We start from the raw sequence: 61,935 nt of genomic DNA on the forward strand, positions 1-61,935 counted from the left end.
TAGATGTTGGCAAAATTGACGTGGCAAAAGTGACATAGAATCCACGTTTCTGACAACGACGCCTGTTAGCTGGCAAGAAAAGAAGATACCATTGTTTATCTAACCGCCTGTGACAATTTCTTGGACGTTTTGAAGACTTTGTTGATAACGCCATGGGTTTAACGATAAGCAGTTTATTCTCCAGATTGTTTGGGAGTAAACAAATGCGAATCCTCATGGGTATGTATTTTAACCTAAAATCCATCGTGTTGACTCAGTCAAGACCTGTCAGTGTCACGTTATTCATTATCTTATTGGCATCCCTCCCCCCACTTCCTACCCCATTCCCGAAATCCATCGGCCCCCTTATCCTATATACAATCAGAATTATGACCTTGTCCGAATATTCTGGATCAGTTAGGCCTATATACCTGGCTGATTACTGGGAGAATACTTGATGCAGTACATTGTCCATATACAGTAATGGCCTAATGGAATGAAATAACGGTACTGTTAACGGTTTCAGTCGGCCTATTTATTTCCCCCTTTTTATCAGCTGAAGAACAAATTTGACAAACGAGTTACATGTTTAAATAAGCAATAGGAAACCTCCCACTCCTAGATTTACTACTATTTATAGAACTTGAGTCGTATTGTAATAGGAAGTTGAAATATCTTGTTCACAATGGGGCAAGGTCAATAACGTTATATAGTGTAATAACTTTGAAGTTGGGTGTTGCTCCTTCAGAATCCTCAAAAGGAGCATATTTCGGTCTGTGATTGGTCAGTTCTTTTCTCCTTGAATCAATCAAATTACTTTGATATGCCTTCAATTTTGCTATGACATGTTCCAGGGGTGCAGAGCGCAAAAGTGATTGTAACCCCTGGAGTATTGAGGATGAGACAATGTCAGAAAATTGACCAATAGGCCAAGATCTAAAGCGTATGAAAGTTTTGAATAACCATGTACTTAGAATAGAATATTCAGACCAACACTAGATAAATATTGTTTAATGAAAACTTCCAGTATTTGAACTATCCAATGCAAGCTGGCCAACTCTGGACCAACTTAATTTATGGAGCCCATATGATTCATGGATATTCATATCAAATGAAATTGGCAAGATGGTCTCTAGATACTAATATAAGATGATGGTATTGACAAAAGTTATTCTCATACCAGTTTGGTGATTTTTTTTGCTACTCTTTGCCCTATTTTAAATTTAGCTGTTAGCAAAAAAAAAATGCTTCAAATTTTTGATTTCATACATTCATTTGAACCAATCTTTGCCTGTCTGCCTTTTACTGCTTTAGCTCAAAAAGGAAAAAACAATGAGAGGAAACCCCCAGCTTTTCATATCATAGAAAGGATTAATGGTAACTTTTAAGGCTATGCTAGAATTACTGGTACTCTAGCTCAACATTTTTATAGTACTTGTATTTATCATTTTTTGCTTCTAATAGTTGGTTTGGATGCTGCTGGGAAAACTACAATCCTGTATAAATTGAAACTTGGAGAAATTGTAACAACAATTCCAACAATTGGTAAGTGTATGTTGTGTGCTTCACAATATGACATCAAAAATAATTTCTACACATTTGTTATTGTGGTATTGTGGTATTGTTAGTTTAAAGAAATAGTAATAAGCAAGTATTATGGAAACAAAATCTCAACTACATAATCAGGTACATTTATCTAAATGAGTTTGACATTCTTTCATTCCAATCATAGTTAAGGTGATCAGGCTCTCTTGAAATTAGCAATCAAGCGTGGTGTTCACCAAACTCCATGTAATCATATCTTCATCTTTTATATCTGATATTAACAGGGAAAACTCCTCAGTTGTGTAGATGGAGATTTTGATTATATGATCAATTATCTCACTTTGATGAAGAATTAAGAAAATCAACAAAGTGACAAATATTAGATCAAGTATTTCTATTAGTTTAGTTAGGAATATTTGATTTACACTCTACTGTCTGATTGCATTGAAACATTGTTAAGATAACAACTAACTGAACATTATTGTCAACTATAGCAGAACAAAATGAAGTCCTGTTTTCACAGAATCCAAGAACTAATAGTAGTTAGGAAAAAATATGAAGTAAGGGAAAATCTGCTGTAATGGTGTTTTGTTAATGTAATTACATCTATGTTATTAACTTTTCAGGTTTTAATGTAGAGACAGTAGAATATAAAAACATCAGCTTCACCGTGTGGGATGTTGGCGGCCAAGACAAAATCCGGCCACTGTGGAGACATTACTTCCAGAACACACAGGTAAAAAAATCAACAACAAAAATATATGTATTGTTCAAAGGACTGATGTGTCTGACAGTTTTTGTTTGTTTTTTGACAAATATAGAATGTGTATGAGATCTGAAAATTTTTGACTATACCAAGAAAACATTGATAAATTGACCCTTAAGAGTATCAAGAAAAATCTTTAGAAATATATCAGTAATCATGGTTTAACACTGACACTGTGGGTACATTTGTATATGTTTGAAAAATTCAAGAAAAGAGACTACCTGGTAAATTAAAGTAAACTATCTGTGGTAATTCTTACTTTATTGATGTTGTTTTCAGGGATTGATATTTGTTGTGGACAGTAATGATAGAGAGCGAATAGATGAAGCCAAAGAAGAACTCAATAAAATGGTAAGTTGTAATTTTCATTATACTGCAACTTCCCCTAACTATTTTTTCTGAGAACTGATTACCTCTATATCGAATGAAATGGTGAAATGGACGTACAGAATTGTTTTTTCATTATAGAACTTTCATCCCTTTGATTTCCCTATACCAATTTGTTTTTGAGTGCCAATAGGTTAAAATTCTTGAAAACTGATGTATCTTACCTTTTTCTATGTATTTCAGGCGAAACATTATATGACCGACTTTCTGTACATTTTATTGTGTAGACATGTTGTATTTACTAGTCCATTTTTCTGATAGACAAGATCTCTTAAAAAAAATTCAGTTCCTACTTTATGATCGTTAGTGGTTTTTTCTACTTGAAGTATTTTTTTCCACCTTAGATTTGGGGACACAATTTCTATTTTATCTTCATTTTGTCAAAAAAAAGGCATATGAACTTGCTGTTGATTGAAACTGTTTTTGACAGATATAACATAAAAATTGTATCATTTCAATGCTTATTAATCCAAAACCCTATCAATCCATTCTTTCACAGCTAAATGAAGATGAGCTAAGAGATGCTATGCTCTTGGTATTTGCCAACAAACAAGATCTTCCTAATGCACTGAGTGTTGGTGAAATTACAGAAAGACTGGGTTTAAATCAGAAGAGAGGAAAGCCTGTAAGTATTTCAGATTAAACAATATGTTACTTAGATGGAGGAATTTTGATGTTTGTTACTATGAAAAGCCTATCCATGTGCAATTTTTCTGAAAAATGACTTCTTTAGTATTGAAATAAAAAGCGTTCAGCTATAAATTTCAGTGTCTTATTATATTGTCCTACAGAAAATGGTACCTGACAAATTTCTTTTGTTGTACCAGTAGTTGGATAAAAATAGGTATAGCTTTATTTGCTCTGAATATTTTCATTGTGGAAATCAGATTGTATTGCAGTAAGAAGACATAGTAGCAATGTTCTTACAGAAACTTAATTATTTATCTATATTTTAGACAAGAACTACTTTAGTAAATATATGCTTTAGATAACTTAGATGAGATGGTATGGTCATCCCCAGTCTTGCCATCAGATCGAAACTTTTCAATAGATAGGTGATATGTTTTCAAATGGTAGATAGTTTTGACAATATTCTTTTCATTTGTAATATTTCTTGTTTTTTAGTGGTTTGTACAGACAGCATGTGCTACTGCAGGAACTGGATTGTATGAAGGTTTGGATTGGTTATCAAACGAACTCACCAAGTGATGCGTTTTTCCACAACATTTTTAAAACAGCTCCTCTCAATGCAAGGTCTTCGTCATCAAAATATAACTCGGGAGAACTCATTTGAACCAGAATTATACTAAGGAAGTTCTAGTCAAGTTCAAAACAGATATCAGAATGTCTGTCAAACAATGCGATTGCGATCAATGTACCCACACCGAAAGTGAAGTCACACTCGGTGTGTGTTTTAAGTGGAACCATTACAGAAATTACAACCAACAAACTCTTTTAACTGCCAGTACTTTGTTGACGGGACTTTGCCTAAATAATATTTCCAGACTTGGTAGCAATATGTAAGATTTTTGCTTTTTATTGAAGTGGAAAAATTTAGAATGTGTTAGTATAAAAAGTGAGTTTTATGACGATTGACATTGGAAATGTATCGGTGCCATGAGGATTTCTTTTTTTAATTGGATTATCTCCCTTTAGGCATGTTGGGCTGTGATCTTTCTGAAATCCTCAAAGCAACTTGTATACACTGTAGGTGAAAATTGTTTCAGTTTAGGTGTATATTGATTCAGTATTGGGGGGAGGGGGGCAATAAGGGGTACCATAAGGATATTTATAGATTGGAAAGGTTCTCACCAATAATCAGTACAGGAAAAAGAGAGTGCTGTGGATAAAAACAAATATATTGTAAATATTCATAACAAAATTTTATATATACACATCATCAATGCTTATATCATACATTACTTTGGTAGTCTCCAATTAGTAAGCATGTCATTGAGACTGAATATTCTTTCTGTACTTTATGTCGCTTAAATTTCTCAAACCATATAACCATATGATGGTTGACTGTTGAAAAGAATTGTTAATTGAATGTAATCCATTATAGGCAGGTACAGAATCAGATTTAAGTTTATACACTTTTGATGATTTAGTGGGAAGGAGGAGATGTCACCAGATTCATGTTTCACTGTTTCTGATAGTATGCTGCTAGGTTCTTGTCTGAAGGCAATGGGAATAGTCCAAATGTTCATTTTAGAAAATGAGAATGGAGCTTACTTGCATTTATTGAATTGGAAGTATTTGAACAGATGCTATTTACACTGTAGTTGTGGAAGGACTTTCCAGATCATGTGTATTTGACATCAGTTAACAATAACAATATAGCTAGGATGAAAGGATTTGGATTTGGAAGCAGTTGTATAAATGTATTTAAAATATGTGAAAAAGGGCGTATATATGAATATGAGAGACTGAAAGCTGCAGGCTTCCATTCTACGATGTATACAAACCAGAAAAATCTGTTCAGAATTTTGAATTGTGAATAACTTTGTTTCTCATGCTCTTATTCTTTTTAATTGTATATTGTGTCTATGTGTAGGGTTTGAGTGATATTGTGGTATGAGGGGGTGGGGGATAACTAAACAGTAGGACTGTGTTATGCTTTAACTCTTGTAGAGTCAAAGTTGTTTTTTGTTCCTGGAACAAAGTTTGAGGGTGTAAAATTTCTCTAACACTTATAAAGTAACTGAGTGGTCTTTCATTTTTTATCAGAAAGTTAATGGAGCTTTTGGTTCACAATTTTTGTCAGATTCCCTGAAATAATGTGCTGTTTGTTATCACTTAATGCCAAAAGGAGGCATCAGTCCTTGTATGAAATTCCTGTAGCAGGGAAGCCTAAAAAGTAGCCACTTCCCAGCAAAAGTGACCAGATTTAAAGACTCAGAATTACAGACATTTCTGTTAAAAAAAAGAGGCTAGCTGGGTAGTGGGACAAGAAATTGTGACAATATAAGCTAGACTCATTATTGTTTTTCTTGTTGTAGGTTGATTGGATGTTACAATATTGGGTACTTATCTCCTTGTTTTAAAGTAGTAATGTATTCAATGAATGCTGATTTTTGTGACAGTGTTTTATTTCATGTAGTGGCTACTTAATTTTACTTTGGACAGAGTCCTGCACAAAATTCCAATAAATTATGTTATGTCTATTTAAGACCAATTTATGAATTCGGAAATTAAAAGTAAAATATATGTACATATGTGTATGTATGTATGTATGTATGTATGTATGTATGTATATGTGATATAAACCAGAACAGTTTAAAATTTGTTTACAGTGAAGATAGGAAATTATTAGAGAAGGAAGACTTTGAGGGATAAAATGGTTGTACTAGTATTTCAAAGTTGGATCTATTCATCAATGTGAAATCTGTACAGGTAGTGATTCATGAATAAAAGTGTGAATGGACTTAACATTTTTTGTTTTAATCCTACACCCAGGGAAAACCGACAAAACTTTGAAGTACACTATTATTAAAAAAATATTAGGACAAGGTTGGATTATTCCCTTTTTCTTTCTTCTTTTTTTCTTATTTCTTCACAGCAATGATGAAATAAAACTTTAAAAATCCAAGAAAGATACCTTTAGACCCTTTTGAATTTCTGATCAGTCTCAGAACTCTTGGGAAAGTTGAACGCACATAGAAAATTGAAGAAATGTCCACCAGTTCTTCACCAAGCAGTTTTTTTTTGCAAAAACAAACTTTAATTTTCAAAATCCATGAAGGCTGTTTATTGGTTATTAGCTCTTTAGGCATAAAGGGCCAAACTAGTTAGCTTATGACATAGTTCCGTTTGTCCTTCCATCACCTTTTCCCCTAAAAATCGCTATGTTTGGGGAAGAGGTACATTTTTTAGGTCATCTGACCGTTAAGGCCCATGGGCCTCTTGTTTTATTATAAATGGTGGGTCTCTGTCACTAGAGGCCTGAGAAGCGGGACTAAAAAGTGAACATTTTAAAATCTACTTCTGTAGGAATGATCTAATTCTGTCAAAATTAGGTCTTGAGCATTCTCGGGCGAAGGAGAGTTAATTTTGTATAAACTGCTTGCTGCGGCAGGAGGTACAAAAGTAGTCATAAGCCCAATAGAGGAAATAGAGCAAATTCTTGGAAATCCTACTCCTTCCGTAGGAATGATTGAATTTTGATCATATTTGGTCTGAAGCATTCTTGGACGAAGAGGAATTAATCAATTTTGCCAATTAAGCGCTATATGCCATATAGGCTCTTGTGATTTTGTTTTATTTTTCGGTAATTTTTCCTAATTGGATGGGTATCTGCGTAGGAAAGAAGAGTTCATTATTATTTGTCTATAGATAGCTACACCAACCTTTTGTCAGAAATCGATGATGGCCACCTTTCAGCTATGATCTGTCACAAATTTGAAAAAGGCGTCACTGATCATGGGGAACTCGCATACGGAATTTGAAAATGGTGCTTATAAGGAAATGGTATCAAAAGCCCAGGGCACTGATTTTGGACTTGGAGCATGCTGGAATTCAAGATCACAGCAATAAAAATATGTTAAAATCTTCAAAATACTTCTTTTCGATAATAATGCTTCGGAAATGGACTTAATAGTTTGCATAAATTGGCTTTATTTGACAAAGATACAAGTTAGTCTCACAATCAAAAGGGTACCGTTTGGAACCATGGGTAAGTACATATAATGTTTGAGAAATGTTCCAGTATTTCCACTATTAAGGATTAGCAATACTGAACGTATTTTGTTAAAATCGAAGATGGATACCTGTCAGCCATTTGGTTTTTCTCAACAGTCTCGGTATCGAAAAGACACCACTAGAGACTAAGGGGAGCCTACAAGTACTTCCACAATTAGAATCGATGATAAACGTCTTCTGTCAAAATTCAAGATGGTCATACGGCTTTTATGACCAGTTTCTAAATATAAAGGACAATTCTTGGGACGAAATGGAGCCTACTTACGAAATGTGAGGTTGATTAACTAGGTACTTTCCATGATAAGCGATAACAAGAGTTTTTAAGGCAGTCGGACGGACCATTTATGAGGGATATTTGAACAGCTGATGGCCCCAGCAAACAGGAAAGGATGAGATGAAAGGTCATGGACGAGGAAAACTATTTTAGGTTAAAATGCCAAAACTATAGATGACTTTAAATGTTTTGTATCAACATCAATACTAATTAATTTTTTAATGAAGTTTTAACTAATTCTAAGACAAGTTGAAGACATATCAAAGTGCAATTTAGTCGTTGACAACACTCTGTCATGCCAGTTTTTACAAATCTTAACGATTAATGCTTTACATATCATTAGTCTTGATAAGACTTTAAACAACAATATGTCCGACATCACTTCCGGTGACGTAGAATGATAGAATGCTCCAATCCTTATGAGAGAAAAATCTGAATTGGATCAAATTTTATTTATATGTATCTTACATACATGGGAATAGCTTGGGGCGGGGGCTTCTTATGATTTAACAATAGATTATGCCTTCAAGTGTACATGACATCCAAGTTTAATCTAATTCATAATTAATGGATCTATATCAGAAATGAACGACAATTCATATCGCTAACCGCTGAAACAACCAGATACTTAGACAGGGTTGATCAAAATAGTTCTCTGAAACATGTTCCACGAACACTAAAACATGTTCCGCGTACACTTTACACTGTTTTGTTGTTTTCTTCTCACAATCATAAAGGAATAATGATGAGCATAGCTGTAGAGTGGCTTAGTGTGTTAAAATAACCTGTTATGATTACAAAAAATAATTATAACACGAAATTAATGTTTAGGGTAGCGTGAGGCTCGACATGAACGGAACTCGTCAGAATAATTAATGAATGCATTTCCTTGTGTGGTATGAGGTTCGACATGTTCGATGTGGTGTGAGGTTCCACATGTTCGATGTGGTGTCAGGTACCACATGATCGATGTGGTGTGGGGTTCCACATGTTCGCTGTGGTGTGGGGTTCCACATGTTCGATGTGGTGTGAGGTTCCAAATGTTCGATGTGGTGATAGGTTCCAAATGTTAGATGTGGTGCGAGGTTCCACATGTTCGATGTGGTGTGGGGTTCCACATGTTCGCTGTGGTGTGGGGTTCCACATGTTCGATGTGGTGTGAGGTTCCAAATGTTCGATGTGGTGATAGGTTCCGAATGTTAGATGTGGTGCGAGGTTCCACATGATCGATGTGGTGATAGGTTCCACATGTTCGATGTGGTGATATGTTCCACATGTTCGATGTGGTGTGAGTTCCACATGTTCGATGTGGTGTGAGCTTCCAAATGTTCGATGTGATATGAAGTTGCGAATGTTCGGTGTGGCGTGAGGCTCCATATGTTCGATGTGGTGTGAGCTTCCAAATGTTCGATGTGATATGAAGTTCCGAATGTTCGATATGGTGTGAGGTTCCACATGTTCGATGTGGTGTGAGTTCCACATGTTCGATGTGGTGATAGGTTCCACATGTTCGATGTGGTGTGAGGTTCAACATGTTCGATGTGATGATAGGTTCCACATGTTCGATGTGGTGTGAGATTCCAAATGTTCGATGTGGTGTGAGGTTCCACATGATCGATGTGGTGTGAGTTCCACATGTTCGATGTGGTGTGAGCTTCCAAATGTTCGATGTGAGAGTTCCCATGTTCGATGTGGTGTGAGGTTCCACATGATCGATGTGGTGTGAGTTCCACATGTTCGATGTGGTGTGAGCTTCCAAATGTTCGATGTGATATGAAGTTGCGAATGTTCGGTGTGGCGTGAGGCTCCACATGTTCGATGTGGTGTGAGCTTCCAAATGTTCGATGTGATATGAAGTTCCGAATGTTTGATGTGGTGTGAGTTACACATGTTCGATGTGGTGTGAGCTTCCAAATGTTCGATGTGGTGTGAGCTTCCAAATGTTCGTTGTGGTGTGAGTTCCACATGTTCGATGTGGTGTGAGCTTCCAAATGTTCGTTGTGGTGTGAGTTCCACATGTTCGATGTGGTTTGAGGTTCCAAATGTTCGATGTGATGAGTTCCAAATGTTCGATGTGATATGAAGTTCCGAATGTTTGATGTGGTGTGAGGTTCCACATGATCGGTGTGCTGTGAGTCCCACATGTTCGATGTGGTGTGAGTTCAAAATGTTCGGTGTGGTGTGAGGTTCCGAATGTTTGATGTGGTGTGAGGTTCCACATGATCGGTGTGGTACGAGTTCCACATGTTCGATGTGGTGTGAGTTCCACCTGTTCGATGTGGTATGAAGTTCCGAACGTTCGGTGTGGTGTGAGGCTCCACATGTTCGTTGTGGTGTGAGTTCCACATGTTCGATGTGATATGAAGTTCCGAATGTTTGATGTGGTGTGAGTTACACATGTTCGATGTGGTGTGAGGTTCGAAATGTTCGATGTGATATGAAGTTCCGAATGTTTGATGTGGTGTGAGGTTCCACATGATCGGTGTGGTACGAGTTCCACATGTTCGATGTGGTGTGAGGTTCCACATGTTCGATGTGGTATGAAGTTCCGAACGTTCGGTGTGGTGTGAGGCTCCACATGTTCGTTGTGGTGTGAGTTCCACATGTTCGATGTGATATGAAGTTCCGAATGTTTGATGTGGTGTGAGTTACACATGTTCGATGTGGTGTGAGCTTCCAAATGTTCGTTGTGGTGTGAGTTCCACATGTTCGATGTGGTGAGGTTCCAAATGTTCGATGTGATATGAAGTTCCGAATGTTTGATGTGGTGTGAGGTTCCACAATGTTCCACATGTTCGGTGTGGTGTGAGGTTCCACATGTTCGATGTGGTATGAAGTTCCGAATGTTCGGTGTTGTGTGAGGCTCCACATGTTCGTTGTGGTGTGAGGTTCCAAATGTTCGATGTGGTATGAAGTTCCGAATGTTTGATTTGGTGATAGGTTCCTAATGTTCGATGTGGTATGAAGTTCCGAATGTTCGGTGTGGCGTGAGGCTCCACATGGTCGGTGTGGTGTGAGGTTTCACATGTTCGATGTGGTATGAAGTTCCGAATGTTCGGTGTGGTGTGAGGCTCCACATGTTCGATGTGGTGTGTGGTGTGAGTTCCGAATGTTGTGAGTTCCACATGTGGGTGTGAGGTTCCACATGTTCGATGTGGTGTGAGGTTCCAAATGTTCGACGTGGTGTGAGGTTCCACATGTTCGATGTGGTGTGAGCTTCCAAATGTTCGATGTAATATGAAGTTCCGAATGTTTGATGTGGTGTGAGTTCCACATGTTCGATGTGGTGTGAGGTTCCAAATGTTCGATGTGATATGAAGTTCCGAATGTTTGATGTGGTGTGAGGTTCCACATTTTCGGTGTGGTGTGAGGTTCCAAATGTTCGATGTGGTGTGAGGTTCTACATGATCGATGTGGTATGAAGTTCCATATGATCGGTGTGGTGTGAGTTCCACATGTCCGATGTGGTTTGAGTTTCAAGTGTTCAGTGTGGTGTGAGGTTCCACATGTTCGATGTGGTATGAAGTTCCGAATGTTCGGTGTGGTGTGAGGCTCCACATGTTCGTTGTGGTGTGAGTTCCGCATGTTCGATGTGGTGTGAGTTCCACATGTTCGGTGTGGTGTGAGGTTCCACATGTTCGATGTGGTGTGAGGTTCCACATGTTCGATGTGATGATAGGTTCCACATGTTCGATGTGGTGTGAGGTTCCACATGTTCGATGTGATATGAAGTTCCGAATGTTCGATGTGATGATAGGTTCCACATGTTCGATGTGGTATGAGGTTCCAAATATTCGATTTAGTGTGAGGCTCCACATGTTCGATGTGGTGCGAGGTTCCACATGTTCGATGTGGTGTGGGGTTCCACATGTTCGATGTGGTGTGAGGTTCCAAATGTTCGATGTGGTGTGAGGTTCCACATGATCGGTGTGGTGTGAGTTCCACATGTTCGATGTGGTGTGAGTTCCACATGTTCGGTGTGGTGTGAGGTTCCACATGTTCGATGTGGTGTGAGGTTCCAAATGTTCGACGTGGTGTGAGGTTCCACATGTTCGATGTGGTGTGAGGTTCCACATGTTCGCTGTGGTGTGAGGTTCCATATGTTCGATGTGGTGTGAGGTTCCACATGTTCGATGTGGTGTGAGGTTCCACGTGATCGATGTGGTATGAGGTTCCACGTGTTCGATGTGGGTGAGGTTCCACATGGTCGGTGTGGTGTGAGGCTCCACATGTTCGATGTGGTGTGAGGTTCCACATGTTCGATGTGGTGTGAGGTTCCACATGTTCGATATGGTGTGAGGTTCCACATGTTCGATGTGGTGTGAGTTCCACATGTTCGATGTGGTGTGAGGTTCCACATGTTCGATGTGGTGTGAGGTTCCACATGTTCGCTGTGGTGTGAGGTTCCATATGTTCGATGTGGTGTGAGTTCCACATGTTCGATGTGGTATGAGGTTCCACATTTTCGATGTGGTGTGAGGTTCCACGTGATCGATGTGGTGTGAGGTTCCACGTTATCGATGTGATATGAGGTTCCACATGTTCGATGTGGTTTGGGGTTCCACATGTTCGATGTGGTGTGAGGTTCCAAATGTTCGATGTGGTGTGAGGTTCCACATGATCGATGTGGTGTGAGTTCCACATGTTCGATGTGGTGTGAGGTTCCAAATGTTCGATGTGGTGTGAGGTTCCACGTGATCGATGTGATATGAGGTTCCACATGTTCGATGTGGTGTGAGGTTCCACATGTTCGATGTGGTGTGAGGTTCCACGTGATCGATATGGTGTGAGGTTCCACGTGATCGATGTGGTATGAGGTTCCACATGTTCGATGTGGGTGAGGTTCCACATGGTCGGTGTGGTGTGAGGTTCCACATGTTCGATGTGGTAGGAGGTTCCACATGTTCGATGTGGTGTGAGGTTCCACATGTTCGGTATGGTGTGAGGTTCCACATGTTCCATGTGGTGTGAGGTTCCATTTGATCGATGTGGATGAGGTTCCACATGTTCGATGTGGTGTGAGGTTCCACGTGATCGATGTGGTGTGAGGTTCCACGTGATCGATGTGCTGTGAGGTTCCACATGTTCGATGTGTTGTGAGGTTCCACGTGATCGATGTGATGTGAGGTTCCACATGTTCGATGTGGTGTGAGGTTCCACATGTTCGATGTGGTGTGAGGCTCCACATGTTCGATGTGGGTGAGGTTCCACATGTTCGATGTGGTGTGAGGTTCCATATGATCGATGTGGTGTGAGGGGTCACGTGATCGATGTGATATAGTTCCACGTACTTTGTGTGGTGTGATGATGATACATTGTTTGAAGGTTCGAATGAAACTCATATCATTTTCTCTGTGAAAATGTATTCTGCAAAAAAGTCTGATCATGACATTTTACTCCTCATGTTTTAAAATTTGTCTGATAAAACTCACATTTTTTGAGAGAATCATTTTAATAAAACTTTGGAAATTTATTATAAAGAAATCGTCAAGCGGTTTCAAACGACAAACACAAGACTATATAATGATTAATTCTTTATATAGAACAATAAGTACGGTTTTTTATTGATTTTTTTGCTGATTTTGACAATAACTAATGATAGATAAGTTTCAAACTTTTGCCGGGAACATGTTCATTTCAGTCATTGCACATATGACATCATCCAAACTTGAAGGGCAATAAAACCACTATGCGAACAAAACCAAAACTATTTTTCAATAAATCAGAAAACAAATACAGATGTAAACAACGATGAATAGCACAATACAAATAGCAACTGTCTGTCGTGTTGTCAAATCTAAGTCGATCACGGCTTAGGTATTGTTTTCTAGTTCAACTTCGATACAGTACGCTGGATCATGACTGATACCTCGTGCTCCTCCATTTTCGTCGCCTTTAGCATCGATGTCCGCCTCTACGGCATTTCCATTCCCCTTACAATTTTTCTTCTCGGTGTATTTGGTCGACTTGACTTGATGTTTGTTCTCACTGCTGTGTTTGAGTGATCTGCAACGAATTTTGCATTGATCAATTTTTAAGACTTCATACAGTCCATCTCGGAACTGGGTCGACGTCATGATATAGAGGAAAAAATTGATGGAGTAATTCAGTTGTTCCAACAATTGCGATACTTCCTTGAAGACAAGGAAACCCTTTGCGTTATCCCCAAACGCATTGATTTTGAAAAAGAATGCCATTAAATGTAACATCGTAACAGGCAAAACGAGAACAATGTAGGCGGCGACGATCCCCAATAACATGGCCGTTGTTTTTACGCCTTCAGTATCTGATTTCCTGGCTTGTGACGTCAGCTGTTTCCGTTTGTGTCGGTACGCTGTTAGTTTGTACAGAATTAAGGTTGTGAGGACGGCCATGATGGACATGGGAGCGATGGAGTAGAGAGCACATCCCATGTAGATCATATTGGCATATTTAGCAGATTGAAATGGATCACTTCGGTCGTAAGCATCTGGATAGCACATCCCATCGACAATACGAGAGCTGAATGACCACACGCTATTAAATGTTATCATTACCATATAAACGACAGCGAGTGCAAGGATGGTTCGTATTTTTGTAGTTATGCTTTTCGCCTTCAAAGGGAACCATACCGCTACGAAACGCTCGACGCAGAGAAATACAACCATCCATGATGATGTCATCTTCCCGGTCCGAAAGAAGACAAAGAAAATCTTACATCCCATATCGGAGAGCGCCCGGAGGGCTGTTCCCATGAGCTTGATGACGAATTTCTTGTTGAAAGGCTGGGTCAGGAGAAGGAGAGTGTCCGAAGAAGCAAGGCAAATAAGAAGAAGACGAGAATTGAGTTTGGAGAATGACTTCCTGTTCATGATGATGACGGTCAAGGTATTTCCTATAAGGCCAAGTAACAGGAAAGTTGGAAAATAGAAGTAATCAAAGTAGTCTAAGCTGTTCAGCACATTCTGCAGATAATCTACTTCTGGAACGTCAGACGTTTCATCCAAGGAACTTCTATTGCCATCGTTGACGGCATTAATTCCGGTGACGCCATTTCCGGTGATGTTTAACATCGACTCATTTTTTAAAAGGTCGACAGACATACCGATTTTCTGCTAGATCTGAAATAAACAGGAAGGTTTATTTTTCATGTATAACGTGTACTTGATACTGATGGCATAATGGACTGCTTATGTTTAAACTCAATCAAATTAGTGATACTGTCTCAGGCTAATGATGCGTATCAGAGTAAGTTGTACGCGTAAAGTTTGTACAGAATTAAGGTTGTGAGGACGGCCATGATGGACATGGGAGCGATGGAGTAGAGAGCACATCCCATGTAGATCATATTGGCATATTTAGCAGATTGAAATGGATACTGAACAAGATTTGTGGCACTGAACCAGACTGGAGAGTAGGAATTAGGTTAGGTATAATGAACAAGATTAGTGATGCTTAATAAGGTTAGTAAGTCTGAACAAGGTTAGTAATACTAAAAATGTTTAGTATGACTGATAACAATAATAATAGTGAACAAGGTTAGTAAGACTGAGCAAGGTTAGTAATATTGAACAAGGTTAGTAAGACTGAACAATGTTAGAGAAAATGGAAAAGGTGAGAAAGACTGAACAATGCTAATACATGTAATAATGAACAAAGTTATTGATACTGAAGAATTTCAGTGACTCTGAAACAATTAGATGAGAACGAAAAAAAACTGCTACGATTTTCGGAGAAAGTTGAAACCCCAAAGTACTTCTGGGATTATCAGTGATGTTGAGTGTCTTTGGGAACTAAACGATTGTAACGGGAAACTTAGAAATCTTTTAGTTAGCACGTCACTTCATTTTAGAGGAAATGAAAAATACAAAGGCGTGTACTAAATTGCGATTTTATGACAAGGAAAGTGTATGGTTAGCGTTGCGTTTCCGCGATATCCAGAAAGTAATTTATGACAGTTAAGGACAAACCACTATTTTTCAAGCCCAATTATTCGACACTTGATGAGTTTTTGTTTAAAAAAAATGTTTAAAAGTCAAATTCCATTACCTCGGATCCAAAATTAATGAGGTGCCATATTTCTGTTTTTTTTTCTGCTGTTACCATATTTACTTCATCACGTTCCATTCCAATTATATACTCAAAATGAATTTAACCCTTGAACGAAAATACTGTCCAATCAAAGAATGGTCGTCTTTCTGAATAATTTAATAGTCATGACCCAGCCATGTCATTTCACCACATTCTAGAGTAGTACACGACGAAAAAAAAACAAAACAAAACAAAAAACAAAGAAAGAAAAAAAAACCCAAATAAACCAAGAAAGCAAACAAACAAACTCGACATACTTACCACGGGATATCTTTAAGCTACTGGAGAAGATCCGCTATCTTCTTTACATGAGCCTGTGTGTACGCAATATCGTGATGACAGTGAAATATATGGTATGGATATGAGGTGTGCATAGTGTACCAGTACCCAATCACAGCCAAGATAGACTTTGGTCCGTACCAAGTCGATGCCGGTAATTATTACCTAATGAAAATTGTTAATTGAAAGGGAAAATGACCACGGTATTCACATGTCTATTATCAAAATAACAGACTCGGAACCCCCAATCACAGCCTTACCAAAATCCTGATTTTCATTTCCAGCTTCAACCTGCGTCGTAAGTATATGATGTATTCACGTGAAAAGTGCATCGCTTTCAAAGGAATAGGTTTAGGGATGGGGTGAGAAATGTTTCAGAACTACTATCTAGATGTGTCATAAAACAGTTACATTGGAATGGAGTTTAATTTGTCCGGTAGAACTTACATTTTATAGTGCGACTTGTTTTGATGGATATACTTATTTTGATTATGTTTCCAAAACATATCTTAAAAGTCCAATATTTCTCTTGTGTGAACATTAAAGATAATTCCATGTCACTTCACTATCATACGTTATCAGTCATAGCCATTATCATGAAACATACCTCATGCAGGCTCTTCCTGCCTAGGCCATTGTTACCAACACAGGTCAAATGCCCCCTGTCCATTCTAACGAAAGTCTATTCGTCACCGTGAATAAAAGTAAAACCACACATTATTACGGGAAAAAAGCGTAATAACGCGAAAAAACAGTAAACACGTGAAAAACAAATAAAAACGTGGAAAAATACCTAATAGCCGAAAGACAGGTTAGCTTATGCCATGGCGCAGCGTCCGTCTTTCGTCCGGTGTTCGTCAACTGTTTACAAACCGCCACTAGTGATGCCGACGGAATGGATTTTGACTAAAATGCGCCAGAAGCATTCTGGAGGGAAGAGGAAGTTTGCATAAATATTGTTTCCCGGCCCCAAGGGGCTAAAAAGCTGGGCCAAAATGGGGAAATTAAGACAGTTCTTTAAAATTCTTATTCTTGTGTAGGGAAATAGGTGTAAATACGTTGTTACTTTATATGAAAAAGATTGCAATGTAGTTTTACAGTCCGTAGTGTCAGACTTCTAGTTTTTACTTCGCCATGTTACGAAAATTACAACGATAACATTTTTTGTTGGAAAAACAACAACTGACGACAATTAATCTATAGTTGATCTTACAGAAGTCACTTTGTTGAAATGAATACATAACGAGGGAGACTCCAAATCACAAATCGAAGACCTGACACGTATTTCCGTCATGGTACTGGACTGTTTGTTAGGGCAACAATCCCATACACAGAGTTTTACAAATTTTGAATTCTCACATGTCATTTTTATTGCTTTATTTAGAACAGGCTGCATTTTTTTTACGAAATATTCCGAAATATCAATTACCTGAATGTTGGTTATGGAGAATCTTGGAAGGGGAGACATGTTTCATATTTTCAGAGATTTCTCCTTGTTACGATGCTGTCATTTTTATAAAATAAACCACAAAGGTCACTGTTTTACTATTCACGACAGTCATGTCACACTCGATCCTCGTTAGCTGATAACGATCGTCATACTATTGTCTACAGGTGTGACCACAAACCCGGCAAAACGCGATATCGTGAGTACTTTCTACATTACAGGATTCACACCGTTAATTAATTACACAACTCCAACATTTATATCTACAGACGCCGGAATACAATATCCATTGTTATACTATATACTTATTATCACATTGTTGGTATTGTTATAGGACTGATATAGGAAGGTCTATGATTGTTTATTCACAGTATAATTATTCTTCTGGGCTAATGGAGTGTCTTTCGACGATATTGTGATTGATACCATGCAAAACTGACATGCCGTTATTCATTAATATTACATTCCTAGTTCTACCTACTAGTAGTTATAATGACAAGTTCGATCAAATTATCCTGGCTCACTGTGGCTAGTGTATGTCTGCAAACTCATAGCAATATTCAGGGTCAGGGCTGGTAAACCAATTATTGAAACCCGATTGTTTTTTCCTAGCAAACCATTCATAGCAGCACTCAGCTTAACATCCTCTTCGAATTTGCGGATGGTTTGTTTCTTGTTAAGTCTGGAAATGAGTCACTTGGGGCTAGGTCTGGAGAATAGGGTGGGAAAGGTAATCATACTCGCGCAACATTGTCCATCGCATTTTTACTTCGGCTAGTGAGGACTGGCGCATGGTCCTGGTGAAGCAGAATCTTTACCAGACAATTTACACCACCTGCTTCAGTAGCTTGCGAACCAGATGACCTTTAAATTCTTTGCCTTTGTCATTCCATCGATACTCTTTACTCTTTATATCGTAATGATAAACCCAGGTTTTATCACTGGTTACAACCTTAAAATGAGAATTATTTGGCGTTGTACCGAGGTAACCAGTCTCCACTGATGATGACTTTGGCTTTGTACCAACTTAGCAAGCCTCCGCTTATAATGACCTTTAGTTTTTTTACAATGTTATTAATGTTCCGCTGATGATGGCCCTTTGGAGTTGTACAGAATCAACGAGGCTCCATTGATTAAGGCTCGTCGCACCGAGTTAGCAAGGCTTTTCTCATATTGACTCTTTGACGTTGAACCGAGTCAGCAAGGTTCCACTGATGATGACCCAAGATTGCTTCATGCCATCCGCATATGTATATGCCTTTTACGGATCCATATGAAAAGTCGGTTGATTTCTGCTAACTCTAAAAGAGTAATAGGGTGGTTGTCCATCATTATTTCGTGTTCAGTGTAAATGTTTTCTGGGCTAGTTCTTGTTGTCGACCGATTGGTTTTCTTCTATGCCCTTTCTTTCACGAATGGATTCTTCACCCAGCGTTTGATGATTACAGGAGAAAGGAGAAGACTGCTAATAACGGCCCAAATATATACTGAAGAAAAGTTTGTACAGCCTTTCAAAAATCAGGAAAAGTGGAGAATAAAATTAGACCTAAGTGAAAACTTTGACACTTATGCATGTGTTTTTCAATATACTCAAGAAACCAAACTACAGGCTTTTCAATAAAAAATCCATCACAGAATTTTACAAACTAATTTTTTTCTGTTTAAAATCGGCAAAGGAACAAGATAATTCATGCTCATTTTGTAATGGGGAAGAAGAAACAATGGAACACATCATGTACAATTGTTTTATACAAATGAATTGTTACAAGAATTCACTATATGGTATACTGAAAATGACAATGTTCAAAATCATTTTATTCTGAGTACCACTGTACAATATTTGGTAATGCAAATGCAGTGGAAGACTAAACCCTTTCTTGTTAATGTTTAGATATCATATTTTTACCTGTAAATATAAAAACAGATTACCAATATTTCAATCATGTAAATCGTATTTCACTCAAGTTCTGAAAATAGAAAAATATATTGCTAAAAAGGATAATTTAGAAAAAAAAATCAAGAAAAGTGGGGAATATTTAATGGAATCTTAAACAGTTAGGAAACCGAAATGCAATGTAACTATAAGAGTACTTCCCCTTTATGTTAATTTTCAGCATTGTGTACCTGTAATACCTCTAAACAGTGGGACATTTGGCATTTGTTCTTAATAATATATTCAATTTCTCCATATAGCATAATAATTTCTATAAGTTTGATATCAACAGGTTAAACAATGTGACCAAAATAATAATAATTTTTTTATAGTCATCAGTGTGTGCTGATGCCCAGGGAGGGGGATCTAATCCGATCCATTTTCAGCCAAAAAGCTTTGTAAAGTAAAATATTAGAATGTTATTTATGTTAGAGAATGAATGAAAGGTTTGCGAATGTGTATGATAAAGAGAATGTATAAATAACATGTAAAACAGTTATGAGTGAGTGACAAGATCAGGCAAATAATGAAAGGTAAGAGATGCATGTATATATTATATATATCTTAGATACTTGTGCAACTTGATAAGCCTGTCTATAAAGTGATAATTATTGTAAACAAAACAAGACATGTAGGACAACAGTGTTACAAAGTAGAAAGAATATATGAAACACGAAGATTGATTGCGGTGAGTGTGTGTAGGGGTGTTTGTGTGTGTATGTGCTGTCTAGGTGTATGTGTTGATTGATGAGTGTGGTGAGGGGAAGCCCTCCAGTGTGGGGACATGTATTGTACAGAGTCTGACCCTAGGGTCCCAACCCTGGCAAGAGCTCTCTGTAATTAAGTTCTGGAGCATTAAAAAAAGATTCTTCATCCAGCGTTTGATAATCACAGAAGAAGGAGAAGACGGAAGTCACCCGTTTTTCGACCTGTTTGGCAGATTGATTAGAACTAGAAACTTTATCGCCGCTTCATTATTTCAGCTCACAGGGCGTATGTCTCTCTAACAAACGTTTGTGAGTCAACAACTGCAAATGTAAACACTGTAAGTTAGGTTTGTTGTATTTTACCACCCTACAGGAAGGTGTAAGGTTTTTTTTTGTCACCTTGTAACTTCACTTGTCTGTGGTGTACAGCATGCTGGGCCCAGTACATTTCTGAGTCTTTACTTTTCTGTAATAAAATATAACGCATCCTTAAAGAGAGTGCAACCAGATACTATATCATTGTAACTAGAAATTAAACATACATTGCACAAGTATCTAAGATATATATAATATATACATGCATCTCTTACCTTTCATTATTTGCCTGATCTTGTCACTCACTCATAACTGTTTTACATGTTTCGCAAAATTCATTCTCTAACATAAATAACACTAATATTTTACTTTACAAAGCTTTTTGGCGGATCCCCCTCCCTGGGCATCAGCACACACTGATGACTATAAAAAAATTATTATTATTTTGGTCACATAACCTGTTGATATCAAACTTATAGAAATTATTATGCTATATGGAGAAATTGTAAGAACAAATGTTATTTTTTACACTTTTACATAAAGGGGAAGCTCTTATAGTTACATTGTGTTTAACTGTTTAAGATTCCTTAATTTCCACACATGCTTTCAATATATAAAAGAGCTGAAATATTGGTGTTTTTATATTTACAGGTAAAAATATGATATCTAAACATTAAAAGATTTTAGTCTTCCACTGCATTTGTCATTATAAAATGATTTTGAACATCTTTTCCAACATAACCATTCATTTGTATAAAACAATTGTACATGATGTGTTAGTCCTTACATTACAAAATGACATCCCAGAAAAAAAAGATTTTTTATACATTGTTTTTGCCGATTTTTGAAAGGCTGTACAAACTTTTCCAGTATATTTTTGGCTGTTTTTTTTTTTACTCCTGTAATCATCAAAGTATAAGAGGAGAATCCATTCGTGAAAGAAAGGGCATGCCTTTGCTCAGAAAACATTTAACCAGATACCTAATTTAAAAAAAAAAACTGTCGATATTATAAGTATAGATGATACTGTATTTTCTGAATATGGTTTTAGTCATTATAATTGCAAGATACCAGCGGCTACTTGGGATTTTTCAGAAAGTCAATTGCAATTATATCGATTATAATTCCACATAGGAATCACTTTATTGTTTAAATGGAAGAATGATCATATAACTAGGTAATATAATTTTGCTTGAATTTTATTGGCTAAAATTTTACGTTACCTTCAAATGACATTTAAAGATGTCGTTGATTGTAATGTCATTTGTGATTGGTAATGATATATCTGAAGAACGTGTCCGTTTAAGAAAGTGAAATTCTCTAAAATAAAGATTAAATAAAAAAGCATTATTTTAAATGATGTGTTTTTAGGGTATGGAACTGAAAAACAAAAACAAAAAAACAAAAACAAAAAATAACAAAAAAAAAAAAAAAAAACCTCGAAATGTGCTTTCCTCATAACTATAGGTTTTTTATTCAGATTACAGTCGGGGTTTTGGAATGTTACGAACTATATACTATATGAATTAATCTGCTTTGTTTTTGCACGGAAGTACTACTTGTTAAGATATACTTAATTAGTTTTGTAGCAAATTTTGTCATTATTTTGTAAGATGTCACTGCAATTGTTGCCCCAAAACGGACCAATTGGCGTTATTAGTTTTAGACAGATTGTTTGACCTATGACCTCAGATTGTCTTAGACACATTGCGACACCAAAAGAGATATATTTACACACAGTACCATTTGTTGGTAAACACTAGTGTTAATTTGTAATTATCATAAAATACATATAACCAAGTAATAATCCATATATGTAGAGTATAGCCAGTTCATATCATGAATATAGAGTATGTAAAAGATATATTGACAGATGTATTCATGAAAACGCTTGACGAAATATTGTATGGTGTATTCAAGGATATAATTTGTAAGTATTGGTTTGAATAAATGTCTGTAGGTAGTGCCAATGCATAACGAAGATTTCTCATGACAATCAAATATACCTTCAGCTTCATATCGCACAAAGAAATGGAATATTTTTCAATGTAATCATTACGATTGTGAATTTCCTCCACAATCTCCATCAACCTGAATCACTTGAAATCCTATGTCGCGAGTTTGTCAGGTGCCTACATTTTGCACGAAAATTGTGAATCAATTGTGATGTGTCAACCCCATAGTTTCTGATGTAGGAACGTTGCTCTCCAGAAAATTAACGATAGAGAAATTGAAACTATCATCCTTGTCATACACCTTGGTGGAAAGCGGTTCAAATAAGGTCATGGCATATTTCCGCTGACAACATTGACAATAAATATGAAAATAATCAATATTGAATAATTTCTGGTATAACTTTTGACGCAAGTGATATACATAACTTTACAGAAGACAAAATAGACGATTGATTTAAATGAGATTATAATAAGCTGATAAAGTGATTGAAGCTGCTCTTTTAAAATATGAATGTTATTAAAATCCAGCAATCTTACATAAGAGGGTCCATTGATTTTGGAGCTAGTTGATTACTGGTGGCTAAATACCTGTGTTACTCCTGTGAATTCGTAGTTTCAATAGTTTCTGGGGTAAGTGTATCTAAATATACTGGGGATACGTTCATCCTAGACTATGTGTACAATGTTCCATCTATGAATGAATATGTGAGATGAAACACGTATTAACATGATTACTAAAGAAACTACAAAATTACGTAAAAAATCGCTCACAAAATCTAGTGAGTGGCTAGATCAGTTTGGGTCCCCATCTGTTAAAGTTATGGACTCTTAACAAGTCAACGTTATCGCACAAGACTACAGTTATCTTAAGCAATCACCTATATCAGAAAAGTATCGAAAGTCAAAATTGAACTTGCTAGACAGCTTATGAACGAAACGTTATTTTTCAATTCTGTATGTCTTTTAAGTAAAATTAATGAGTTTATTTACTCGATACGTATCTGTGCTATATCAGTGTTCCCTAAACCCCCATATTCTGATTTCTTCAAGAAAATATTAATTTAATGGCTGATGCATCATATTAAAACTTTTGACACATCCGATTTCCTGTTAGGTGAGTTAAGCAGTTTAATCAGGTACTGTAAGTACATACTGTAAAATTCCGTTTCATGGTGCTTTGATTTCGTAATTTTCCTAAAATACAAATTTTCGTTGACACTTGATTTCGCGAATAAATCTTGCACACGAAATCCATATAAACTTTTATCTGTTTATAATCTCAGTATATAAATTCATGGATATAGAATACTAATTAATTCGATGAAAATAAATATCCCAAGAAAATTAATAGTTTTACACTAACTGAGTTTCTTTATGCTGATTAATTACTAAAAAGATTGTAAAACAGAGATTCAAAATAACAATAAAGAGCAACTAATAAATGCAATATATGGACGAACTATAAATAGGATTTTAAAATCCAATGGTATAAAATCAATAACAACATATGGACACTAGCACCAGAAAAATGATTGGATTCGCACTACGACTTGTACCGCCAACCACAATCATGAGCTGTGTATATTTGTTTTGTCAAATAAAACACTTGGCATTCGTGTTTAATTTTGTGAATTATTTGTATAGACTCGTTTTCTCAACTAAAAACCAATACCGTATTACAAGACTAGGTGGTCTGTAAAACTCGATTATGAACTGTACTGAAGCATCACGTTGGCTGAAATGTTTTTAAAACAAACTTATTGCAGCGTTTATTAGAAAAATTAAAATCTACGGAACTAGGGTAAAATATGAGCAAAGGAACGATTCACATGGAGAATTACGAAAAAGTATAGCGAGATTAAGAATAATTATTTCTAAAGTGTAAGCATTTTCTGTTTCGTCGACACCCGTCATGTAAAACATGTGTAACCCTGGTAAAATACTAGCCGCAATATACCACTCGGTTACTAGTCTTTAGCTCGACTGGTCGAGCGTCAGACTAGTAAGCCAAGGGTTCTGGATTTGATTCCTAGCGGAGGCATTGAAATAAATAATTACCTCTGTTACACTTTGCCAATCCAAGTAAGTATTGTCATCTTCGTAAGGAGAACATATTTTTCATTGTTATTACCATAAATCTCTTGTCAATATGGAAATGGTGAACAAACCCAAGAATATCGAATCAAGTGCGATATGTCAATACCATAAGTTGGGAAAAGCAAAGTTGTCCCTGTTGGTCTCGTTGTAGTGAAAAGGGAAAGATCCACATAATCAATTGACATATAAAATTCTGATTTCCATTCTTCTTAGATATATACGATGCACATGAGCAATAGTTTCCTGTTATCTAAAGGATATATATTGTAACAGATGTCATTTTTCATCTCAGTGCCTCCGCTAGGAATCGAACCCAGGACCCCTGGCTTACTAGTCTCACGCTCAACCAATCGAGCTAAAGAGAAGTGGTATATTGCGGCTAGTATTTTACAAGGGTTACATACTCGCCCTCTAGGAATTAACTCGTCCTCGAGTTTCCAGGGGTTACAGCGATGCTAGTGGGGCATGACTAAGTACTATTCCCGGGTCCCTACATGGGCGCCAATATAACAGAGGTCATTTTTCATCTCCATGCCTCTGCTAGGAATCGAACTGAAGTTCTCTTTAGCCGAGTGGTATATTGCGGCTAGTATTTTACCAGGGTTACAATATTATCAACCTGTCAAAAAGTGACATTTACTGTTGCTTAAGATACAATATACTAATTTTTTGACAAATTGTAATTGAAATGCATCACTATCAGCCCACGGATTTCAAGGAAGAATAAGCTACAGAGACTTTGCTATAAACAAGTTCTATTACAACTAAACAATGCATCTTTAGAGTACACATTTTTGACAGAGTTTATATATAATATGTTGTAATATTTCAGTTTTTAAAATATTAACTCTGCTGGCAATATTCCAATGTACTTGCAAGTTTGCAATTAACTTGTTATTCAACATTTATATCTTTATATACTGATATCTTTTATCTAAATTTAACTTCAAAAGTTGGTTACTTTTAGAATTTCAAAATCAGTTGATACCTGTCAACAATATAAAATATGTAATATAGAAAGATAAGATAGGCACAAATAGTAAATTTAAAGTAATAAGTGTTTCATCCATAATACTTGCAATGCTGGCAGATTGTTTGTCGTCATCAAAATGTAACCTTATATTTTTGTATTTAAGACACGTTGGTACGTAAAAGTATATCTAAAATAGAAAACAAGTCCAGGTTGCATTTCGGGTGATATGTGACTAAGATATAAATACGAACATGAGATTATCTAATTAAACTGTATTTACGTTTAATCATGTTTCTTTACATGTCAGAATGTCAATCAGACAGTGGGCCCTATATATACAACGATACTGCCTACAATTCAGATGTCCTAGGCATACCACAACATTATGGCGGTTCGTCTAGTCATTGTCCTGCTCGTTGCCTTTGTTGCAGTCTCCTTGTTCAGCGAAACATCGGCGTAAGTATTTCATTTTATATTCTGTTAATTATTTTGTCTCTGTTATATTTCACTAACACTTTATATTGCGAACGCAATGATAAAAGTGTTGTATACATTTAATCTTATATAGTTAAAATGATAATATTTATATGCTTGTGCGTTTTTTGTACAGTCTGTCTTTGCAAATCTTAATAAAAGGCATATTAGAGATTCTTGATCAAGAAGGAGGATTTTAAACGGAAGCTCGATTTTGCCTTATTGCCTTCTTGCCTTCTTGCCGATATTGAGTGACTGTGATATTTTCGAAGCTATTTTTTGTTTGCTAATTACTTATTTATTGAAGCGTCTGTGTCCCGATGACATATAATAGTGTTATTGAAACATCGAAACTAAAAATGTACATTTTAATGCATGATGTTCTAAGACTATCCAATAACCACTACTAAAAATAGTAACGAAATTGATTGGTTGAAACACCTCCATAATGCAGTTAACTTCGTTATCTGGCATTTGTATTGAATGGTGCTTGTGTGTCTCTAATATTTTATTGATTTAACGTGGTGCACACTACTCGTAAAATATAACAATAAATCAATTATGAAATTTATTCAATTTTGGGGTAAATGTACCTCTCTATCTGAATGTTGACATTTATTTCGAATAATCTAATTACGAAATGTAATTAATACATCGTAAATATATTCCGAGATACTAAAGTCAGAAATTGCATGTTACCAAAAATTAACGAAAAAGACAGGCGTCATGCTGTTGTCCTAAATAACAGTTCACGTTTGATCGTCTTTCAAATTGACAATTGTGCCTTCGTTTTTCGACTCTATTGTATCTAATACTTAATTTATTTTCAAAGTTGCTATTCTCTTATGTGTCATTTGTGCAACCTGCATACGTATAATAAAAATATGAGTTACTTATGTCGTAGTACATATTCTAAGGGTTTGAAATGAAGTTTTAGGATAAGTTCATCGGCAAATTTAATATAGATTTTGTATTTTTGCATATATAGTTTAAATATCATCATTTAAGTTTGTTTATATTATTGTCAAAATTCATTTATTGATGTAGGATAACAACTTTAAAATATACCAGAAAGTTACGTAGTTTTCCTCTTTAAGGTATAAACATATCACCATAAGGTATCACCATATCACTATAAAGTAAAAACATATCACCATAAGGTATCACCATATCACCATAAAGTATAAACATATCACCATAAGGTATCACCATATCACCATAAGGTATCACAATATCACCATATCACCATTAGGTATAAACATATTACCATAAGGTATAAACATATCACCATAAGGTATCACCATATCACCATGGGGAATCACCATATCACCATAAGGTATCACAATATCACCATATTACCTTAAGGTATAAACATATCACCATAAGGTATCACCATATCCCTATATCACCATAAGGTATAAACATATCACCATAAGGTATAAACATATCACCATATCTCCATAAGGTATAAACATATCACCATAAGGTATAAACATATCACCATATCTCCATAAGGTATAAACATATCACAATTAGGTATAAACATATCACCATAAGGTATCACCATAAGGAATCACCATATCACCATAAGGTATCACAATATCATCATATCACCATAAAGTATAAACATATCACCATAAGGTATCACCATATCCCCATATCACCATAAGGTATAAACATATCACCATAAGGCATCACCATATCACCATATAACCTTAAGGTATCACCATATTACCATATCACCATAAGGTATAAACATATCACCATATGGTATCACAATATTACCATATCACTATAAAAAGAATGATCTAGGAATGTCGTGGTGGTAAATTGGTTATGCAATCTGGAACTATTTTGGCTATGCAATTTGGCGATTTCATGATTTCGAGGCCCAGACAGGGCAATAATCAAAGACTTTCTTCGTTAATTGTGTTACAATGTCCAAAATATCAACAAATTAAAACTATGTATCAACTATGTTGTTGATCCGAAGGTTCCAGATATGACTTACCTGTTGTGATTGTAGATTTATATGGTATATGCATTCTTATAAACATCCAAATATCCAAAATCACGATATCTTTCATATCTTTCACCTGTGTATTTTAAGTCCATTATTATACCATGTCGACTGTCCACCACCGTGATAGAAGTCTATTGGTTTGAATTACTAAGGCGAAACTGAGTGTTAAGGGGATTGTTATGGAATAGATATCTCAATGACTTCAATATGTAGACTGGATGGATTGGAAGAATATATAAAGTGTTGGACAATAGTTTACACACACACACACACACACACACACACACACACACACACCACCTCTCTCTCTCTCTCTCTCTCTCTCTCTCTCTCTCCCTCTCTCTCCCTCTCTCTCTCTCTCTCTCTCTCTCTCTCTTACACACACAGAGACACACACCCTCACACACCACCTCTCACATACCCACTACAAATACCACCACCCGCTAACACACCCACCAACACACACATTTATATACTTCCAGGACGAAACTGGCAAATCCTGAAACAAAGACGGAAAATATAGTTTTTTCTCTAATGTGTTTATTTTGGTTTACTTAGTAGTGTTTTCTAATTCCAAACATCCTTTTTAGGTGATGTCGGGCTAGTGTAGTTAATCAGTCAGTTGTTGAATTTCTTGGCTAGGAGATTTGGTGCTGTAGATCGCGAGTTCGAGGCCCGGATAGGACACGAGTTTAAAATTGTCGTCCTTCGTTAGTTGTGTTAAAAGTTCAAATACAAATATATCATTTATGTTCTATAAATTCTCTTTTCCTGTCTCTATCTCGCCTCTTTATCCCCGGCACCCTCTTTCCTGTTACCTTCTCTTACTATATTTGTCATATTCACTCAACATTCGCCATTCGAATATTTTGTTTTTATTAAGAAGATTACTAATTGATTTTGATGTAACTCGTGTCCAGTCCTTTTTGCTTATAGATAATAGAAAAATGTGTACGTATCATCACTTGACAAAAAATCCCCGCACAAAGGTTGATATAATTTCATTTTGTTATTGTAGTGCATGGTGTCCGGCAACAAGAGCATGCAGTCAAATACAATATCGAGCGAGAACCCAACCGTATAGTTGTGGCTGGTTTGGTTGGTACACATGTTATAGACAAATGTGAGTATATATTAAACTCTAATTCCGAGGAGCCCTTTGTAACAATCGTGTAAATACTTATTTAACATAGAGCAATCCTCACTTTGCAATGTCATATATAACACTCTTGATACTTGTTTGATAAAATAATGTATTTGAAAATATCACTTGTTAACACATATACATCGATCATACAAAAGTTTTTTGACGAAATTTAAAATTCTGACCAATCAGAACGGTTCCTTCTATTCAATAAGATTTTTCTGTTCACACACAAATAATTTACAGTTATAACTGCTGATGCATTCACTTCTTTTTAGATTATCTTTTTGGTAAGCGGTTCTTCTACTAACAGGAAAGCAACTGATATTTATATCAGACATACTACTGAATGAAGATATTTAACTTCTTCGTTAAGATGTCACTTTTCATTCAATATGTATTTACTTATCCATGTGCTTGGCCTCATTAGCAATATATATACATGTCATTTTGTTTTGCTTTCACAGAACCGAATCCTACTATGTAACTAAAATATGTCACACGACTGTTGAATGTGGTAAGTTGAATAAAGGATATATCTTCACTTAAAATGATTCACTTCTCAAACATTCATATGTAATCTTGTAGCAACTTGTATTCATGAAGTTTTCGTATACATTTTTTGTTGAAACGTTGTAGCTATCTCCTCATATAGTCAGAAAAAAAATTGTTCCGTTACAAGGTTAACAAAATCGAATTGATAAGATTTCGACAACTAACAAAATATAGTGATTTGATTATTTATTCATGACATCATTATAGGGATGAGTAACAAAATCACCTGATTTTAACTGTATTGATACAAAATATGATACGGATATAAGAAAAGTTCTTACTTTTTCTCATCTCATAAAATTACATCTCCTCGCCCTATATCTGTGACTTATACAGTGGTAACTAAATGCATGAACATATTGTGAAAATATATACATTTGTATACCATACAAAAAGAGAATGTAAATGAACATATCAAGAGAAGAAATCTAGCGTAGTATGTCAGACTGGAGGGATAAAAATATATGTATTGTTTTGTTTTAAAGCAATTCAATAATATTAAACACGACTTGTAAATTGTCTTCTCGGTTTCATAACTATTTGAGTCAGCTATAAACAATTCAACACTTTAATCATATATTAACGACACGGTACGTCATAAGGTTTTATTTAGATTTTTAGATTTTAAAGGTCATGAATCTATAGTTATATGATAATAATAATGCTAATATTATGCAATATTAATATAGCGCTCTATACTGTTAAAAAGGTCAGCTCTAAAACGCTTTACAAGCCAAGTTTTAAAGACCTATCTCTGCTATTTAAATATACAAAATACATCGCATATACATATATGATAGTACAAATAAGTTTTGGGTAAATTTCGGAAGAACCAAATACTATCACAAAGTAATTAAAACACAGTTAAACACTATTTACACATCAAATACACGTTTGAAGAGATGCGTTTTCAGTTTGGATTTGAATATAGTGAGTCACATTTACGCATAATAGATTTAGAAATGTTTGAAAGATTTTGAAGATCTATATGTAATATCAATTTTATTTCATAGCCAAAGTGTAGAAGGAAGAAAGGAAGAATTCGTTTGAGTTTCTTACCGGTTTGTCCAGCTGTTGGTAACAAAGAATTTAAAAAAAAAGTCTGGAGCTAAACCATGTTTCATTTGATGCAATAATCGTAATTTCTTTAACCAATAGTTTAATAGTAATTGAAAAGGTAAGCATATAGTTGCTTATTCCGTCATGCCCAGACGCCTTACGTAATCTGAAAATATGTAGTATGTATTTCAGATGACGTTACCCTTAAATTCAAGATCTGATCATTTATATCAACAACAATAACAATAAGTATTAAAAACATTGGCCTTGTCGCCATCTTCTGTAACTAAATTACCTGAAACTGGGGTAATAATACTAAGAATACATTGGGAATCCCCTGCTGATTTCCTAAACATTTTAATTGATTTCCAGTATTGTTTTATGTCAGAAGTCAACTAGACCATGAAAATTTTCATAAAAAACTTTGTCAAAAATACTGGGTTGCTCTGGTTATGCCAATCTAGCTTGTTTATTTACATCGTTTTTAAGACCAACATTTGCAATTATATCCTACAATGTATGACGTCAGGTTAATGTGAACATATCAACATTCAATTCATAACTTATAACTATATTAAGAGAGATACCAAGCGTTTTCTCGATAGAAGAGTGCAAATTTTGTTAGAAAATATTGACATCAATTTCAGGTCTGTATATATCAGGAGAACAGAATATTCTAATTCAATTTTAGTCCAAATTGCTTCACCTCCAAGAAATTCCAACTCACGGAGACGTGTATGAGAATAAATGAAATGGAGTATGAAAGCCTTCTACATGTAAATGTCATACTCTTCTGCTGTGTCTTCTAAATCATCCATTTTATTTCAACACTTTCTTCTTTATTTAAATGAAGTATTGATACTTATTTCTGATCTTGATTAAATTCAATATCCATGTGAGAAAGCAGTAACAAAATGAAAAACAAACTAAATTCAATATTGAGAAATGATGCATTGATAAATACTACAATATATTCATATGCATTCGTAGCCTACGAGTACCTACGAACTCAAAGAAAATAATTTCCTTAAAAATGATTTCACAGTGTTCTGAGGGACGCACCTTAAGGGTTAAGATTGGAATGCTTTTATAAGAAGGTTTCAGGAATGATTGTTAGGAATATTCTTGAGAAATTTCAAGAGTAGGAAAGACTAACGATAAAACTGGGTAGATCATCTGATACTTAATTCGTTGTCATGTCTAATGCTGTCATTGTGATTACCAAATATGCCCATGATTAAGTAGGAATAATACTATCTGTATTTCCTTTTTCTTCTTTTAATTAACATTTCAAAATGAGTTTCTTTGTAATTTTTTTCTATAAATAATTTTGGAGACCCCAATATCTGTTAACATATTCAAATTGTCTAATAAACTTAAATTTTTGTATCTGCACACTATTTCTGTCAATAGTAAATTGTGTGCGTGATCTAACTATGCAAAACACAAACGTAGAAACGTCAAATTATTTCTGAAAGATCTCATTTCTGTAGTGGATAAATACTGGGGTGAGAAGGAACATCTCGTTTTATAAAAACAACAATAAATTCTGTATTCGATTATTTGTATTTTGTTTGTTCGTTTTTTTATTTTGTGATCTTTTTGTTCTTTTGTTTTGTTTTTTTGTTAATTTTTTTCATCAAGCTCTTACGAATTTTTCGAAAACATGATTTAGTCGTTTTGCTGCCAAAAACGGTTGTTTCAATTCAAAATTTCACTTTATTGACCAAACTGTAACTACTTCATCATCCGATATCCAATAGCATAAACTTTTATAATTACAGGTCACTGTGAATGGTCAGATTGGCAAGAGGCTGTGTACAGCATATGCTCGGAGGAGTGTGGTGGAGGTATCCAATCAGGATATGAGACAAGGACTATAGCGAAACATGCATACAATGGGGGAAATCAATGTACCGGAAGTAGTAGTCGGTTCGTTAGCCGCTCATGCAACACACACCATTGCCCAAGTAAGAGAATCGACTTCTGGCAGTGAAATTCTTTAACTAAACCAATATAAAAAGCTTTAGTTTTTGTTTTGCTGTTGCACAATAATTCTCCGAACTTTATAAAAAAAATTAAATCTGGGCGGTATTATTGCAAAATCTATTTCAAGTTTCAAATTTGAAACATTGACAATGTTTCCATGGTTTTCACTTTCGATGTTTTACCAAGAATTTGGAGAAGTTACAAAGTATTATGATTACTTTTTAAGGGTTTCATTTTTCACGATTTATTTCATCTTTAAAAACAACAAAATGTAAAACCCCTTGAAAATATAAAACCGTTACAGTACACTAAACAGTTACAGAATATTAGTGTGTTGTAACGGTTAAATGTGCTGTAACGGCTAAGTGAACTGTAACCCTTACAGTAAAATTAACAGTTACAGTTCACTTAGCCATTACAGCACATTTAACCGTTACAACACACTAAACATATACAGTACACTTAAACGTCAAAGTACATTTAACCGTTACAACACACTAAACATATACAGTACACTTAAACGTTACATTTAAGTTACAACACACTAAACATATACAGTACACTTAAACGTCAAAGTACATTTAACCGTTACAACACACTAAACATATACAGTACACTTAAACGTCAAAGTACATTTAACCGTTACAACACACTAAACATATACAGTACACTTAAACGTCAAAGTACATTTAACCGTTACAACACACTAAACATATACAGTACACTTAAACGTCAAAGTACATTTAACCGTTACAACACACTAAACATATACAGTACACTTAAACGTCAAAGTACATTTAACCGTTACAACACACTAAACATATACAGTACACTTAAACGTCAAAGTACATTTAACCGTTACAACACACTAAACATATACAGTACACTTAAACGTCAAAGTACATTTAACCGTTACAACACACTAAACATATACAGTACACTTAATCATGACAGTACATTAAGCCATATAGTACATTAGACAGTTACAGGCCATTTAACCGTTACAATACACTAAACAATTACAGTACACTAAAACGTCACAGTACATTTAACTTTTTAAGTACACTTATTCGTTACAGCAAAATAAACCTTTCCAGTACACTAAAACTTTAGCGATTTAACCATTTCTTTGAATACATGGACAATGTCACTGTAACCACAAAGTTATCTTTTCTCATTATTTCCCATAGCTGAACTTGCACTGATATTTTCCCTCCTGGAGCACTCTGTCTTACTATTCTTGTACTTTCAAGTGTCTGGTATTTTGCCCTGTTTCATCGAGTTTGAGTTTAGGTTTCATTAACAGACATGTATAACTTTTAAAGTATTTTTACTTAAACAGTTATTACTTTTTCCTTTTTTGATTGATAACACAGTTACGATATGAAAATATTTTCATCAATTGGTGATATTTTATTCTGATATCATTTCAAGAATCAAACAATAGAGATCGTCTTGTACCAAATAATCAAACTTTATCATTGATAACTAAAAGATTAATATTGATAGCGCATTTAGATTTTGACTTATCTCCTTTTTATCACTATGAATTTTCCTCAGCCTCCTCACAGGCTTGAAAACTTAGGCCCTTAGCATCACTGACGCTACCTAGAAAGAATTAATGAACAAGTACGAGATATGAAATTGAAGCAACAAAGAAAGTATAGTCATGTCAACAGAATCTTAATTGAAATTCAATTAATATGAAACTAGGGCAAAATACAGAGGAAAGATTCACGCGGAGTAACACGTGATCCCGAAGAGTGTCTTTACCAGCGATGAAAATCTTGGTCAATGCATGTAGGATTGTCAGGATTAACAATGGCTTAAATAAACAAGGTTACAAACTCTTTAATACTAATGCCTGTTCCTACAGTTGATGGCGGTTGGTCAGATTACTCCGAATTCTCTATCTGGGGCAGTTGTTCTGGAGATTGCTTCCAGAGTAGAAACAGGAATCGGACATGCGACAATCCCAGACCTCAGTACGGTGGAAATAAATGTGATGGGGAACCAATGGACGTTGAAACTAGAGACTGTTATGAAGGACAATGTCTAGGTCAGCAAAAGTATTTTACTACAGTGTATTTTTACATCAGCACACATAAATCATGTTTTGTGCCTTATGTTCCGATTCTAATTGATTTTATCGCGTAATACAAAACCATTCAATTTTAGACGTCACAAATCCATTTTAAACGGCTAATTCGTTCGCACTGAATATCTTAGTAAACTTAAAACGCAATAGAAACCGACAGGATGTTAGAATTGTTATAATTCTGTAATAAGTGTTTAATTTATCGAAATAGAGACTTTTCGCAGGAAACTTAAACCCAGACATGAAAATTTTCTTGAAACTGGCTTTCCAAGAAAAAACCTTACGTATAAATTTTATGTTACGTCCTTTGTTACAATGATGAAAACATACGTAATCTGTATTTCTTTTAGACGAATCGTGTAACAGCCGGAGGAGGCCCACTGATCCACATGCTTTGTTGCCACGCAACTGTAAACAGTATGTGTCATGCAGTCATACCCATACTGTGATGAATTGCAGCGAGGGTACTAACTGGAACCAAGAGCTCGTCACGTGCGACCACGAACATGTGGTTGGTTGTGATGACGACAATGGTCAGTATTAATTGAGTATAAGTATGTTCAGTATGAGCATAGATAATGTGAATATAAATAGTGATATTCCGAACAAGACATTATCCATTACCTAAGCTATACAATTTAACGATGTCGATATTTCTTATACGATATCGCCCACATCACTAGATTCTTGTCACTTTCTTGTCTTTATACAATTCCATATGGTAAATATTTAATGTTACTTAGCTTAGGATATTACATGTTCCTTTCGTTATAAGGCATAACAAACAGATTTTATGTCATTAATTTAAAATGTTTATGATACAATACTGTCAATCCTTTCTTCAGTTTTTATCCCTGATGTTATTAACTATAAAGGTTTTATGCCACATTTGTCTCATATTTTATCAATCATTTAAAGTACATAACAATATTCTATCTTATATTCAGTAAAAAATATCACCGTTTCCAATGTTTGAAGAAGATGTGTTTTGTATTATCTAAATAGAAACAGAAGACGAGCCTGAGCTATGCACCGATGGTGAATTCATATCGGATGAGGAAAACCCCAGTGTCTATTACCGATGCTCGCATGGCGTGGAAATACAAATGACATGCCCATCTCCTCTTATCTTCAACCCCGAAACGCATGGCTGTATCTGGCCTCTCCAAAAGTGACAATTCTAATGACAACATAGATTCTCCTAATCGAACACTTACGTTTTGTCTTTTAACTTGCTTATTCCTCTCTTTTGTGTCTTCAGTGCACATACGTGTGTGGAATGGTTAACAACAAAGGTGGTAAAGAATGCGTACGATAGCAGTTTTACTTATATCTTTCAAAAGAGGTGATATTTAGGGCATCTGGTAGTTTCCTTTTCAGAAAAAAGAAAAAGATTTTGATATAAAACTCTGCATATTTATTTTGAAATATATGCATGTTAAACAAAAACATATGAAATAATTCTTCGCATGACTAAGGCTTTCGCGGTATCATCGAGTAAAGTATATACATGTAGAATCTAGCCTGGAAATGTTAGCAGGTTTTTCTTTCTTTCTTGAATGTTGTAACGAATCTGTATTTCTGCTTTCCTTTCAATAAAATCCTTGCATTTTAGTTAATGTTGTTGTCTCTTTTTTCCGTTTAAAATTTTGAAATATCTTTGCTTAAAATGCACTTTACCAGACCATGTTTTACAGAAACCCTTTCCTTGATAAAATTATTATTATGACGTGATCTTAATAACTTGAAATAGCATCTATTCTTTCCTATAGGTTTTACTGTCTGGTAAAATTATATATATATATATATATATATATATACATTATATTTAATTTTTAAGCAATCCAATCTGAGAGAACTTTTACGAATGCCAATCCATTAGACTTTCTATCATAGATATAAAAACTTTCAACGTGATACAGAAATAGTTCCCATAACGAGCGTCAGCGCAACGAACAAGCAAACATGTGTAAGATGAATGACACGGGTCTGCTTTTTATCAATTCCTATTTTAGGTCATCTGATCCGAAGGGTCTTTGCATCATATGTATTATGATATTACTAAAGAATGTATGAAAAAAGCACAAGTAAATTATATTTTTTAATATAGATTCAGAATAACACAGAGTAGAACCAAATTATGAAGAGCTGAATCATACAATATTTCGCCTTTTAGAAATCGACATTGAGGCTGAGGGAAAAGATTTTTAGGTGCGACATAAGAAAACCAAATTTGTCAAAATCAAGATAAAAACTCTGACAGAGGGAATGAAATAGAATGCATAGGAAATCACCAGTAAAGATTATGTAACAGTCCAATTTAAACTCTGTTTATACGAATGTTTGTAAAACTCATTGAATGAACTGAATTTGGACTCTTCATTTCACATGAGATATATGAGACCCGTCAATCATGATTCGATTTTACCTCGCCAGCGTCAGACGTCGAACCATCATATCGGTCATAAGACTAGTGGCGAAGGCATTTTCAAAACAAACTATACATTTAGGTTTAGTTTTCTAGATATTTTCATGGTCTTAAGCACCACGAGGAAAACATATGATATTTATAATGAATATGTAAATTTGTTTAGGTTTACTATTAATGATATAGTATGGTGAGTGGTGAGATAGTAATAACACGTTTGTGTCAAAGGACTGCAGTATATAATAATTTGAAAAGCAAATAGTTTCTAGACAAGTATCACTTCAATGGAAACATTTAAGTAAACATATTGTCACTTATTACGTATATTTTTTACCGGAACCAGATTGCAGTCTGTTACAAAACGTCTGACTGTATAAGTATTGCTGTTTTTTGTCTGATCATGGCTTTTAAATAATATGAGTATCAAACAGTTGATATTGTTTGAAAGGATTTGATAATGATTTGACAAATACATCCTAGTTAATATGTTGTTAGTTATTTATTGAGGAGGTAGATGGAATTCTTTCCAGTGTTATTGAAGAAAAAATATTAACCTAGCAGATAGTCATGTTGACACGCTGATTTTATTATTTAGCTTTCCTCTGGAATGCATCCAAACATCTAGCCAAAGTAATGTCATTGTTAAAAGAACTAGATAGACTTTCTCCCTTTACTTACAGACAAATGTATATAGATAACGTTGCCCTTTACTCTGTAATATTACCGCTGTTTTTTCACTTCTTTAGTGTCTTTATTATCATTATCATGGAAACAGAAATTAATAATGTTCGTGTGAAAGATTGGTGACAAGTTGTGTATTGCTTTTGGCACATTGATTTTGCGGAAATAGTTTATTTTTACATTTTGAAATACTGAATATTGTTTATGAGAAAAGTAACGTATGACTTATTGATTTGTTTTTACGCCAATTTTTTTTAAATTTCACAACAAATTAGTTTTTTCAGCTTATAATAATCGCTCATAATGCTTAGTTCTTAATACTAAGATTCAAGTAAACACTTGATATCTTATATGTGTAAATATCTACACAAATTGTGAAGTTGCGTGGAGAATAACAATCATCCATGTATGCATAAATTATATTTTATATATGCGTCCATAAATCAATAAATCAATCTTTGTTTCGTTACAAATATGAGTAGGTTTATCATAACAGTACATCATAGGATTGAACAGGATAAATAAGATACACGTTAGCATGCCTTAATATCTATATCTTCCAGGTTAAAACCCAAACATGTCCTCCCAGTATAATAATAACAACATTTTTTTGTCTTTAGTCTTTGCTGTCCGTTCTTCAACTTTTAAACATGTCAACATAATCATAATCCAACTCAATTTCCATAAAACTAGGATAAAATATCAACAATCGAATGATTTACACGGAAACTTCCGAAAACGCATTCTGAGGATAAGGCAAGGTGTTCCGGAAGAGAAAGCGTCTTCATTAACGGCACCCGCCATGTAACTCTTCATCAAACATGTCCAGCTTCATATCACAGAAAGAAATGTATAATATTTCTCAAAGAGATCACTACGGCAACACCTGGTGTCAGAAATTTTCCGTCAGTTGACGGCTGATTGGAACAGACAATTGAACACCATAGGTTGGGGATGCAGGGATATTGCTAATTAGAAATGGAATTCACAATAGGGAAATAAAAATCATCACGTTTATCAAACAGCTTGGTGGAAAGCTATTCCTTTGTAGGAAAAGATCATTGTAGGAAAAGATCGAGATAAACGACTGATTTAGAAAAATCTGTGTTGTCTTTGATTTCCAGTTCTAGTGAGTATATACAATGGACGTAATTATATCGTTTATTTAAAGAACTTTAATTAAGTGTGTTGATAATAACATTGCAGGTTGTTACATTACCTTGAAATATACTGTTGCTATATTGTTATTGTTGTTGATTTATAGATAATTACATAAATACAATGTCATTGTTATTACCTATTACCAGAATGGTTTGATCATCGGGTGACCAATGCCCACATGGACATTACATGGTCATAACATTGAACGATATGTTATGAAAAATTTCAAAATGATCTTTATCCGTTAACAGACTATAATGCTTGTAGATGAAATTTGTACATTTCTAATTCAAAATTATGCTAATGAAAATAAGGAAACTGTGTATACTTTAAAATGTCAAAAATCTGTAATTTCAAATTATATTTCATTGTAGTTTGAAATTAAAAGTATAAAAGAAGAATTCATCTTCTTTTTTCTTTCGCTTTCGAACCTATATTTGCAGGCAAGGCATACTAAGAGAATACACTGGATAAAAAAAATATTGTTTTCTATTGAGAAATTTTACCAGAAACAACAACGCATGGACGAAAATGAATGTTTGCCTGCAATTAGCATGCTTAAGTCTGTACTATCTCGGAAGGATGCGGAAAGACATTTTGGGGTGCACAAGAATTCAATAAATGCTTTGTGAAGGCGTTTTCAGTAGACAGGCACAGTACGGGGCCGCCACGAACAGGACGTCCCATGGGCGAGATAATATAAATGGAAGTCGCATTTGCGTTCTAGTCTTCTTCATTGACCGCTTGAAACGTTCCAGGAATTAGACAAATCATTTCCAGAATCGTTCAAAACAGAATGTGAGAGGCCAGCATCCGCTCTGAAAGTCCCGCTTTTTTTGTCCCGCTTCCCTACAACTGGGAATTGCGCAGTAAGCATGATGAAAGAAACATCTATGATTAACCAAAAGGGACTGGCCTGCAGTGCTATTAAAATATTATTTCAGATTTCACCTTCATAGCAGTTACAGTCGGGTTATGCGGGTGTAGACTCAGCCGGAATGACATTACACTGAAGCTATGTGTAATTCAGCTAAAGACTGTATCATTTCTATAGGAATTAACAGTTTCTACAGCTTTAAATTATCATAAGCCTTCACAATCTTTTAAATTATATGAACAAAACGTTAATGTAGTATAACTTTTTATAACAGTACGCTAGGATATTAGGCCTGAATGTTTTGATAGATTAGACAATATCAATTCACTCCAATAAATTCATACAAAATTCTTCTTCGGCGACATTAATTGATTAGCGGATTGGTTTATTTATTTCACGGCTACCAAAGAGCACTGACAATTTCTCAGAATTATGCAGAGTAGGTAAGCCAATCGCATCCTAAGTAGCTTACCCCTTTAACTCAACCATGAACTCGGAATAAAATGGACATTTAAAACAATTGACACTCAATTTCTAAACCTAACAACATTAAAAGCCATCAATCATTCATATTGTCCGTTTCAGTACTAACTGGGGCTGCACCAGTCCCGAATTGACCTAATGTATCTACGGAAAATTAGGTATTTCTCCACCTCAAGCTCTTCAGTTGTTTACTCGCTGTCCTCGCTGTTTAAATCTTACTCTATTTATATATCAACAAAGTTTGCCATACTCTTTATTTATCACGTATCAGGCGTTCTTTATGGTGACAAAAAGACTTGATATCTTTATCTTTCACACACAACATATTCATTAATTTTAAAACCTGCTTACAGATGACCTATGTCTAGAAGCAACTGGTGTCCAACCGAAATTGAGGCATATTAGATTTGAAATGAGCTATCGCATGTATTGAATTTAGGCTCGACGGCGACGCGCAAGCTGGGCACTGCCGCCATGGCACTTTTTTCAAAATATTTTCAAGACTTTTCCTTTGAAGCAGTATGCATTTGAAAAATGTTATGTAAGCACATTTTTGTTGCTTCCGTAAAGTATTTCAGTGTTTTGAAATAAATTTATTTTTGAATGATCGTGAGTGGCCCAACAGATCGGAAATTAAACAGAAAAAAACTTATCCGTAATATTGTACTGTACTACTTACGCTACCGTGAATAAATCTAGGAATCTATCTGTGTAATATATCGATTTTACTTTAAAATATCGGTCACTGTCCGTGCTATTGTAGATCTAGCTCTTTCAAATTTCTGATCGGAGATATTTTATAATTACCCCAAGTCCAGGGTATGAAATCGTACGGGAACTCTACAGCTATGCCAATTGAAGTTTATATATATAGTTTTAGCTTAAATTTAGTTTTTGTCTTTCTGACATGATGTCTCGTTGATTCTGTTGAAGAGTGATGCATGTGAACGATTACAATATGAAGATTGGGAATAATGAAGATGTCAATTAACATCTGAATCCCGGAAAGTGTTTTAATGAAGATTAGGATAAACCTAGCAAAGTGTTAGGTCCCATTGGTACAATTCTTATTATGCCTGAACTTTTAATATATGTACTGTATTTGTTCATCTCAGAAATTTCAGTATTATGTCAACTGCGTCAACTTTCAGTTCAACACTTGATTCATCAATTTTACACAGCCCTAGGCTCAATATTTGTCATTAATTGTCGACTGTTTATAAGCATTTTAGAGTTTTGTTTCCATGGTGAATGGAATGAAATGGGATAAATAGTCTAACCAATACCCCTCGAGAGCTTATTAAGACATTGCAGTATTATCACATTGGGCCTTATTAAAAGTCAAATTGAAACTTTAAGAAACTCAAGTGACCGGAAGTACAACAATAAGATGTTGATAATCAATGAAATTGATTAATTGAGAGGACATTGTCTTAGTACAGATAACCAGGCTTTGTAGTGGTTTGTTCAGAACTGTAGTTCTGGTTAAGTAACCATTAATTATGTCCTTTCAGCTACAATGACGTACATTTTTGAAATACCTCTACTGTAGCTAAATGTGGCATTTGTAATAGACATAGCCAAAGTTAATTTTGTGATAGATGTAGCCAAAGTTAATTTTAGGATCAGTTAGGACAGCTACTGTTTGTAACAGGCATGGGTTCAATTACATGATGATGTAATTAATTAAATTACAATTACATTATGAAAATGGCATTGCCATTACAGGTATTTTCAAAATAATTAAATAACCATTACATGACGGTCCAATGTAATTAATTAAATTACACATACAGTAATTAATTAAATTACAATTACATTATGAAAATGGCATTGCCAATACAGGTATTTTTAAAATAATTAAATAACCATTACATGACGGTTCAATGTAATTAATTAAATTACACATTACTTTTCAAGTCAAAATGATTTTTTTTGAAATACAAACGTCAAAATAAATTATCATACTGCACAGATTTATCACACAAATTTAATTTTATGATTCAATCTCTGTATGACCATGGTCAAGATATTATCATTTTGCTAGCTGTCCATCGCTTAATAATTTGACAGTCCTGAACGTCAAAGTAATTAATTACAGTATATTTAATATAGACTCCTATTGGGAAGACTATAAGCTTATACAGAAGTGTATATTTCTTGCACATAATCATAGCAATAATGAAATATAGTTATTTATTTCCCTTACTCTCTTTCAGCAAGTGGATGTCCCTGAAGAAATGAAATCTGGAATGGTAGAAGGTATCTCTATTGATTCTTCTAAGTTGGAATTGGCCATGGTGACCAACAATGGATTTGAGGACCTTATGGTGGAGAAAAACGTCCTTCTTTCCGGCCTCCAATTAGATGTTGAAGATGATTAATCACTTGAGGAGATGCTAACAACCATGTTGCCTTTTAATGTCACAGTACTCTCTAAAGGCGGCAATATATTTACCATCACAAAAGAAGAATCAACAAATCGCGGAAACTAAAAAAATGTGGAAAAGATCATTGTATACTGCATTTGTAGTAAATTTGTATACAATCTTCAATTTACTTGAGTAGAAAGATTCACTAGTTATACCAAGTTTGTGTAGAAAGGATCACTGTATACTGAGTTTGTAGTTTACAAAGAAAGGTTTACTTATTTATTTTTTTTTTCTGAGTTTAGTGTATACAATATATAAAAAAAACTTTTTGTAGAAAAGATCACCGCATACTGAGTTTGTTGTTTACAAATGTGTAGAAAAGATCGCTGTATACCGAGTTTATAGTTTACAATTGTCTAGAAAAATCACTGTATACTGAACATAATACGACTTCTGTTTAAAACCTTCATTTAAACTTAGGCATGTATTTTTTTATGTATCTTAAAAGTCTACCTACAACAATTTTGTGTATGCAATCTTGTACTAGGATATTGACATGACAAGATTACATTGCTGATCAAAGCATGGAAAGAATACTGTATCTAAAAACTGAATAAAACAAGATATAAGCATCTGTATCATGTTTTTATTATTATTATTATTTTTCCATAATGTCTGTCCACATGGAATTTGTAAGCACTCTTGTGCATTCTTATACCACCAAAAGGGTGGGTAAACTGGAATCAGGTTGTCTATCAGTCCATCCATCTGTTTGTCTGTCTGTAGACACATCTTGTCTGGACAACTCCAATGAAACTTTTCAGTAATATTCAGGACAATGTGTAGATGTGCATGCACCATTTTCCCTCGAAATATTGATTGCCATGGCAACTGGTCAATATAGACGGGTTTTGCTCGTCGGTCAACTTCTAAACCTGTGGACCAATTTCAACAAAACTTTGCAGGAATGTTGGGGAACGTGCACATGCCGCTGTGTTTCAGAGGATGTTTCTGTGCAAAAGGTCACCATGGGGAGATAGCTAAGGCTGTGGGTGTTGGGGGTATTAGTTATCATTTGGATTACAGTTTCAGTTATCCCTGGGCAATGTGGAGAGGATATAGTAATGATTTTGAGGATTGAATGTAGAGGTCACAGTACTTGCATAAGTACTATATGATTACCTTGTAAACGCATTGAGACTAAGACAGTATACCTTAATCAAATTTGGAACATGTATCCCTTATGAGAAGTCGGTTTCTTTAGAAATTCAGGGTCAGATGTCAAAGATCAAGGTCACAGTCAAAAAACGGATAGATGCATGGGGGTGTTCTTTGCATTACCCTCATTTTTCTATCAAATTTCACAACCTAAAAGATATTCACATCTTGCAAATTTCAAGGTTCAAGGTCACTGTTAGGATGTTAAAAATGATTATACAAGAGGAATAAAATATCTTGCGACAAGTTGTAGAGAACAAAGAATATATAAACATGTCAACAGAATTGTAGAACCAGCAAAACAAGTGTAAAATTGAAACAAAGACAATATCTACTCGAAGATTCCCTGAAAAAGTACAAGGAGAATAAGACCAGGTGTTCCGAAAGAATAGGCATCTTTTATTTTAAGTTATGGTGACATATCATGTTTGTTTTAGAAAATTGGCACTCTTATGCAGTCATTTACAGACAATCTGGAAAATGAAGCTGCCCAATATTTGTATGTAGCATGTTATTTGCATGATGGTCTAACTAATGGTCTTAAACCAATAAGATACGCAGTCTTTAAAGTGATAATATGGTGTCCAAGATCAACATTTCCTATAATGTATCCAAAGAAATGGACAACTTCCCTATCATTGCATCTTGGAGCCTACTTGGGACATGTATTACATAAGTAATACTACTATGCTTGTTATTTCTGATATCTGCTGGTCATTTTTTATGGGCTGCAATGATTTACTGCTTGCATATAGTTGGTTTCAGTATATAGCAAGCTAATAACAAAGAATTTATTTTTTAATGGTCTTAGCATACCAGTACTTTCAGTACTTTGATTTACCAAATATAAATGGGACTAGATTATAACTATATACTAGTTTAATTGATGTTTAAAGAACCCCATAGAATTGTAGATATATGATGATTTCATTCTTACCTCATCAAGGAAAATTGGTGCATTGGCAAAAATATCCTTCAGCTGGCAAATAATGACACATTAATCAGAAGATGAGCTAAAAGACTGACATAACAAATCGAAAATACGATACTGTTAGTACATATTTTTTCTCTGTATTTACAATGCATGCTGTAAATGGCATCCAAAACATGTTACTAGATACGAATGGATAATACAAACATGTCTGTCAGGATTCTTGTATACCTTTCCTTTGTGTTTTTCTTTTCTTTTTCTCTATTTGTAAAGGAAAAAAATTAAATACATATAGGATCAGGTGGAGTACACGTCCCTGACATTAATTAGCAGACTTCACGATGAACGTTTGCATATTCACGTATGATTTTTTTATCCCGATGTCCATTCTCAATAATCTTGTTATTAAGGTTAACTTTACGGTTTCCTTTCCACAACTCTCCACCAGGAAATAACAATACAGTGGAGAGTTTACAATACCCACCACTAATTATACTAATCGTGATTTTTTAAAAAATATTCCAAAACAAATCTTCGTCAACAATTTTCAATGATTACATTTTTATCAATCACTTAAATATACGATTTTCGTGCAAGAAGTCGTCAACACGGACAAATGTGTAACACAGGACTCAAAAGATGCAGGTCTATGCAATTATGGGGAAGTTTTACGTCATAGTAATCTGATGAAGAAAAATTCTATGTCTTTGTGCGATATTGAGCTGAATGTACTTGATGCTTGTTAGTTTGCTGTTTGCTTCCGGTGTGTACTTTGTATACCCTTTTCTCATTTGAGAACGTGACATTACTAACTTGGACTGATCAAGATTAACATGGCAGGTGTCGTCGATGAAACAGAATACGTTTAATCTTCCTGAACTCCTGGTCTTATTCTCCTAGTACTTTTTCAAGGGATTCCGCGTGAATCTTTCTTTTGTTTATATATTAGACTAGTTTTGAATCTGAATTTGGAATATGATTGTGTTGACACGTTGGTAGTTTGTTGAAAAAGACATTTGCCTTCATACGTCCTATAAATGATAAAAACAAACAAAACTTTTGTAACTTACTTATAAGTTACCATAATTCTAGGTCATATGTATTAGCATAAATCACGGGTCGTCGAGATATGAATTCAGCATTATAAAGGCATCAAAATAGTATGTTATCAAATTTTAAAATGTTTGACACGATGTAACGTTATGTACATTGTAATATATTACACATGTATATGCAAACTCCTTGACAAATCACCCAATCAACCGGAAGTAACACGTGGCAATTAAGTGCAATTAAGAATTAGGCTTCCAGAACCTTAAGCATATAATGTAATATAACTTTGTACGTGCGCATGATTATCAGCTTTTTGACTATGGCACGTGCCACATGCAAATAAGTTCTCGATTTCTTATTCCTTGGGTAATATTTCCTATACTTAATAAAATCATGAAATAATACAAAAAAAAAAAAAAAAAATTATATAAGTCATAGATAAATCTAATTACCTTCATGTTAAACATATACAATTGACATGCAATATAGAATAACAAGACCCGTTTCTATTACATATTCCTCAAATATAAATGTCATTTCTTTCACTATCAATAGTTTTCAAATGTGTTTACTCCTGAAATATCTTTAACCTATCAACCTTATCCAAAATATTAAAAAAGCGATTGTGGATTTTCTGTGATTAAAATAACCAAAATGCAACTGCAGAGCTAGCTAATCTTAATATTTAACGTCATAATCATGTCCACGTGAGCTAGTGATCTTCATCTAAACTAAAATCGCTAGTTTGAGACAAAAGTTTATATATATATATACACATGTTTACGTATTCAATTTGTTTCTCTGTCTTCTGTATCTGCGTTAATAGGTACAAACTGGTATATCATAATTATGATATAGTTATATAATTATTTTACTTTATAGGTCCAGAGTTTTGATGTTCATCGACTTCGGACCGATATAAAAAGTCCGTTTGTTTTAATCTTTTTGTCGTTATGTACTGTGGCAAATAATCCGTAAAAACTCTTAAAAACAATGTTCCAAATTCACAATACGCTGAAATCTTTTCAGCAAAGCACACATTCAAATCAATCTTTGTTGTAAGAATTTAAAAGAAATTCACACTGAACGACAAACTTTTTGAAGGTATTGGCTTTCAACAGTAGCTTTACTTTAACACGATAGACATATTAGATTTAAGTTTTTGCCTGCACACCATTATCTGTTATAGTATTTGTTCCATCATGATGATCAAACATTGAAAGATCTATGTAAAGTGACACTGACAAGTCGCTCCCAACATTGGAATAACATTTGTTACCTGTCAAATCTGATAATGGATACCGACGACAAACACTGTCTTATAGTTTTAATAGTTAAAATGATAGTGTCATATTTATTTAAACGAGTTAATTAGTCATACTGTTATAAAAGAGCAAACACCGTTCTATCTCTCATCCCTTTGATTTCCAGCTACTGGCAACGCATTTATCAACAGCTGCAGCATGAAAATCTGTTTGGCAGTGGTTGCTGTCTTGTTGGTGGCAGTATGTGCACTATCAGTTGAAACAAAAGAGGAAAAAAAGTAAGTATTGTTTCAAGTATTGTTGATAAATGCAAATCACATGTGGCATCAAAATTGAAAGCCAACTCTTTTATTATGAAAATTATATTTAAAAATATTTAAACTTTTGTTAATACAGCTGCTGGTTCTGCCACATAAAACTCTGGGAGTTCGCATTCATAAATATATCGTGCATATTTTCCTATAATGTTCTTAACGGTTAAGGTGCCCCAGTAACCGAGTGGTCATGGAGCTGACCGTCTTTATCCATAGCCCGCCAGTTCTGGTTCGAGACCTACATGAGGCAGTCACAGAGTACTAACCTTAGGTCGGTGTTTTTCCTATGAGAACTCACGTTTTCCTCTGTCATCCAAAGCCTGACATTTCTTGTTAAGAGAACGTAAAGCATAATCACTCGTTCAGTTCACCGTAGCTTTATCTACTAGTAAACGGTCTAATATATGTCATGCTTTTCTGTATAAAGACAGAAAGTTTTTTTTAATAAATGACAAGATATTTACAACTATGATATCATCACTTCATATATTCATATTTACATATGTTTCTATGCAATAAGTAAAAAGATTGATGTGTTTAATTACCCTAATTTCACTTAGCAACAAAGTCATTATATGGAAACAAGTATGGTGACTTGTCTACGTTTGTTTAACGCTTCGGTGGCCTATGTCATCACCAAAGCAAGACTTCGATATGTAACAAAAATTAATCAATGATAACAGAAATCATCAGTAAGATTTTTTTATGAATAACTTGTTATTGTCAAACACGAAATCATAGTATATTGCAGATTCAATGATTACAGGTTTGTCTAAGGTTTCTAAAATTAGGTAAATCTAATAACTGCTCTTGTATTAGATGACCACTTATTGTAAAAAATAATGAATGGTATGATTGATGTATAAGACTTCTTAACTGTTATAGTCGACTCGCGCGTCAATTTTTTGGTAAATCAGCCAATTCGGGACCTATATCAGCATTATATGACTATAAAAAGCAATTCCTTTGCATATGATGATGAAAGTACAACAAATGTCTTTAATGACTATTCAGTTCGATTGCTAATATTGATAATGCCGTGGGTAGTTCAGGTTTCCCATTGCGCTTGAATTTGTCAATATTCACCATTGTAAGTACCCAATCTTATATTTATGATATTCTAAAAAAAACCTTAAAGTTGAACACGACAAATGCTATTGAAACACCGCCGGAACAGTTTGCGAACCTCTGCTGATTCCTTCACTATATTTCCGATATTTAAGAAAAATGAAAGATTCATTCCTTGGAACTACAGTCCTATCTCATTACAAAGCTCTGTATGTAAATATGTAAAGTATTTGAAAGAATCATACACACATTCTTCCATAATTATTTAATAGATACAAATTTACAATATGAATAGCAATATGGTTTATGCAAAGGGCATTACACTGTTTATTTGTGAATTGAAATCTTCTGCAATATATGTTCAGCGTTAGAAAATACAGAGCGTATTAATATGACGTTCTTCGATATATCTAAAGCACCTAAAGTGTGACACAGAGAGGTCTTTTAATCATAGTATATATGAAAGGTATTAGTTTAGTATTAAAATTAAACTGATGATATAATCACATGTAGATTAATCCCAATCCAAGAAATATTTGGCATAATTTTGATTTTTTAAATTTTATCATATTTTACTACTATTTCAATATACTGTTAGTAAAATTCCTGAAAAATAAAATATTAGATATTTTGAGCATTTATGTTGCTAATCTAAATGTATAAATTAATATGTGAAAATGTTTCATGCTACAAAAAATTAGGAATATTATTTTTATATGCAGATTGATTGCTTTGGAACATTTTCTCTTCAGGTTGATAATGTCAATAAAATAGAAGCTGTTATAACACAACCAGTAGAAAAATCTACTACTGGTTGTCTTATAAGAACTTCTATTTTACAAATTTGTTGTTGCTACACCTACTGAGAATGAAAACTGGTGTCTGTGTTATTCGTTTCAAATTGATATAACATTCCAAATGTTTTTATTGAAGTGTAAAAAAGGAGAACAAGATAATAATGAAAAAAACCCAGCTGATTTTAACCAGGTGTAATTAACGTTGTGGTACTATGTTGACAAAGTGATGACATCACAGAAGGGGGCCCAAAGTTCGGAATTCTAAAGAAACCAGGAACCATTGGAAAAAACGAAGAAAGTACTTGACATCATATTTTGACGTGCTATGTGTGTATCACAGAATGCTCGTAACATGTTCAGGTCTGCTGTGTCACCTATAAGTTATAATACCAATACGTTGGTTATGTTATGTTGTTATAGAAAAAAATTCAATGATTTAGATAAATTGAACCATATTTTTATTACATTTACCGTGTCAGTAAATTCCATTTAAGTTAATCAATATGCAATAACACATATTCATCACTTCTTTGTATTATATGCATGTATTATATTCAGATGCTATCAGACGATTTCTCAACGCAGATATGTTCCTTCTTATCTCTACCTCTGGGGAAGAATCATATTGATATACAGGTAAGTAGTTTCTTATTGTATCTGTTTGTGCGGACTTTTTAACACGTTAACAACATATCTAATTTAAGGACGCCATATTGCCGAATTGGACAAATCACAGGGTCATTTTACAGTGCAATTTAACTGGAGCTGGTCTCTGGTATCATTGCATTAATTTGTATACATTAAAGAATTACTGCGCTGATGTAAATGAAAGAGAAATATACTTCCTTATCATGACTTTCTCGTAGTCTCACACTGATCTTTTCGTTCCTTTCTGGAAGTTTTGAATATGGTGTTTTTAATGGGAAGCATATGCAAATAACTCGATTTTGTATAGCACGGCTTCTCATCACATATCACGGTCCCTTATTTATGTATTGTGATTAACGTATTTGTGGTTCAGTATCGATGCCAGTGTACATGTTTTCCGTATATGAGTAATATAACGCTCAACAACATTTTAAGCCATCAATCTTAGTACAATCTTATTATTTCTTACTGAAAAATACTCAAGTAGAGTTTACATTTCTTCGTGTCCTATACAGCTATAAATTTTTTGTTGAACCCTTATTTCGTGGGAAAGTAGAATAAATAAATATAACAACATAAAATTTAACAAAGGATTAAGGCGTGGAATTAGGAATTATTATATATTACCTGCAAATGAATGATTTTACGCTAATAGTATAATGAAGTTATGAGGTCTATCTATATTTTTATAAGCGAGGACATTTTCAAACTATTGTGCTCTCTCTCTCTCTCTCTCTCTCTCTCTCTCTCTCTCTCTCTCGCATTAATTGCATAATTACATTTTTTATGCTTCCTCCTCCTACAGGTTGAAGTACGTTACTCTGAAAGCTGTGGTACCCTGTCCAGGTAATTTCACATCAATCTGGTAGCTGAGATAAACACAAATTACCGTAATTTTCAACAAATGTTTATTTTTAGATTTTACCTAAATAGTGTTATCATAAGACGCACACTATACTATATAAACTCAGCTAAATGCATGCGCTCCATATGAAGAAGTATCTTGGTTTAAAGTGTAATTTTAATAATATTGTAAACGAAAACAGGATTATCGTTGCAGGTATTACAACTTCCTACATGTTTTCGGTGAAAAATATATTAACTTAGTTTATGCCATTACATGCGATCAGTTTGGATTTTCTTTAATCGCGTCCTATGATTTAAATTTCAAGTCCATATGAATCGCTGTCAAGAGTTACAAAGACGAAAATAAAGGATAAAGGTTACAATATTCTTTTTCACAATCTACAAATGATGAGTCTATGCCTCCTTGTGGTATACAATTGTCAATATGACGTGGTTAAAGCGTCCCGCTGAAAGAATAATGTTGTTTGAAACACTCTAAATGATCATGTTTTCTGCATTTTGTTTCAGTTGACTGTCAATGGGGACCTTGGGAAGGAAACGAGGAAGATTGGAGCTCTTGTTCAGTCTCTTGTGGATTTGGAATATCAGAACGACTTGAAAGACGCGAGAAAGTTGTTAAGGCAGCGCATGGCGGAAAAGACTGTAGAGGACCTTCTACTAGAGTAATCCAAAGGCAATGTGACATGCTTGATTGTCCACGTACGAACACGTTTATATTCCTATGCATACTTAAACTATAACTTAATTAACCAGGTGATATGATTCAAGAATAAATTCTTTAAAAGTATATTCAAGAATATACATATCTTATAAGTTATCACTGGAAAGTTGTTAAAATACCAACAATTAAGAATTCAATGAAAGTATATATGAAATTACAAAGACGTTTTATGCGAAGTAAAAGCGGCCCTCTGATTTACCAACTATTTATTACATAATGTCCATATTGTAAATACAACTTTTGACTGAGATTTGACAAGATGACCGCAGTTGAGTGTAACCTGTGTGTTCAAATATGGTATGTAAATGCATTACGAGACTATGAACACAACATTAACTATTAGGGGTGTACAGTGGACTTATTGGATTCATTGCCCTTACTTTTTTCACTATGAGAAGTGTAACGTGTACATTAAGGTTAGTTTAGGAAACTTATGTAATTGTTCTCGTTATAATCAAAACGAGCCGTAACACAATAAAAAAAGCAGTGGATACTAGATGAACCTTACAATTTACTCACAATATTCTTTGATAATCACTTACAAATCCGCATTGGCCATTCAAACGTACGTGACATTACAAAATGAACAAAATGACGTCGATTCTTTTATGTTAGGATTGTAAAAAAATCCAATCTGCCAGTGAGCACACTTGTTTCATAAAAAATTACTTCTAGAGGATATAATTACATGTTTTAGACACCATCTGTGAAAAAGCTACGGATGTAAACGGATACCATGCCCATCTCCAGATGTGCTACAGTTTTATTCAGTGTGAGAACAGAAAGGCACACGTGCATGACTGCCCAGAAGGAACTTCTTGGGACAGCAAGGGAGAAAAACATTGTTCTAAGGATGCACTCCATAGCTGTGAAAGTAAGTCATATCTCTAACCATCGACATTATAATAATCCGTTTTTGATGGAATTTTTATTCCTTCGGTTTTGGTAATGCTTGTGTATGTTTCGATTTTATTCTTTTAGGAAACATTATTTTAGACCTTCCTTAAAAAATTCAATTTATTAACAAAATGGGCTCATATGTTCAATGTATTTAATATCACCATATGCTTGGCCAAGCGGCGTTTTTACAACGCAAAACAGCGCATTTATATGGTTTTTCATTAACATATCGTCAAATATACACCACTGTTAGCACTATCAAACACGACAAAAAAAATTCATCACACACGACGGAAATGAATTTCATCAAACACGACAGAAAAGAATTTCATCAAACACGACAGAAATGAATTTCATCGAACACTACAGATGACAAAGAATTTCACCAAACACGGCAGAAGACAGAAAAGAATTCCAACAAACACGACAGGAATGAATTTCAACAAACACGACAGAAAAAAATTTCCATCGAACACGATAGAAAAGAATTTCATCAAACACGACAGAAAAGAATTTCATCGAACACTACAGATGACAAAGAATTTCACCAAACACGACAGAAGACAGAAAAGAATTCCAACAAACACGACAGAAGACAGAAAAAAATTCCAACAAACACGACAGAAGACAGAAAAAAAAATCCATCAAACACGACAGAAATGAATTTCATCAAACACGACAGAAGACAGAAAAGAATTCCAACAAACACGACAAAAGACAGAAAAAAATCCATCAAACACGACAGAAATGAATTTCATCAAACACGACAGAAAAGAATTTCAGCGAACACGACAGAACAGCACTTTAGAAAAACTGGTTTCGTTTTCAGATACTGTGTGTGATTCTGGCATGATACTGCCACATGAGACGGATTGTAAGAAATACTACAAGTGCGATCACAACCGCTTACATGAGGGTGCATGCCCGCTTGAGACACCGTACTGGGACTTTGTTTCTATGCATTGCAATTCTGATGAATCTGTATGCAAGGGAAGAGATCCAGACGAAGGTAAATGCTAAAGTATAAGGATCTTAGTCGACGAAGCTCTTGACTAGCTTTGTGAAAAGAACGAGCTGATTATACTATGATTTTTTTACTAGGTCATATGTATTGGAAGCTTTGAGAGAAAGAAAGATATTCTTCCGATTGCAGTCGAAGAAGATTTCCCACTTTATAAGTTTTCACATTCACTTCAATATATTTTGTACAGGAATGATGTAAGAAATTTCTGTTCTTGAAAGTATGAATCAGAACTTTATTTTCTTCCAATAACTCGCTATGAGGGAAAAAACAACTGTTAAAATTATGAAGTACAATGAAAAGAAAAAAAATTTTTTCTGATTTTGACAGGTGAACATAATGTGTAAAATATATATACAATTTATTCATGTAGTCTGACAAAAATGACCTGTTGCACACCATTACCATGAGGACACAAAAAGTAAACGTGGGCATACTATTGAATGGATCTCCTTAATTGATTATCTTGGTTTGTTGTAATCAAAGTTGTACACAAGTATGTCACTATTATTTATCTAATCAAAGATTATAACACTGGAGGCTGGAGTGCTTTATTTATTTCACAAGTGAACGTAATCAGAAGTTAGGTTCACTAGGTCACTATGAACTGAATTTAATTTCCTTGATTGGATAGGTAATGGTCCTGATGATCCTACCTCAGTGACAAGTTATTATAAAGTTTTCCAGTACTAAGTAATCGTACTGGGGGTCAGGGGCTCTTAATGATGTACTGGTCTCCAGGGAATTACACTGACGCCAACGTTGAAAGTTATAGGTTAATATTACAGCATTGAGTAGTAATAAAAGAATTTTAAAATGCCAATTATTGCAAAACGGTCATAACTGACGTAAACTTTGAAAGTTACAACTTATTGTTAGGGGGTAAGGAACAAACTATGAACTAATATAATAATATTGATATAAAATGTTTCGTGACGTCTGGTACTGGTAATTTTGATCCCATGGTTTCGAATTATGGTTATTGTAACGGGATTGGGAGTGTTGATTCGCAATCAATGACCTCTGAGTAGTTTTAAAATATCTGTTACTGTAAGGAGATCTGGAATATTGGTTGGTAATCATTAACTCTTGGGTTTTCAAAGATGGGTTATTGTAACATATTACATATTCTGTTATCAGTAGCAGATCGTACTAGCCAGAGATGATGTTTCATGTATCTTTTCGTCCTTATGGTACTCGCCAGTTATGATGTATCATGTATCTTTTCGCCCTTATCGTACTCGCCAGTGATGTTGTATCATGTATCTTTTCGCCCTTATGGTACTCGCCAGTGATGATGTATCATGTATCTTTTCGCCCTTATGGTACTAGCCAGTGATGATGTATCATGTATCTATTACTCATTGAGGTTAAGGGCCTAAACATATTGAAGCCTAGGAGGAACTGAGAGAAATCAAACTAAAAAATATATAGGAAAGTAGACTTACTGTACGTCTTGAAAAAATGTGCATCCGGTATGGTATGACCAATGTTTACTGGAATTTTGTTTAAGTATGTACTATCTTTAATCTCGACAATAATAAACACGTCACGAGGATAATACTTTTATACGAAATCAAAATGATCCATCCTTGGTGATATTCTTTTTCCTTTTGACTTGCACAACCAAGCCGTTTCAAAAGATCTTCAATTATATTTTTCCAAGGAAAGCCTATGTACTATCGTATTTCTTTATTCTATATTCTATAGATGACGAACCTGATCTCTGCTCTGGCGATGCCGTGTTCGTCCCAATGAAAGACGATCCATCAAAATACTATATGTGCGTGCATGGAGACCCGGTTGCAATGAAGTGTCCAGAAAAGCTCCTCTTCGACGCCGATGCGCTTGTTTGTGTATGGGCTCAATGATTTCAATGATCAAACGAAATCAAACGAGAATCCAAATGGAACTCAAACGGAACCCAAACATACCCTCCAATTCTATATGTTTCCTCTGTCTTATTATTGAATAAACCGGATCAAAGAAAGATCGATATTAACAACAACATATTAATATCAATGTGAAGAGATGTTCTATAGAACCTGGAAGTATTAGCTTTTTCTTATAATATGTTCGTATATGTTCTTCTATTCTTCAATAAAAGCTTTTCTTGCATTTCAATGTGCTGGTTTTTCTCATTACGTCTTCTCAGACGTGAAGTCCTTTACAATTATTTTGCTCGCCAAATGTCCATGATGAAGAGTTACAGGTCACACTTGAAAAATATTCAAAGTAAAATGCACAATAACTGCTATGAAATTGGTGGTCATCAATTTAGCATAGACGGTTGGAAGTCACAAATGATCACTATTAGAATAGTGTATAATTCTAATCGAGAGAATGAAAATGAGAGTAAAACCAAGCGACCAGAGCGCAAATAACACGTGGCGACCATGATGTTGACACGGAAGCAAGTTTCATGGCGGAAGCGTGAACACAGGGTATAACATAAGGAAAACATCGTTAAATTACACGAAAAATATATCTACAGCCGAAATTCGTGTTGAGAAACTCCAGTCACTTGGAATACATAGTTAGTTACTGTAAAATCTAGTGGAAGGATTGCATTTTCTTTTATTTCAACACTAGAATGACAATTTGAACACAAGCCGACTGGATTGAGACAGGAACACCGAAACATGCTGAAAAAACCGCGAACACCGTAACCTACTAAAAATACGGTGAACACTGAAGCCTACTTTAAAAGGAAGAACACCGAAATCCAGTGAAAAAAAGGGGAACATTGAAACCTACTGAAAAACTCGGCGAACACCGAAACCTGCTGAAATTAGTGAAGCTAATTTTGAACTTTTTGACAACAGACTCGACGATACTGACTGGTTAGATTTGTTTTCGACGACGCATTCCCCGGACGGTGAAATATTTACAGATAAATACTTGTCCCATGCCGAGGAATGCATCCCGACTACAATTGTTACAATTCGACCAAATGAGCAGTCCTGGTTCAATTTAGACTTACGACGGGAAATTAGGAAAGGAAACAGACTACTTAATCAATTAAAAACTAATCGTTCTCCGGGCAATCTGACTAATTTCCGGAAACAACGCAAACATGTAAATAATCTAAAGAAACGTGTTTTAGAAAACTTCTATGCGGACATAAATGATATATTGGATCATTATTCTGATTCGAACCCAAAAAAATTTTGGAAAATTGTCCGCAGACTTCTAAAAACTCCCCCTATTAACAATTATGGTAATCTTGAAATTTCAAATGCAGGAAAAGCTAATATTCTAAATGATTACTTTGTTTCCATCTCTACTATTGACGACACTGACATTAACATACCAGAAGTAGAGCTAAGGACGGACGCTACTTTAACAGACGTACCTTTTCAATTAGACATTTCTGACATTCTTAAATCATTACATACTAATAAAGCAGAAAGCAGTGATACAATTAGTCATTTCATGTTAAAAAAATACCGCAGAATCTATAGCTTACCCATGGTCTGATAACCTCGAAAATCACTCTAAACTGTTTGCTGACGATACTTCCTTATTATGTTCCGGAACTTCCGTTTTGACCATTGAAACTAAAATTAATAACGATCTATCTAAAATTCACAACTGGGCATAAAAGTGGCTCATTAAATTTAGTCCATAAAAAACGGAAGTTTTATTTATTACAAACATTGAACATGATCATGTCATTGATATTCAGTTTAATTATGTGAGTGTTGATTTTATTGGTCATCTAGGAGTAATTTTAGATGAAAATTATAAATGGGATAGACACCTAGAAAATACGTGTAATAATGCATCAAAGCAGGTAAGTATTCTCCGTAAACTTAAATACATGTTGAATAGACGAACTTCAATCAAAATCTATAAAGCATACATATTAACATTATTCGAATATTGTTGTGAAGTTTGGGATGGATGTTCTCTCGATGACGCAGACAAATTGGAAAAAAACTTCAGTTAGAATCATCTCGAATTATTACAGGTTTACCAGCATATAGCAGCAGAGGATCTCTCTAAACCGAAAGTGGTTTAGAACTGCTATCAGAACGACGTTCTAGAAGAAAACTTCAGCTATTCTACAGTATAAATAATTACCTCAGAAAACTCACATTATAACCTCCGCGATGCACAAAACTATTCCTTGCCAAATTTACGACTACATCTAATGAACTTCTACTATCCGACTTTGGAACCAACTCGACCTTGAAATTAGACAAAGTGTTTCTTATTCGGTTTTTAAAAAATCCATTCGAACCCCTGTTATAGTTCCAACTTAGTATTTGATTGGTGATCGGAAAGCTAACATACTGCTTGCTCGACAAAGAAACAATCTAGCACTTTAAACAATGACCATTTCAGACCACATGTTATAAATTACCGTCACTGCCAATGCGGACATCCTCTTGAGGACACTTACCACTACTTCTCCACTTGTAATAATTATGCGGATTAGAGAATGATTCTTAACCGAGAAAAAAATGATTTTATTCCTCTAGACCTGCAGTTACTACTACATGGTAATGATAATTTCTCTAATGAAGATAATGTAAAAATAAAATATGTCAAATCACTCAGCAATATATATTGAACTCTAACAGATTTTAATATTTCTCTCTCTCTCTCTCTCTCTCTCTCTCTCTCTCTCTCTCTCTCTCTCTCTCTCTCTCTCTCTCTCTCACTTCATCTCTCTCACTCTCCCTAAAATAAAATGTTAAATGTCTTTCCTCACTCTTGCCCATTAGTAGTGAGAATTCTAAGAAGGACACGGATGACAGGAGAAAGTTGGATATGGCACGGGGTGAGATGAACGTTAGAATAAAAAAAATATAAATTGTATAAATGACTCTCTCTCTCTCTCCGTGTAATTTTGTATTTAAACATGTCGTTTTGTACTGTCATTACGTATTTTGTCAAACTCTATAGGGAAAGAGCTTGATATAAGTTGGAAAACTTGTGCCTAATCCCGTTTAAACTGTTCAATAAAATATGTTTAAATCAAAACTTGCTGAAAAACAGCTAACACCGAAACCTGCTGAAAAAAACGGCGAACACAGAAACATACAGAAAAAAACACAGACACCTAAAGAAAAATCACGGCAAACATCAAACCTCCAGAAAAATCACGGCAAACATCAAACCTACAGAAAAAACACAGAAACCTACAGAAAAAAACACGGCAAACACAGAAACCTACAGAAAAACACGGCAAACACAGAAACCTACAGAAAAAACACGGCAAACACAGAAACCTACAGAAAAAAACACGGCAAACACGGCAAACACAGAAACCTACAGAAAAAACACGGCAAACACAGAAAACTACAGAAAAAAATACAGAAACCTAAAGAAAAATCACGGCAAACACAGAAAAAACACGGCAAACACAGAAACCAACTGAAAAAAATCACGGCAAACACAGAAACCAACTGAAAAAAAACACCGCAAACACAGAAACCTAAAGAAAAATCACGGCAAACACAGAAAAAACACGGCAAACACAGAAACCAACTGAAAAAAAAACCACGGCAAACACAGAAACCTAAAGAAAAATCACGGCAAACACAGAAACATACAGAAAAAAAACACGGCAAACACAGAAACTGAAAAACACGGCAAACATCAAAGAAAAAAAGCGAGAAGTTTAAATAATGTCTACTGAAAGAAATAGATTGTATTCATTTCTTGTATACAACTGAAATATTACATTACATTTTCTACCGTCTTCAACCCAAGATATGAGAAAAATACTTGAATCAACAGCACTGAAATGCTTACTTATTTTCACTGTGAAACATATTATGACAAAACATTTTGATTTATTCGGATTGTTTTTGTTAGGTTAGGTCAGTGCTGACACTGACTATAGCCTACAAGTGATTTGGGCTCAGGTAGATAAGATTAGATAACAATGGCGAGAAGAGAAGAGAAGAGATGGTTTTAATGATAAACGCTGACACATAAGTCTCCACTCGGCCGTGTTTCTAATTCGTCCTGATTTGAATGAAGTCAAACTGGTAACATGAATATTATATCTATGTAGCTATATACCAAGTGAAACATATGTATTAAAGGTTATCTATTTTATTGAACATGTAGAATTATCCGAATGGTGTTCATGCCTATTAGAAGACCTGAGGTTTATTAATGAAATTTTCTATCGGAAGTTTAGTATCATTGGAAATTGGTCACTTAATTTGAACAGTGTTTTGAGTCAAGTAATATATCTGTAAATCCGGTTCATTGTCAAGGCTAACCCTGAGAAAATCACATGATGGCCCGGAAGTAGGTGCACGTCTTATCTCTGCCGGATTTTATAATCTACAATGTGCTTATAAAAAAACCCCTGTTGTTTTATCATTTAAAACCTGTCCGTCGATAGCCAAACAGTAAAGAGAGTTAAGAGACCAGCCTTTGATTTCGAACTGTGACGTCACAAGTATAGATAAAACAGTTGGGCAGTAAATAATTTTCGTTCTTTAAAAATACAGGTTTTATGATATGAATGGACACTGCCTTGGAGATCCAGATGGAAGTGTTAAATATCATAGTTCTAATGGCATTAGTCTGATTGATTATATTTCAGTAGAGAACAATAATTTTATAACGTAACACAGATTAAGTTTGGGAAATTAGACTCTGATCCTTCACCTCTAATATCAAAAATAGAACTAAGTCGAGAAAGGGACTAATCAGAAAACCAGCTTCGTGTAAGGTGTGAAAATTTGCGACGTAAAATGAAAATATAAATGCAATGAGGCATAATTTTACACAAAACAAAAATTCCTTAAATGAGGTACTCTTTAACTCCCTTGCTAAACATATCTAATGTGTTGACGAGCATGGGTTCTGTTAACGTGCTAGCGTTTACCACTGTGTGATATTTCTAATTACAGTGCTAATCAACCCGACACGGTTAAAAAGAAAAAAAAAATCATTAATTTTTGAACCTTTGATCAATTTGCAATATAAACAAAAATATAAAAAGATAGGAATGCTGAAGATAAATTTACTGTATCGAAAAGTACATATAATCTTAGGACACTTGTAGAGAACAAGACTAAATGTAAGGAATTTGATTTAAGAGAGAATATTAACTATACGAGGGTGACATGATTGCATATCTCAGAAAGTATTTCCCGAAATATTTTTATAACTTCTTTCGAAAACTACGACCAAAGGTATCTAACAGAATTGATATTTTTTACCACCATTTAAAAAAATCTTGCTGTTCGAAGTAACGCAGTGAACGAGCAGAACAGAATTAATCTTGAATATAATGAAAACAATATGTCTTGTGTATTTGAGGAATTAGATGTAGAGATCACTGATCAAGGACTGTTTTCTGCGATAGATTATCTTAATTGAAACAATAGTTGTTGGGGCGGATAAAATACTTAATTAACTTTTTATTGATTGTAAGGTTGTACAGTGCACTTTTGTTTTCATTTCGGGATATTTCCGGAGGCGTGGTCTACTGGTTATAATACATCTGTATTTACTAAAAATGTGATATCAAAAATACAAATAACTACAGAGGTACTACTAAGCTTATATGAGCAATTAGCAAAGTTGATTTCAGATCTGGTTATTCTAATATTGATGCGATATTTGTGCTTCAAACATTAATTCACAAGGATGTAAGTAAAAAGGTGAAAGGTTAACCTGCTGTTTTGTTGATTACAAGAAAGCCTTCTATCTTATCTAGTTTGTGGTGTAAAACTATAAAGCAGAGCATTATAGGGGAAATATTACAAATCGTTCAATTGTTAGATACATGTGTAGTTCTATTACGTCATGTGTGAAACACAAAATATATCTTTATGAAGTTTCATCTAACACGGCCGGTCTTTTTCAGTGGAGTTGATGTCTGTTTATCGTCCTTCCTGTCATGTCATTATGTTAGATGTATGTGGGGACATCCATGTCGTACCGACATTTCTAGCTTAATATTATTACCCTCAGTGTTTGTTATTAAAGCATTCGCACCTCTTTAGCCAAATAAACATTTGCTTTTTATTTCGTTTTTTTATCCAAGGAATCCCAGTTCAGTTTAACATGTCATAGAATTGAAATAAGGTTGGTTGGATATTTCGTGTTGTTGCTTCAAATCCTATTCTAGCAATGGGACATATCTCGTCGTTTTCTCCCAGATATGCAATTCTGTGTCTTGTCACACCCCTCTCTTATTCTTACCCATGATTGGCAAGTCTCGTTGTCTTTTGATTATTTCCCATTCCTAATTATCCACAATGAGAACATCTAATACATATTTTCGTGGGCTATGACCCGGTCAAATCCAAACGCTTAGTGATAGATCGTAAGACCGAAAGATAAAGCGGGAAATGATGGTGGTTTAACAGACAGAAGCA

The 61,935-nt window shown here is 34.7% G+C and overlaps 4 protein-coding genes across 4 annotated transcripts; 2 read left to right on the forward strand and 2 right to left on the reverse strand.

Moving 5' to 3' along the window:
* Positions 1-12: 12 nt before the first annotated feature.
* LOC132555086 (ADP-ribosylation factor 4) lies at positions 13-6,104 on the forward strand. The gene is made up of 6 exons (XM_060219424.1): positions 13-219; positions 1,444-1,524; positions 2,151-2,260; positions 2,570-2,641; positions 3,177-3,302; positions 3,803-6,104. Exons 1-6 carry the CDS (start codon positions 153-155, stop codon positions 3,884-3,886), a joined length of 540 nt encoding a protein of 179 aa, XP_060075407.1. The 5' UTR covers positions 13-152; the 3' UTR covers positions 3,887-6,104.
* Positions 6,105-10,673: 4,569 nt separating this feature from the next.
* On the reverse strand, positions 10,674-11,780 carry LOC132555061 (histidine-rich glycoprotein-like). The gene has a single exon (XM_060219402.1). The coding sequence runs from the start codon at positions 11,778-11,780 to the stop codon at positions 10,674-10,676; it is 1,107 nt and encodes a 368-aa protein (XP_060075385.1).
* A 1,685-nt stretch (positions 11,781-13,465) lies between these two features.
* On the reverse strand, positions 13,466-14,734 carry LOC132555062 (growth hormone secretagogue receptor type 1-like). Its single transcript, XM_060219403.1, has one exon. The coding sequence runs from the start codon at positions 14,732-14,734 to the stop codon at positions 13,466-13,468; it is 1,269 nt and encodes a 422-aa protein (XP_060075386.1).
* An 11,079-nt stretch (positions 14,735-25,813) lies between these two features.
* LOC132555064 (thrombospondin-1-like) lies at positions 25,814-35,945 on the forward strand. The gene is made up of 7 exons (XM_060219404.1): positions 25,814-25,884; positions 28,568-28,635; positions 28,944-29,048; positions 32,468-32,653; positions 34,549-34,731; positions 35,121-35,303; positions 35,776-35,945. Exons 1-7 carry the CDS (start codon positions 25,814-25,816, stop codon positions 35,943-35,945), a joined length of 966 nt encoding a protein of 321 aa, XP_060075387.1.
* The last annotated feature ends 25,990 nt before the right edge of the window (positions 35,946-61,935 follow it).

This window comes from Ylistrum balloti, unplaced genomic scaffold (assembly GCF_031769215.1).
Source record: "Ylistrum balloti isolate Yb309-2 unplaced genomic scaffold, AGI_CSIRO_Ybal_v1 Utg370452, whole genome shotgun sequence".
NCBI classification, from domain to species: Eukaryota; Metazoa; Mollusca; class Bivalvia; order Pectinida; family Pectinidae; genus Ylistrum; species Ylistrum balloti.

Coding starts and splice junctions, on each gene's coding strand:
- LOC132555064 (XM_060219404.1), top strand. CDS start 25,814: ATGGCGGTTCGTCTAGTCATTGTCCTGCTCGTTGCCTTTGTTGCAGTC. Junction 28,636..28,943: donor GTTTAAAATTGTCGTCCTTC/GTTAGTTGTGTT, acceptor TTGTTATTGTAG/TGCATGGTGTCCGGCAACAA. Junction 32,654..34,548: donor CAACACACACCATTGCCCAA/GTAAGAGAATCG, acceptor CTGTTCCTACAG/TTGATGGCGGTTGGTCAGAT.
- LOC132555086 (XM_060219424.1), top strand. CDS start 153: ATGGGTTTAACGATAAGCAGTTTATTCTCCAGATTGTTTGGGAGTAAA. Junction 1,525..2,150: donor AACAACAATTCCAACAATTG/GTAAGTGTATGT, acceptor TTAACTTTTCAG/GTTTTAATGTAGAGACAGTA. Junction 2,642..3,176: donor AAGAAGAACTCAATAAAATG/GTAAGTTGTAAT, acceptor ATTCTTTCACAG/CTAAATGAAGATGAGCTAAG.
- LOC132555062 (XM_060219403.1), bottom strand. CDS start 14,734: ATGTCTGTCGACCTTTTAAAAAATGAGTCGATGTTAAACATCACCGGA.
- LOC132555061 (XM_060219402.1), bottom strand. CDS start 11,780: ATGTGGAACCTCACACCACATCGAACATATGGAACCTCACACCACAGC.